The sequence below is a fragment of the Rhinopithecus bieti genome, unplaced genomic scaffold (genome assembly GCF_001698545.2).
Source record: "Rhinopithecus bieti isolate Rb0 unplaced genomic scaffold, ASM169854v2 scaffold_7398, whole genome shotgun sequence".
Classification (NCBI taxonomy): Eukaryota; Metazoa; Chordata; class Mammalia; order Primates; family Cercopithecidae; genus Rhinopithecus; species Rhinopithecus bieti.
This window is the reverse complement of record NW_016805783.1, coordinates 2010360-2076494: the sequence shown is the minus strand read 5'-3', so window position 1 is coordinate 2076494 and position 66135 is coordinate 2010360. Positions and strand designations below refer to the sequence as shown.

General features: G+C 43.2%; 2 protein-coding genes across 4 annotated transcripts in view; both read right to left on the bottom strand.

Moving 5' to 3' along the window:
* Nucleotides 1-12451: 12451 nt before the first annotated feature.
* EBPL (EBP like) lies at nucleotides 12452-41556 on the bottom strand. Of its 2 annotated transcripts, XM_017873756.1 has the most exons (4): nucleotides 41149-41556; nucleotides 25270-25339; nucleotides 14786-14924; nucleotides 12452-12933 (listed from the first exon to the last, which is right to left on the bottom strand). In XM_017873756.1, exons 1-4 carry the CDS (start codon nucleotides 41317-41319, stop codon nucleotides 12693-12695), a joined length of 621 nt encoding a protein of 206 aa, XP_017729245.1. In that variant the 5' UTR covers nucleotides 41320-41556; the 3' UTR covers nucleotides 12452-12692. The 2 variants fall into 2 exon arrangements, 1 of the variants encoding a protein (XP_017729245.1); XR_001885935.1 differs by lacking the exons at nucleotides 25270-25339; nucleotides 41149-41556 and adding an exon at nucleotides 21588-21687.
* Nucleotides 41557-51150: 9594 nt separating this feature from the next.
* Nucleotides 51151-66135, bottom strand: part of KPNA3 (karyopherin subunit alpha 3) — a 97198-nt gene continuing 82213 nt past the window's right edge. For both annotated transcript variants that reach the window (XM_017873755.1, XM_017873753.1), the window contains exons 11-17: nucleotides 60387-60518; nucleotides 59079-59207; nucleotides 56152-56257; nucleotides 55983-56053; nucleotides 55537-55699; nucleotides 52344-52438; nucleotides 51151-51869 (exon numbers count right to left, since the gene is read on the bottom strand). In XM_017873755.1, the coding sequence (XP_017729244.1) occupies nucleotides 51771-51869; nucleotides 52344-52438; nucleotides 55537-55699; nucleotides 55983-56053; nucleotides 56152-56257; nucleotides 59079-59207; nucleotides 60387-60518 (795 nt within the window). In that variant the 3' untranslated portion in view covers nucleotides 51151-51770. The remainder of the gene's footprint in view (nucleotides 51870-52343; nucleotides 52439-55536; nucleotides 55700-55982; nucleotides 56054-56151; nucleotides 56258-59078; nucleotides 59208-60386; nucleotides 60519-66135) is intronic.

Below are 66135 nucleotides of genomic sequence, written 5' to 3'. Positions count from 1 at the left end.
AATGGTAGAGGCAGCTGCTGTGGGAAGGTGAACCCCAGGGGTTCTGGCCCAGCTGGTTTGGGGCAAATGCAGGAGCTGACAGTTTACAATCACAGCCCGTCCCCACTCACCTGCTACAGTAGGCTTGGTCATTTCATTTCCCCAATTTCTCTAGGTCTCTAGTGGGGTTCCCTGGTGCCGACACCATTCCATCCAGGAGCTGATGAAAACCCCTGTTCTCTGAAGCACAGGCAGAATGTGTCCTTAGAACGGAAGCCAGGGGCCAGGCATGGTGGCTCACACCCGTAATCCCAGCACTTTGGGAGGCTGAGATGGGTGGATCACCTGAGATCAGGAGGCCGAGACCAGCCTGGCCAACATGGTGAAACCCCATCTCTACTAAAATACAAAATTAGCCGGGCATCATGGCATGTGCCTATAATCCCAGCTACTCGGGAGGCTGAGGCAGGAGAATCGCTTGAACCTGGGAGGCGGGCGTTGCAGTGAGCCGAGATGGCACCACTGCACTCCAGCCTGGGTGACACAGGGAGATTCCAAAAAACAAAAAACAAAAAAAAAGAAGAAGAAAGAAAAAAAGGAAGGAAGGGAGGGAGGGAGGAAGGAAGGAAGGAAGGAAGGAAGGAAGGAAGGAAGGAAGGAAGGAAGGAAGGAAGGAAGGAAGGAAGGAAAGAAAAAAAAAAAAAAAAGGCAATGATCAGCTCTCAGGAAAACAAAATGTTGCCCTGAAAAGAAATGTAATCACAGTATCCTAAATGATTCACTTGTGGATAATTTTTCCATAGTCACGATAATATAAATACTGAATACTCATTTAACTAAATATATTGGGAGGAGGGAAGAAGGGAAATATGTGTGTGAGTGGGGTTTGGGGAATAAGAATTAAATTCTCGTTTTCAAAGGTGAGAAGCAAGAAAATCTCTGTCCAATGGGCTCCCAGCCCCCAGGCAAGCTGCACCTTTTAGGTATCATTATCTGGGTGGGAATAGTGAGGGTGGTGTGGCAGATGTGAACACACAGGGGAATCCTCTCTTCTGCTGTCCTAGGCAAACTGGTGGCTAATGGAAGGAAGCCAAAGCTGAGTGGGATTAGGGCTAGGAAGATGGGTCAGGCTGTGCTGGCTTGTGATGAGATGACCTCAGGTTCTATTTCAGCAGGGTTCAGCATCCAAGGAGATGCCTGCCATGTGGGGTGGAGTGCAGCCACAAGTCAAAGCAGCTGATAGCTGTCACGAGGTGGCTGTGTCCTGGTTTAGGCCTTGTTTTCAAGGTAGGTTCTGTGAAACCCTAGTTCTGAAGGATGTAAAGAACTGATCTGAAAAGAGTGTTCCTTGGTCCAACATGCTTGAGAAATGCTGGATTCAATGACACTAAACAAGTTTCTCCACTTCAGGACATCTCATCTCAAAACCCTTAATATGATTATGGGAATATCCAATCTCTAAGGCATGGCATGTGGGGGAGATGGTGACAGAGTGTTTGATCATGATCATGGAACCCTTTCCACACAGAACTTAACAATGGACTAGAGACCTACTGACAACCCTTTCCAGAGTAGGGGTCGGCGTCAGTCAGGGCTGGCACTAACAGGAAAAGCACCTGGTTCCTTGTATCTTCACATCTTTACCACCACTGCCAACCCCTTTCCACTGGCTAGGTCTAATTAGGGTTTCGGGGCTGACAGGCAAATGAACTGAGGTTTGAGACAGGCTCTGCTCTCATGAAAAACTGAAGTGTTAACAAGACAGAAATGTAGGCAGAGGCCCAGTTTTAAGACACAGAAGCACCCAACAGGGGGCGGGACTCAGTGGCCCCCAGACCTATAGTGTGCTGACAGGCTCACGCGAAGCCAAGATCCAACCTACAGCAGCCCTTCTCCATCAGCCCAGCAGTCGCATTCCTTGGCCAGGCTCTGGAAATGGTAGAGGCAGCTGCTGTGGGAAGGTGAACCCCAGGGGTTCTGGCCCAGCTGGTTTGGGGCAAATGCAGGAGCTGACAGTTTACAATCACAGCCCGTCCCCACTCACCTGCTACAGTAGGCTTGGTCATTTCATTTCCCCAATTTCTCTAGGTCTCTAGTGGGGGTTCCCTGGTGCCGACACCATTCCATCCAGGAGCTGATGAAAACCCCTGTTCTCTGAAGCACAGGCAGAATGTGTCCTTAGAACGGAAGCCAGGGGGCCAGGCATGGTGGCTCACACCCGTAATCCCAGCACTTTGGGAGGCTGAGATGGGTGGATCACCTGAGATCAGGAGGCCGAGACCAGCCTGGCCAACATGGTGAAACCCCATCTCTACTAAAAATACAAAAATTAGCCGGGCATCATGGCATGTGCCTATAATCCCAGCTACTCGGGAGGCTGAGGCAGGAGAATCGCTTGAACCTGGGAGGCGGGCGTTGCAGTGAGCCGAGATGGCACCACTGCACTCCAGCCTGGGTGACACAGGGAGATTCCAAAAAACAAAAAACAAAAAAAAAGAAGAAGAAAGAAAAAAAGGAAGGAAGGGAGGGAGGGAAAAAAAAAAAAAAAGGAAGGAAGGAAGGAAGGAAGGAAGGAAGGAAGGAAGGAAAGAAAGAAAACACAGGGTTGCCAAGGCCAAGGCATCACAGACTTAACACCACCAAGTCATTCCAGAGTGAACGGAATGCAAATCCAGTCTCAGGCTGTCTGATTGACGAAGCTTCTGGATGCACGGCTTGTACATTTTTACATTTTATTCTCTGTGATGTGCCTGGCTTAGGAGCTGCAGCTTTCGGCCAGTTGTTCTGCTCTAGCCCTGAGCACCCTGGCATGTTTTACAGTTCTGAGACTGTCCTATATTCAGGGCCTGTACCATGGACAGATGCAAAGCCACTAAATATGTGAGCTGCAATAGACAAGAACAGTTTATTGAGTGTTTACTACGTGCTCGTCCTCACAACGTTATGTGCTAAGCACTAGGAGTCACAGTTTTTAGGGTGCGGAGCCTGAGGATGAGGGCAGTTACACATCTTGTCAAGTCTCCCCCTGGCAAGGGGCAGTTGTAACTCAGCACTGCCTGGTGGCCCAGCCTGGGCTCTGGGCCCTGCCCCACCCTTCGCAGGCGCCCTGGCTGCCACTGTTCCCCATGGCACTGGGCAGGGTGCTCACCTTTTGTTGCTGCAGGTTCTTCGATAATCCCTGTCCATAGGATTCATGAGATTAGAGTGAGGATCAGATAATGCAATGAGCAGAAAAGTGCTTTGGAGTGGAGTGACTATGTACATGGGGTGCCAATCACAGCCAGTCCTTTTCCTAGATACCCAACAATTTGGCATCCCAAAGGGATCACCATCTCTAGCATGTGTTTATGAGCTAACTAGAAAAAAGAAAAAGGCACATAGACGCAAGAAGACAGAAGTGTGATTTTTAAGTGGGTGCCCCTTTACCCAGAGCTGGAAGGCATGAAGGAGGTAAGGGTGGAGGCCCACCGTCTAGAGGCTTTGAACAGAAACCTTGGAAGAGTGAACTCTCTCAGACCTCACGGCTGCCCCCACCCCCTCCCAACCCTTCCCCTAAATGCTTTAGACACTAAAAATACCCCAGCCACCTGCTGCCCTGGAAGGCAATAAATCATTGGCCATCCAGCACCAGAATCCGGGCCAACATGGCAGCGGACACAGACCCAAGGGATCAGTTCCCTTCCACCCAGGCCGCCATCAAGAGCCTGCCTGCTGCTGGGGTGGGGGGAGGGTGGGGGAGGGGGGTAAGGGAGTGTATTCAGAGGACACAGGACCTGCTTGGAGGCTTCTGGGGCCAGAAGTGCTAAGTGGGTGGGGGGTGAGCGGAGGGGAGTGAGTCACTAGAGGGGGTCCTGGGGAAAGGCTGTGCAGCGACAGCCATCTGCTTTATTATATAGAATAAGATCATCTCATCAAAACCATAGCTCAGCCGCCCAACTACTGTCCTACTACTCCAGGGCCACCAGATGTCAGTGTTACAGGGCGCATGGATATTGGTGGTCAGATGTCAGGACAGGGACTGAATTTATGGAGAAACTGTTCAAACCAAGGGTGCTCAGGGGCAAACCCATGAAATCCGTTTCCTGCTTCCAGTTCTTACAAATTATATCCTACCCCCGGGGACTGAAATCAGTCCGACTCCAAAAAGGTAACCACGAAATGCCAAAGATCTGTTCACCTTCTCTCGCAGCACAATACTATGTATCAGAAATGAGAGGCAAAGGCAGAATTTCTAACTTACTTGTTATTAAAATGCATCATCAACAAACACACCATAGCGGGGAACACGAAGCAATGTGTTGTAGTGTAGTGTTGCTCAAATGTGAAAAAGCAGGGACCCCTGAGTCTCCTTTGTTTTGTTACCTCTCTCTCTAGAAAAAGCACTGCATTGTAAGTAACTTGTTCCAAACAGTGAAAAAAACAAACAGGACCATTCATAGACAAAAAAGCAAAGAATAAAATTCAGTGGTTACTCAAGTATAATGAATAGACCCAAGTGATCAGAAATGCGTTTATGCTGATTTTTTTAGAGCATTAAAAAATCCACAAAATTTGGGACGCCAAGGTGGATGGATTGCTTGAGCCTAGGAGTTTGAGACCAGCTGACATAACATAGTGAGACCCCAGCTCTACAAAAAATTTAAAACTTAGCCAGGTATGGTGGCATATGTCTCAACGGCTCAGGAGGCTGTGGTGGGAGGATCCCTTGAGCCTAGGATTGAGGCTGCAGTGAGCTGTGATTGCACTACTGCCCTTCAGCCTGGGCAACATAGTGAGATCCTGTCTCAAAAAAAGAAAAAAAGCTCTGTGGCCTTGGGGAGGTAATCTGACCCATGCGCCTCAGTTTCTTTGTCTATAAACTGGACTTCACAAAAGCCCCTTTAAGTAATGTAAGATTCTAGGATTCTAAGTGTGACTTTGAGACGTTCCTGTGGAGTTGGGAAGGTGAGTGTACAAAAATTCCAATGGAATGCCACCCAGGGCCACTTTAGTAACATAGACAAAGACTGAGAATTCAGAATGCCTTCCTCCTAACTGCTCGGGGACCCAGGGAAGGCTTCTGGAAGACAAGGGATTACACCCCTACGACCTAAGGCTGTAGCATGATCAAAACACTTGATCTGTTTTTAAGAGCTGGGAGGTGGCCAGGCAGATATTTTAGGATGTCAACTTGATCTGTATCATTATCAGCATCTAAGGAAACATTTTGTTTCCAAAAACAAATGATCACTGCTATCTATCAGTCTCTGTAAGCACATGAAATTCTCAAGAATGGGGCCTTTTCCGTCATACTTTTCACAGCTGGTTTTGTGTGTACACGTAGAACTGCTGCTTCCTGAACGATAAGTTTAGGGCAAGGAAGAAAGAGGGGAAGAAGGAAGGGGGAGTTAGTCTTTCTTCAGGAGTCTCACCAGAATGTTAATATGTGCACAGAAAAAGGTTTGAAAAATAGAAACAGTGGCCAGGAGCAGTGGCTCACACCTGTCATCCCAGCACTTTGGGAGGCCTATTGCATGAATCCAGAGGTTTGAGACCAGGTTAGGCAATATAATGAAGCCCTGTCTATATAAAAAAATACAAAAATTAGTCCGGTTTGGTGGTGCTTGCCTGTCGTCCCAGGTACTTGGGAGGCTGAGGTGGGAGGGTCATTTGAGCCCAAGAGGTTGAGGTGGCAGTGAGCTGATACCATGCCACTGTACTTCAGCCTGGGTGACAGAGTGAGACCCTGTCTCAAAAAAGAAAAAAAAAAAGAAAACGAAAAAATAAAGAAACTAACTTTGTAACAGGCAACTGTGCTTCTCTCTGATGGTACTGGAGGTAATCATTATTATTTTTTGCTTATCTGAATTTTTCATTTTTCAGCAATGAACAGGTCAATTTGCATAATAATTTTTTTAATGCAAATACATGTAGGAAGGGTAATACATCAAATCATTATCAGTTACTAACTCCTTGATATTAGTGAATGGGTGTGATTTGTTTCCTGCAGTGATAAGAAGTGGATTTTGTTAGGTCTGGGGTCTGCAGATCTCAAGGTGGTACTTGAGGCAGTAGAAAGGGAAGAGAGAAGGTGGAGAGCCCTCAAAAGGGGAGTGGGTGGAGAAGGTTGGCTCACACCTTAGGCCGGCCAGCTGCTGCCTATAACCTTGAGGGCATTTATTTATTTTTATTTTAAAAAGTATTTATTTTAGTTTTGTAGCAATGGGGACCCACTGTGTTGCCCAGGCTGGTCTTGAACGTCCAGCCTCATATGATCCTCCTGCCTTGGCCTCCCAAAGTGCTGGGATAATAGCTGTGAACCACTGCTCCTGGCCAGACGGCATTTAATAAAAATTAAGGATAGCAACAGTTAACCTTTTCTCATGCAAGGCTTTGCTCAATTATTCTCTTTGTAAATAACTTCTCTTTAGAGTCAAACTCAAGCATTCATAACAAACAAGAAAAAGAGCACATGGATTTTAATAATTTTAAAATAATGAAGAACAAAGGATTCTTCTCCAAACTTTTTCATTTTGATTTCCATCAAAACTTTCTTTGAGAAGGTTTTCTTTTACAATTTCCATACTGGAATCTATAGACTTTTCTTAAAGCTCCAGTATAAATACTTCAGGAGTTATGGAGCTCACATAATTAAATACAAGCAAACATCATCATTTAAACACTTTTAAATAGGTTATGCTGACTTTTGCCCCAATATTATCTAGAAAGAAAGAGTTTGCAAAGGAAATTCACAGTATAAACAACACTGGGGAGGTATCTTAGTCCATTTTGTGCTGCTGTAACAGAAAACCTGAGTCTGGATAATTTATAACACACAGATTTATCCAGCTCATGGTTCTCAAGGCTGGGATTGAGGGACTGCATCTGGTGAGGGAGTTCTTGCTGTGTCATCTCATGTCAGAAGGGTACAAAGGCAAAAAGGCACAAGCATGTGAGACAGAGAAAGACAGACTGAAAGAGAGACAGAAAGAGGGTGAGGGTGCCAAACTCATCCTTTTATCAGGCAGTTGCTCTGCTGTGATAACTAACCCACTCAGCAGTAATGGCATTAATCCATTCATGAGAGCACAGCCCTCATGACCGAATCACCTCTTAAAGGTCCTACCTCTCAACATTGTTGCACTAGGGATTAAGTGTCCGATACATCCTTTTTGGGAGACACATCCAAACCACAGCAGGAGGGATGGATTCTTTGCACAAATCACTCCCTACAATATAAGCTATTCATAACCCATTGTGAATCATTTTATATATTCATTAAAGCATACCTTCTATGGCTGGCTCCCAGGCAACCAATGTGATGGGGAGAGGATAGAAGGTACCAGAGTAACAGATCTCTAAAGGTCACAAGCAAAATGTAGACTTCTCAAATAAATTCTGCCAGGTGCAGTGGCTCATGCCTGTAATTCCAGCACTTTGGGAGGCCAAGGTGGGAGGACTGCCAGAGCCCACAAGTTTGAGACCAGCCTGGGCAACATAATGAGACCCCATCGCCGCCAAAAAAAAAAAAAAAAAAAAAAAAAAGCCAGGCATGGTGGCTGTGCCTGTGGTTCCAGCTACCTGGGAAGCTGAAGTGGGAGGACTGCTTGAGCCTGGGAAGTCAAAGCTGCAGTGAGTTGGGATTGTGCCACTGCACTCCAGCCTGGGGTGACAGAGAGAGGCTGTCTCTGTCTCAAAAGAAAAAAAGAAAGAAAGAAAATACGTTCCAACTGTTTATCAAGTAGTTAGAGATATTGAGGCTTGAAGAGGGAAGCAATATTGAGGCAGTGCCTTGTTTATTGAATCTAAGATGCTGTCAAGAGTAAGATGTACTGTACTTTGGAAAGAAAAAACTGGCAGGGTGTGGTGGCTCACACCTGTAATCCCACACTTTGGGAGGCTGAGGCAGGCAGATTGCTTGAGCCCAGAAGTTCAAGACCAGCCTAGGCAACATGGCAAAACCCCGACTCTTCAAAACAAACAAACAAACAAAAACCCAAAATTACAAAAATTAGCTGGGCATGGTGGTGCACACCTGTGGTCCCAGCAACTCTGGAGGCTGAGGAGGGAGGATCACTTGAGCCTGGGAGGCAGAGGTTGCGGTAAGCCAAGATGAGGCCACTGCACTCCAGTGAACCAAGATCAGGCCACTGCACTACAGCCTGGGCAACAGAGCAAGACCCTGTCTCAAAAGAAAAAACAAAACAAAACAAAAACCACTGCCAACTAAATTATGACACATAAACTGTAAAATGCATCCTAATTTTTAAAATGTTAAAATGTGGGGGAAAGTACCCTCTTGGATCAACGAACTACAGCATTCCCTCAGTCTGCTTGCTCCCACCTGCCTGTGTCAGGGCGAGACGGGATTCTACTCACAGTGCCTGTGGCTCCTTAACTGCTACACGGGGACACCAACCCTCCTCCCAGCTCACTTCATTATGAAGTCATTTAGATGTCCTTACTTGGCAGTAGAGTGGATCTGTACTCCAAGTTCCTGTCAGAGTATAATCCCCATTTCTCTCCCATTCGATACTCAGCAAAAACTCAATGGAGAGAAATCATGCTTGCAGTACTGCCGGCAGGATTGGCAGCCCATCCATTTTGCTCTACTCTGTTTACCCTTGGATTGAGCCAGATCAGCAGAGAGCAAAGCCCTGGAACCATGCTGGGTAATCCCTCATGGGAAGGCCCGCACAGAGGCTCCTGCTGGTGCGCTGTCTGCCCACGCCAGGGAGGCCGGTTAGAAGCAGCCCGAGGTGTCCTGAATTTGCTGGCAAGGACACAGCAATGGGTCTTCATGAGGACTGCTGGAGACATTTTTCACGTCTTCATACCAGAAATTAAAAAAAATAAACTTTAAGAAATAGAGGATATGATCGCTACGCGTTACATACAGGCAGCAAATTTTCTCATGTATTCCATAAATGTGAACAAATTAAATAACTATGAAGGTGTTTTTCTTTTTTTTTTTTTGAGACGGAGTCTCGCTCTGTCGCCCAGGCTGGAGTGCAGTGGCGCGATCACGGCTCACTGCAAGCTCCGCCTACCGGGTTCACGCCATTCTCCCGCCTCAGCCTCCAGAGTAGCTGGGACTACAGGCGCCCGCCACCGCGCCCGGCTAATTTTTTGTATTTTAGTAGAGACGGGGTTTCACCGTGGTCTCGATCTCCTGACCTTGTGATCCACCCGCCTCGGCCTCCCAAAGTGCTGGGATTACAGGCGTGAGCCACCGTGCCCGGCCGAAGGTGTTTTTCTTAATGCAGTTGTTATAATCATAAAAAGTTGTGCATGGATGATTATTAGTTCACTGTCACATTGCTACAAATAACTACCTGCGACTGGGTAATTTATAAACAAGTAGCTACCCGAGACTGGGTAATTTATAAGAAGAGGCTTGTTTTAATTGGCTTAGGGTTCTGCAGGCTGTATAGGAGGCATGGCTGGGGGAAGCCTCAGGAAACTTACAATCATGGCGGAAGGCAAGGTGAAGCCTGTACTTCCTACATGGCCTGAGCAAAAGAGAGTGCGAAGGGGACGGTGCTACACACTTTACAACATATCTCGTGAGAGCTCTATTATGGGACAGCACTGGGGGATGGTGCTAAACCATGAGAAACCACCTTCATGATCTAATCGCCTCCCACCAGGCCCCTCCTCCAACACTGGGAATTACAATTCAACATGGGATCTGGATGGTGACACAGAACCGTGTCAGGTGATGTAAAATTCACTTCCTCACAAAGGTTTCTGACTATAGTTAAAACACATCAGCCTGAGTTCAGCCCATGGGGAAGGAAAAAATAACTACTGATAATGAACCAGAAAATCTGACTGAATAAATTACCAAATAAAATGATATTATGAACAAAAATAAAAGTACACCCTGAGCAACATAGTGAGATCTTGTTTCTATCAAAAACTTAAATTAGCTGGGCTTGGTGGCACATGCCTATAGTTCCAGCTGCTTGAGAGGTTGAGGTGGGAGGTTTGCTTGAGCCTGAGAGGTTGAGACTGCAGTGAGCCATGATCTCGCCACTGCACTCCAGTGATAGGGCAAGACCCTGTCTCAATATAAATAAATAAAAAAGTATAACATATATACAGAAAAGTACACAATTTATAAATGTACAGCCAAATGAATTATCACAAATTATAACTACCCCAAATGAAAAAAAACAGGACATTACCAGAAGCCCCTATGACTTCTCCCAGCACTGTACCCATTTTGTCCCCAAAGGCAATTTCCATCCTGATTTCTTGATTTTCATTTTTTTATTTTGGTTTTATAGAGACAAGGTCTCACTAGGCTGGCCTCGAATTCCTGGACTCAAACAATCCTCCCTCCTCACCCTCCCAAAGTGCTGGGATTACAAGTGTGAGCCATTGTGCCTGGCCATCCTCATTTCTAACACCATCAATTCATTTTATGTGTTTTTAAATTTTACATCAATCGAATCACAGACTATGTATTCTTTTGGTGGCTCCTTTTGCTCCTCATTATGTCTGCAAAATTTCTCCAGGTTATTATGAGTAGCAGAAGGCTGTTCATTTTCTTTAGAGACAGGGTCTTGCTCAGTCGCCCCAGCTGGAGTGCAATGGAGTAATCACAGCTCACTGCAGCCTTGACTTCCCAGGCTCAGGTAATCCTCCCCACTCAACCTCCTGAGTAGCTGGGACAACCTCCTGAGTAGCCACCAAACCTAGCTAATTTTTTTCATTTGTGGAGTGAGGGTCTCACTATGTTGCTCAAGGTTAGTCTTGAACTCCTGGGCTCAAGTGATCCTCCCGCCTTGGCCTCCCAAAGCACTGGGATTACAGGCATGAGCCATCATGTCCAGCTGGTTGTTGGGCATGCTGTACAGTAATTCGTTTATGTATATATAACTTACTCATTTAGATTTTTTCCAGTTTGGGATTATTATGAATAATGCTGCCATTTTGGTGTATATACTAAGCATTTCTGTGAGGTACATACCTAGGAGTCAAATTGCTGGGTTACAGGATATAGACGCTTGGCTAAGCTCTGGGGATGACTACGGGGTGACCACAGAATGGACCACCCCTAAGGGCAGTACTACCAATGAGGCCACCACTGGGGCTACTCGGCCCAGAGACCCTTTATTCCTGCTGCTCCAGCCTTGACTGCCTCTTGACACCCAGGGAGTTGGACACTTTGTGTTTTTTTTGTTTTTTTTTTTTTGAGACAGAGTCTCGCTCTGTCGCCCAGGCTGGAGTGCAGTGGCCAGATCTCAGCTCACTGCAAGCTCCGCCTCCCGGGTTTACGCCATTCTCCTGCCTCAGCCTCCCGAGTAGCTGGGACTACAGGCGCCCGCCACCACGCCCGGCTAGTTTTTTGTATTTTTTAGTAGAGACGGGGTTTCACTGTGTTAGCCAGGATGGTCTCGATCTCCTGACCTTGTGATCCGCCCGTCTCAGCCTCCCAAAGTGCTGGGATTACAGGCTTGAGGCACCGCGCCCGGCCAGACACTTTGTATACTAATGCCAAACTCTCACATTTCCATGACCTTACTTGTCTGCACAAAACAGAAAAGAGGGAGAGAGAGAGGGGGTGGTGGGGAGAGAGAGAGAGGGAGGGAAGAAGACAGGAGAGAGAGACAGAGAGAAACAGTAGAAAGTAGTCTCTATATTTTCACTCTCCAAATCTCTCAAGTACTTCTGAAAAGGTAAAACCAATCTAGCATCTGGGACCAGGGCCTGCAGCCTCTGCAGGGTAGGAAGCCAACCTAGGAGAGTGGAACATAGAGTAGGCTATCAGAGCTACAGCATCCGCCACAACATACCAAGGGCCTGGTCTATATGCTGGGCAAGGCAGAGATCAGATCTGTGAGCTTAAGAGTCCAGTAAGAAAGGCAAGCGCTGAACAAGTTAATGTAAGTACCTGCTCCCCAGCCACCACAGAACTGCTAATTCATCTCCCAGACAAGTGTTTTCTGAAACACAATGTAATCACACGTCCCTCTTGGTGCTGAGGGTAAGTGCCAAATTGGTGCTTTCCTTCTCTCAATTCTGTAGAAGGTTAGGGCATGCATTTTCCATATTTATGTCATGTTCATCTTATTATTTCTCACTCTCACTTTCCCTATGTTCCTATTTCCTGATTTACTTTTCATTATAATGTATTACATATTTCTGCAAGGCATCTCTAATCTTCCTCCTTGAAAAAGGACAGATATAAATCAATCCTCTATCTGCGTGGGCCCCCAATGCTTACCCATTTACCCAGGAGGAGTCAGCTCACTCACCAGCTCCTATTTTCATGTTTTGTTGGGTTCACAAATTTTAAATAGTATAAATATAAAAACAGAAGCTTTCAATTCATTTCTGGTTTCACATTGGTAACCAAAAAAGACTAGTAAGAAGATTAAAAGATGAGGCAAGAACATGTCCTTTGGAATAAAAAATTAATATAACACTACAGTATTCTACAATAATTGGTTTTACTAATGTGGAACAATTAATACGAGCCATAAAATGTATAATTAAACATTTTATTATTACAAATTCAAATCTGTTCTCTTTTCCCTATATCACCATTTATTTGAACAACAACACAATGAAAACTGGTCGCCTTAAAACCAATTTGAAAAAGGTTGTTCAGGAGCAACAATACAAAAACGAAGTGTAGACTGGAATGTGTCACATTTTGGCCAAAAAGATTTGATTCATTCTGGCTCATAAAGTTAGATAATGGTGTTTATGGTTTTGAAAGTTCACTGAAACTTTTTCACTGAACTGGTTTCTTTCTGATGCATTTTCTTGAGTTCTACCCACGACTGCCACAGTAGCAGTCCTGGGATCAGAACCCACACACCGTTAAAAAAAAACAGGTAAACCCAACAGTAGAGCCAGTTGCTGGTGTTGAGGTTGGGGCTTCTGGTGAGCCACTCTGGGAGGAAGGTCATCCAGCAGCCATACAACTCGCACACGCACAGGGTGATCTGCAGGAAATGCCTGTTGGAGAGAAAGAAGCCCAGATGAACCACCAGCTTGGCACAGTTTGACATCAGAGTCATGGTATCTTGTCTGTAATGGCAGCATCAACAGTCTTTGCTATGAAAACCTCCCTAAGTTGGGCCTCAGGTGTTGGGTGGTGCTATTTTGATGGGGGCAAGTCAATCTAATTAATGAAGGCTCATTCTTTCCTTAGGGGAGCAACACTGCACTTTCTAGATTATTCTCAGAGTTAAATAAGGACCCTCAGGGATCCTGACCCATTCTTAGCGAAATTTAGTCAGATCACACCTGACTTAGCACAGAGAGGCCTGACTGTGAATCTCACCAAGAGCCATTATAAAAGGGGAGAGTGAGTAATAACCCCTTCCTCAAACAGTGTAGCGCAGACTCTATGAGATATGAGGATAAAGAGCCCAGCACTGGGCAAGTAAGTGCTCAATAATGCAAATATTACCAATGTTTGAAATAATAAACACATAGGCACATGTAGTAAGTTTGCAACCGTAGTCATGGAGTGAAAAATATGTCAAGGTACCAAGGAAAATTTAATTTTATTGCCAACTATCTCTCTAAAAGTGGGTGGGGAAGGAAGCTTTAAATAAGACTTCTTCATTACAAGATGGTGGAAAACTGAATGCAGCTGTGCCTACTTGACATTGTTTTAGGGATTCATCTCAGGATAGCAATCTATTCACCCCAGGCCACTTTGTCCCTAAGGAAAGAAAAGGAAGGGAGGAGAGTTTATAGTCTCTCAGAGTCTGATAGGATGGATACCTTTTAATCTTTCTTCTTTTTTTTTTTGACACAGAGTCTCGCTCTGTCACCCAGGTTGGAGTGCAGTGGAACCAACATGGCTCACTGCAACCTCCACCTCCCAGGTTCAAGCAATTCTCCTGCCTCAGCCTCCTGAGCAGCTGGGGCTACAGGCGCCCGCCACCATGCCTGGCTGGCTAATTTTTGTATTTTGAGTAGAGATGGGGTTTCACCATGTTGCCAGGTTGGTCTCAAACTTCTGATCTTGTGATCTGCCTGCCTCGGCCTCCCAAAGCGCTGGGATTATCGGCGTGAACCACCGCACCCAGCCTCTCTGCACTCTGCCCACCCCATACCCTTCACAATCTGCTTCTGAGAAGATTTCTTATTTATCTAGCAAGTCTGACTCCGAATTATGTAAGATAATTTACTTTTTGTCAAGTGGGACAGGAGTTTTCTTAAATGATTTGGGGGGAAAAGGATGGACGTATTACCATTTTATTCTCCAAAGTATTGGTGGCAAATCATCCAAAAGTGTTAGCACCATTCTTGCCTCTACAGAGTCTAGGTTGTTATTAGAATAATATTTCTCATATTTTTGATTCAGAAAAGTCTGAAATGATCCTAGTAGCACCATCACACTTATCTCACATCAAATAATTTTCATTTCTATTCTGGTTTTTTTTTTTGGAGACAGGGTCTTACTATGTCACCCAGGTTGGAGTGCAGTGGCGTGATCATGGCTTCCTGCAGCCTTGACCTCCCAGGCTCAAATGATCCTCCCACCTCTGCCTCCTAAGTATCTGGGACTACAGGCACATGCCACTATGCCTAATTTTTAAATTTTTTATTCCCTGTAGAGACAGGGTCTCACTGTGTTGCCTAGGCTGGTCTCAAACTCCTGAGATCAGGTGATCCTCCCACCTCAGCCTCTCAAAGTGCTGGGATTACAGGCGTGAGCCACTGTGCCAGACCTCTATTCTTCTATCTTTTATCTAACAAATACATGTGGTCACAACCTACTCCAAAGGTCACCTAAGTGTTGGGACATGTAATGTTTCCCCTCCTTCCAGCAGGACGGAAGAAGGGCACCTACCGGTAATGTTTTTCTTTGACTATGGCATAAATGAGGAACAATGCCAGAGACCCATCCAGCGCGACGGTCAGAATTTCCACAGACACAATGGTTGGATCGAAATAAACCCATCTTGCATCAGCTTTGCCATATTCTTTCCCTAAAGACAAAATCCATGTTATTACTCAAATGGCAACAGTTTTTATGACAGTCCATGGAAATGACCTTTCTTTCCTTTAAGGTGGAGATAAAATGAGTTATCGCCACTCTCTGCATTCTTCACGATGCCTTAGTGGAAGGCAGGAGAAGCCCTGGGACCAAAATGCATTTACCACCTGACACAAGCACTAAGAACAGCAGCAGGTTACAGGTGTCCAATCATTCAGTTTCCAGCATGCTTTCACATACGCGCCCTCCTCAGCCCCACCCTCTTCAACGTAAGTAGCAGAATTTTAAAAGAATTCAACATGGTCAGATTTTGCAAAGACAATCTCCAGTCATGATCTTGGTAAATACATTGTAATTCCTTACTTCAAAATTTCCATATAAATTCTGTAAGTCTAATGGAGATGTGGGAAATTTGCTATGAAGGACATGTTTATAAAAGACACATTTATGGCCAGGTATGGTGGCTCATGCCTGTAATCCCAGCACTTTGGGAGGCCGAGGTGGGCAGATCACGAGGTCAGGAGATCAAGACTATCCTGACTAACACGGTGAAACCCCGTCTCTACTAAAAATACAAAAAATTAGCCGGGCATGGTGGCGGGTGCCTGTAGTCCCAGCTACTCCGGAGGCTGAGACAGGAGAATGGCGTGAAACCAGGAGGCGGAGCTTGCAGTGAGCCAAGATAGCGCCACTGCACTCCAGCCCGGGCGACAGAGCGAGACTCCGTCTCAAAACAAAACAAAAAAAACCATGTTTGTTGGCCAGGCACGGTGGCTCACACCTGTAATCCCAGCACTTTGGGAGGCCAAAGTGGGTGGATCACTTGAGGTCAGGAGTTTGGGACCAGTCCAGCCAATGTAGTGAAACCCTGTCTCCACTAAAAATACAAAATTTAGCTGGGCGTGGTGGCACATGCCAGTAATCTCAGCTACTTGGGAGGCTGAGGCAAGAGAATCACTAGAACCTGGGAGGCGGAGGTTGCAGTGAGCTGAGATCGCACCACTGCACTCCAGCCTGGGCAACAAGAGCTAGACCCTGTCTCAAAACAACAACACGTTTATTAATAACAGAATAGAAACTAGGTGCTGAAGGGACAGTGGGCAGCGGGGGGAGGAGAGAGCCCGGACTGCAGAATGAATCAGAGTGGGCAGAGGGGGGTCTGCGCCCACAGGGACAGGGGACTCACAGTGGCCCTCACACAGTCTCAGCTGTGCTGCTTGGGGAGCCAGTGTGCTCTTAGAGATCCATCCAGACCCATTATCAGAATGATTTCTTCTTGGGAACACCATGACTCAGAGTCTTTTTAGGGCTGGAATGATGGCCAGGTATTGTAGAGGCCATTAAAAATTATTTAATTATTTTCTTTTCTTTTTTTTTTTTTTTTTGAGACGGAGTCTTGCTCTGCCACCCAGGCTGGAGTGCAGTGGCCGGATCTCAGCTCACTGCAAGCTCCGCCTCCCGGGTTTACGCCATTCTCCTGCCTCAGCCTCCCGAGTAGCTGGGACCACAGGTGCCCGCCACCTCGCCCGGCTAGTTTTTTGTATTTTAATTAGAGACAGGGTTTCACCGTGTTAGCCAGGATGGTCTCGATCTCCTGACCTCGTGATCCGCCCGTCTCGGCCTCCCAAAGTGCTGGGATTACAGGCTTGAGCCACTGCGCCTGGCTAATTATTTTCTTAATGTATAAAAGTAATACATGCTGGTCCTAAGACCTCAAATGACTACAGCGAAAAAGATGGAAGTGATGACCTCGTCTCCCCCTTTAGTACTATCTCGCATTATCCAGAAAAGGTGTGATGGCCACAGAGGAGCCCGTGATCTGCTACTGAGCAGCACACAGCTCTTTTCTCATAAAGGTCAGAGGAAGGACCCCCTGGGGCCTGGGACAAAGGTTTCTAACAAAAGGCTGCCCTAAGAGAAAGGACAATAAGAGGACTCGCTATTTAACGGGACACCACACAAGGCACGCGCCGGGGGGATGTTCCGTGAGAGGCCACCGGGAGTCAGCAACCTGCCCTTAGCCAGCTGTCTGTCGTCTCCTGTGCCCTTCACTAACTAACTGGAAAACACTGTCATATTGAAACGTTTCTCCCCTAAATTTAAATATACATACAATAGGTGAAATATACCAGTTAGTGCAACTAAAATCTAATAAAATATCACTTGAGTAAAATGTCAGTTCTTCAGGAACAAAAAGAGATATTGACCAAGTGTTTTTTTTTTTTTGAAAAGGAGTCTCACTGTTGCCCAGCCAGGAGTGCAATGGCACAATCTCGGCTCACTGCAACCTCCGCCTCCCAGGTTCAAGTGATCCTCCAGCCTCAGCCTCCCAAGTAGCTGGGACTACAGGAACCCACCACCACACCCAGCTAATACTGACTGACCGAGACGGAGTCTCACTCTGTCGCCCAGGCTAGAGTGCAATGGTCAGATCTCAGCTCGCTGCAACCTCCACCTCCTGCATTCAAGTGATTCTCCTGCCTCAGCCTCCCAATAGCTAGGATTACAGGCATGTGCCACCATGCCTGGCTAATTTTGTATTTTCAATAGAGATGGGGTTTCACCATGTTGGTCAGGCTAGTCTCAAACTCCCGACCTCAGGTGATCTACCTGCCTTGGCCTCCCAAAATGCTGGGATTACATGCTTGAGCCACTGCACCTGGCCTAATTTTTGTATTTTTAGTAGAGACAGGGTTTCACAATGTTGGCCAGGCTGGTCTCAAACTCCTAACCTCAAGTGATCCATCCGTCTCGGCCTCCCAAAATGCTGGGATTACAGGCGTGGGCCACCGTGCCCAACCTTCAACAAGTCTTTTTTTTAGCATTTGGAAGTGCTGTGGTAGGCCCCAAGAATGCAGCTGCAAGTAGGACCAAATGTCGGCCCTTAGTGGCCCACATTTTAGTGAGGCTGAAAACCAGGCAGTGCTGGCTAGAGAATACGAGGGCAGGGAAGAAGTGGCACTGAAGCCAGACTACAAACGTCAGGGAAGACTTCCTGGAGGAGGTGTTTTGATCACTGCCCTCTTCCCTGTTGGTGAGGGATGGACTTCTGCCTGAGGGCCATGGTGATGGCTGAACACACAACACCCGACACTGGGCAGATGAGATGGAGGAGGTTTATTAGTCACATACACTTGTGGCCTGGGGAAGGTGGTCATCTCGCCATGCAGGGCCACATAGGGGTTGTACCTGGGAACAGTGATCGGGCAGGGGCCACAAAGGCAGGCTTTGCAGTAACAAGAGGAGGGGGTGGGTTGAGCCCTGGTTCCTGAGAAAGGATGTGATTGGCTTGTTTGGATAATTCCAAGGGCAGACTGGTGGGAACTGAAGCTTGCTACTGAGGGGACAAGCAGGCACTGAGCCTGCTCCCCTTGACAGGGGGAGCTTATATGTGGAAGCAGAGTGGGGAGGCAGACTTGCAGTTTGGTCATTTGAGGGCCCCCTGGATCTCACCAGATATCAAAACAGACATAATACTGAATCCTGGCCAGGCAGAATGGCTCACACCTGTAATCCCAGCATTCTGAGAGGCCGAGGCAGGTGGATCACTTGAGGTCAGGAGTTTGAGACCAGCTTGGCTAACATGGTGAAACCCTGTCTCTATTAAAATACAAAAATTAGCCGGGCATGGTGGTACACACATGTAGTTCTAGCTACTAGGGAGGCTGAGGCAGGAGAATCACTTGAACCAGGAGGCAGAGGTGTAGTGAGCCAACATTGAGCCACTGTACTCCAGCCTAGGAGACAGAGAGAGATTCTGTTTAAAATAATAATAATAAGAAGAAAAAAGCAGACATAATAGTGAATCCTAATTTCAGGCCTTATACCACAAGAGGTGACTCCAAATCTGAGTGAAAAATAAGGGTGTTTCAGGGAGGAGCATGTGCAAAGCCTGTAGCTGAGGGAATACAGTGTGTCTGAATCTACAGACAGTTTAGCAGAGCTGACAGTGGGGAAGGTTAATGCCTGAGAGGAAAGTAGGGGACGGAGAGTAAGGGGCCCTGGAATCCACCAGTCCCAGTGCATCTCCCTGTGGCATCTCCCTCTGGCAGTCCCTCTGGTATCTCCTCTACTGCTAAACTTTGACCATCTCTTTGCTTATTAAACACTGAAACAATAAATAGGCAAATAGCAGCATGAAAGAGCCTGATGATATGATAATTTCCATTGATTCTGTGACTGATAACGGGGCTTAGGTGAGGTTTACAGGGAAAAGATGCAAACTAAGGATCAGGGTAGATTTCCTCAACCAGAGCCATTGTTGTGTCCTCAACCAGAGAGTGGAGACCAGGAGACACTGAGTATTCATGACGTTTATGGCCAGCCCTGCATCCCAGTGAAGCCAAGGTCAGAACACAGGTCATCCTCAGAAGGTCCTGCTCTAGACACACAGTATCAGAATCTGCATTTGAGTAAGATTCCCAGGTGATTTGGGGCACTTTGGAGTCTGGGAAGTACTACTTGCTTTACATTTTCTACTGGATTTTTACTTTCATGAAAATAAAGGACACCTTCATTAAATGAGTTTTACTGCATTTTGGTTTTAGAAATAGGGTATCACTGTGTTGCTCTGGCTAAACTCCTTAACTCAAACTCCTGGGCTCAAATAATCCTTCTGCCTCAGCCTCCCAAGTAGCTAGGGCTCCAGGCTCGAGCCACTGCACCCAGCTAGTTTTCACTTCTTTAAGGTGCGTAATGTAAATGTGAAGATGATGGAGAAAGCCTGTGTTAGACATTTGCATTTCATGGGATTGAGCCAAATCTGGGCTGTTTGCTTTCTCTCATGCCAGGCAGGGCAGCCAGAGGAGGAGGTGTCAGCACAGCATCTGGCAAAGAGGAGAAGAGGACGCTCAGCAGGAGGAGCCATGACTCAGGCTGGGGTCAGCAGCCTCTGGGCTTCACCAGCAATCCCCGAGCAGAGTTTAATGCAGCCGATCAAAAGTGCATAGCTGCATTCAGCTGGGCCCCTGGATCTGAAATGGCTCCACTCCGGTCAAGGGGACTCAGACTCCTTGGCTAGGACTTGAGGCATCAAAGATGACACCTTTTCCTTTGGGAAGTACTAATGAGCCTACTCAATTCCTAACACTAGTGGTAAACAGGAGTCCCCCACACAGATCCTAGCTGGAAATGATTTCTGAGTCACGAAAAGAAATGAGATAAACAGGATGGGTGCGGTGTCTCACACCTGTAATCCCAGCACTTTGGGAAGCCGAGGCGGGCAGATCACAAGGTCAGGAGATCGAGACCATCCTGGCTAACATGGTGAAACCCTGTCTCTACTGAAAATACAAAATATTAGCCGGGCGTGGTGGCGGGCACCTGTAGTCCCAGCTACTCAGGAGGCTGAGACAGGAGAATGATGGCATGAACCCAGGAGGCAGAGCTTGCAGTGAGCCAAGATCGTGCCACTGCACTTCAGCCTGGGCGACAGAGTGAGACTCCGTCTCAAAAAAAAAAAAAAAAAAAAAAAAAAAAAAAAAAAATGATGCAAAGTTTCAGAAGCAAAACCTGAAAGCAGTTATCCTGAGAAAGGCAGTTTTATAAAGTGGCAAAAAAAAAAATAACTGTTGGTATTGACACAGTACATGGTAAGACATCGACACTAATTGACTGACAATGAGCAAGAAGACTTTTGGAAAGGATCTATAAGACCACAAAAAAGTATGTACAATAAAAAGAAAGTTGATATTAAAAGTATGGGAAAAGCACCCAGTTTAAATGCTACAAGTTCTTCCATCTGCACTCACTACCAACTTTTTTTTTTTTTTTTGAAAGGGAGTCTTGCTCTATTGCCCAGGCTGGAGTGCAGAGGTGCGATCTTGGCTCACTGCAAGCTCCGCCTCCCGGGTTCACACCATTCTCCTGCCTTAGCCTCCCGAGTAGCTGGGACTACAGGTGCCCGCCACCATGCCTGGCTAATTTTTTGTATTTTTAGTAAAGATGGGGTTTCACTGTGTTAGCCAGGATGGTCTCCATCTCGTGACCTTGTGATCTGCCCACCTCGGCCTCCCAAAGTGCTGGGTTTACAGGCGTGAGCCACTGCACCCAGCCACTCACTAGCAACATTTTTCATTTTATGTATTGTTTTATAGAGATGAACTCTTGCTCTGTCACCTGGGCTGGAGTGCAGTGGTACAACTGTGGCTCAATGCAGCCTTGAACTTCTAGACTCAAAAGATTCTCCCGCCTCAGCCTCCTGAGTAGCTGGGACTACAGGTGTGCACCACCACACCTGGCTCATTTAAAAATCTTTTTTTAAAGATAGGGTCTTGCTGTGTTGCCCAGGCTCAAATATTGTTTAACATACAGCTTTATTAAGATGTAATTCACATGCCACACAATCTACCTATTTAAAGAATTGGTTTTAGTATAATCACAGGTTTGAATCACCACAATCTAATTTTAGAACATTTCATTACCCCAAAAAGAAACCTGTGCCCATTAGCAGTCACTCCTCATTTCCCCTCAACACTCCCACCCCTACCCTCATTCCCAGGCAACCAGTAATCTACAATGTCTCTACAGATTCACCTCTTCTGGACATTTCATATAAACGAAATCATACACTATGTGATAGAGGCATTTATTTGACAGTCACACTTGCAATAAACCTCCTCCAACATTTCAAACACAAACATTTTTAGTTACTTACATAAAGAAGCAATCAAGCCATCGGAATTTGCAACGTTTCCTACTAAAGACAAGTAGACAAAAGGGCCTTCCTAGAGAGGAGAAAATGAAGACATGCTCTAATACAGCATCACAACCACAGGATGGCACCGTAGACACATGGCATTGCCTGGCTCCACCCCCCACCCTTCTCCATGGCTCACATCCTGGCCAGAGCCTGGGAACATCCACACAACCTTGTGGGATGCGATCCTGGGGCCTGGTTACCCGGATCTTGGAAGTGGGTATGTCTCACCCTAATGTACTATTAATGTTGTTTTTCAGTGATTGGCATTGTAAAAGCAGAGATGTGTTCTTTTGCGGAAAAAGTGAAATTTTTGCATAAGAGTTTATTGTATTAAATAGAGTAAGCTCTAGATTATTCCAGGGATCTTAAGTCTTTGATTAGAACCTCACAGAAGTTCACTTTTTTTTTTTTTTTACCTCAAAAAAATCTAAGATCTTAAAGAGAAAGGCAATTGAGTTTATACCAGCATTGAGCAATCCTCCCCCCTCTCCTATATATGGGCAAGTTTAGGAAGATTTAAAACAGTTACAGGCTACATTTACCATTCAGGTAATAAAATACCTGCAATTACACTTAGTATTTTCCCATCACTGAAGTGCTTCTTTGCCTAAGATTTCTAAAACAAAATAGCTAGAAGCCACTGGGATATCTAATGGTCATGTTGCTCCTTTGAACACATTTTGCTGCTGGTCAATAGCACTTTTTTCTCATTCCTTTTAAACAAAACAATCACTTGTATGACATTAAAACTGGGTCCTGCCTCCCCAGAGGTCACCACTCTCAATCACGTCTCTTTGCAGTTCCCATGGTGATGTCATAATATACTTACACTATTTCCTTCAACTGCTAGCGGGAAAAGCTATTGTTTCATAGATACTCCTTCCCCTCCCGTTTCCAGTCCTTCGAGTTCCTGATGTATTATTTTATTACTTACTCAAATTTGTAACTTAAAACCTGAAAAACTCAGCTCACTCACTCATCAATGTCGTGCAGTCTCTGGGCTTCTTAACCATGTAAGAGTATGACAGCCTCTACCAGGTTCCCCGCACTCTGTTTCCATCTCTCAATTTCTGTCCAGTTTGCTTGTGCATTGTTAAGACTGATTACATGTCCTTTCTTGTTCTCTAAACATATTTGTCTTCCCTGTTTTATCTATAACTGGATTCTACAAGCTGAAAAGCCAATTAACAGTACAATGTTGTGATTATGGAAACAGCGTTCACTGTAATAGGCCACAATTTCTTTCCTTAGGGATCCCGCATCCTGACTCCTGTGTCATTTAAGGATAATGCTGCAAATGAAAAATCCTTTTTTTTTTTCCTGAGATAGTCTCACTCTGAAGCACAGGCTGGAGTGCGGTGGTACGATCTCTGCTCACTGCAACCTCCACCTTCTGAGTTCAAGCAATTCTCCTACCTCAGCCTCCTGAGTAGCTGAGATTACAGGTGCCCGCAATCACGCCTGGCTAATTTTTGTGTTTCTAGTAGAGATGCGGTTTCCCCATGTTGGCCAGGCTGGTCTCGAACTCCTAACCTCAGGTGATTTGCCCTCCTCGGTCTCCCAAACTGCTGGGATTACAGGCGTGAGCCACTGTGCCTAGCCCAAAATATCCTTTCTTCATGAATTTCTCAAAATCATGCTACATTTTAGTTTGCTTCATATTTGGGCCATGACTTTCTTATGTTTATTCTACAGTTTATAATTACTTTTTTTTTTTTCTGATTGAGAAGAGACCTTTCTCCCCAGCTCATGAAATCTTCCAGCTTTTTACTGATTTTAATCTCTGCTTGAACAGAGGCTTTGAGGTTGGTTTATTTTGTCTTGTTTTGGCACTCTTTGCAAGTTGCTTAATTGGTAAATGTGGTTTATCTGAGTATATGTAAAAGTCGTATTCTTTTTTTTTTTTTTGAGACAGAATCTCGCTCTGTCGCCCAGGGTAGAGTGCAGTGGTGTGATCTTGGACTTGGCTCACTGCAACCTCCGCCTCCTGGGTTCAAGCGATTCCAGTGCCTCAGCCTCTCAAGTAGCTGGGACCACAGGCATGTGACACTACACTCAGCTAATTTTTGTCATTTTTAGTAGAGATGGGATTTCACCATGTTAGCCAGGCTGGTTTCAAACTCATGGCCTCAAGTGATTTGCCTGCCTCAGCCTCCCAAAGTGCTAGGATTACAGGTGTGAGTCACCGTGCCAGGCTCCAAAAATCATATCCTTTAAAGGACATTTAAAAAAATCGTATGAGACAAATAGCTGTGTTTATAAACAAATAAGTACTCCCCAGTCCACTTACTTTGCAACACTTTATTTTTACCAGCCAATTTTTTATTTTTAGCAGAACCATAGGGTGAAATCCATACCACTTCCTTGTTTTGGCTTGAGAACTTTCTAGACAAAGCACATCCACTGGGCTGGCCAGTGGGGCAATGGGGCTGGGCTGAATTTGACCCTCTCTAGGCCTCAGGCCATCTATCCGTAAGATGAAGGACTTCTTTCCTATAGATTGTGAATCTCATCCTAAAACTAAATGCAACCTCCACTGGCGACCTCTTCTACTGGACTCATTAATAAGACGTGGAGTCTGACACTAGATCGCAGACCTTTCCCCAGAAGCAACTCTGGGTAAGAGCAAGATGGGGATCTGGAAATCAGTAATATGCAGGAACCTATGAGTCTATAACAAATCCGTTTCCTTTTACATCTACCTGTTGAAGTTCTATTCATTTTTCAAATCCCAGCCCCAACTCCCTTCTTCANTTTTTGAAAGGGAGTCTTGCTCTATTGCCCAGGCTGGAGTGCAGAGGTGCGATCTTGGCTCACTGCAAGCTCCGCCTCCCGGGTTCACACCATTCTCCTGCCTTAGCCTCCCGAGTAGCTGGGACTACAGGTGCCCGCCACCATGCCTGGCTAATTTTTTGTATTTTTAGTAAAGATGGGGTTTCACTGTGTTAGCCAGGATGGTCTCCATCTCGTGACCTTGTGATCTGCCCACCTCGGCCTCCCAAAGTGCTGGGTTTACAGGCGTGAGCCACTGCACCCAGCCACTCACTAGCAACATTTTCATTTTATGTATTGTTTTATAGAGATGAACTCTTGCTCTGTCACCTGGGCTGGAGTGCAGTGGTGCAACTGTGGCTCAATGCAGCCTTGAACTTCTAGACTCAAAAGATTCTCCCGCCTCAGCCTCCTGAGTAGCTGGGACTACAGGTGTGCACCACCACACCTGGCTCATTTAAAATCTTTTTTTAAAGATAGGGTCTTGCTGTGTTGCCCAGGCTCAAATATTGTTTAACATACAGCTTTATTAAGATGTAATTCACATGCCACACAATCTACCTATTTAAAGAATTGGTTTTAGTATAATCACAGGTTTGAATCACCACAATCTAATTTTAGAACATTTCATTACCCCAAAAGAAACCTGTGCCCATTAGCAGTCACTCCTCATTTCCCCTCAACACTCCCACCCCTACCCTCATTCCCAGGCAACCAGTAATCTACAATGTCTCTACAGATTCACCTCTTCTGGACATTTCATATAAACGAAATCATACACTATGTGATAGAGGCATTTATTTGACAGTCACACTTGCAATAAACCTCCTCCAACATTTCAAACACAAACATTTTAGTTACTTACATAAAGAAGCAATCAAGCCATCGGAATTTGCAACGTTTCCTACTAAAGACAAGTAGACAAAAGGGCCTTCCTAGAGAGGAGAAAATGAAGACATGCTCTAATACAGCATCACAACCACAGGATGGCACCGTAGACACATGGCATTGCCTGGCTCCACCCCCCACCCTTCTCCATGGCTCACATCCTGGCCAGAGCCTGGGAACATCCACACAACCTTGTGGGATGCGATCCTGGGGCCTGGTTACCCGGATCTTGGAAGTGGGTATGTCTCACCCTAATGTACTATTAATGTTGTTTTCAGTGATTGGCATTGTAAAAGCAGAGATGTGTTCTTTTGCGGAAAAGTGAAATTTTGCATAAGAGTTTATTGTATTAAATAGAGTAAGCTCTAGATTATTCCAGGGATCTTAAGTCTTTGATTAGAACCTCACAGAAGTTCACTTTTTTTTTTTTTACCTCAAAAAAATCTAAGATCTTAAAGAGAAAGGCAATTGAGTTTATACCAGCATTGAGCAATCCTCCCCCCTCTCCTATATATGGGCAAGTTTAGGAAGATTTAAAACAGTTACAGGCTACATTTACCATTCAGGTAATAAAATACCTGCAATTACACTTAGTATTTTCCCATCACTGAAGTGCTTCTTTGCCTAAGATTTCTAAAACAAAATAGCTAGAAGCCACTGGGATATCTAATGGTCATGTTGCTCCTTTGAACACATTTTGCTGCTGGTCAATAGCACTTTTTTCTCATTCCTTTTAAACAAAACAATCACTTGTATGACATTAAAACTGGGTCCTGCCTCCCCAGAGGTCACCACTCTCAATCACGTCTCTTTGCAGTTCCCATGGTGATGTCATAATATACTTACACTATTTCCTTCAACTGCTAGCGGGAAAAGCTATTGTTTCATAGATACTCCTTCCCCTCCCGTTTCCAGTCCTTCGAGTTCCTGATGTATTATTTTATTACTTACTCAAATTTGTAACTTAAAACCTGAAAACTCAGCTCACTCACTCATCAATGTCGTGCAGTCTCTGGGCTTCTTAACCATGTAAGAGTATGACAGCCTCTACCAGGTTCCCCGCACTCTGTTTCCATCTCTCAATTTCTGTCCAGTTTGCTTGTGCATTGTTAAGACTGATTACATGTCCTTTCTTGTTCTCTAAACATATTTGTCTTCCCTGTTTTATCTATAACTGGATTCTACAAGCTGAAAAGCCAATTAACAGTACAATGTTGTGATTATGGAAACAGCGTTCACTGTAATAGGCCACAATTTCTTTCCTTAGGGATCCCGCATCCTGACTCCTGTGTCATTTAAGGATAATGCTGCAAATGAAAATCCTTTTTTTTTTTCCTGAGATAGTCTCACTCTGAAGCACAGGCTGGAGTGCGGTGGTACGATCTCTGCTCACTGCAACCTCCACCTTCTGAGTTCAAGCAATTCTCCTACCTCAGCCTCCTGAGTAGCTGAGATTACAGGTGCCCGCAATCACGCCTGGCTAATTTTGTGTTTCTAGTAGAGATGCGGTTTCCCCATGTTGGCCAGGCTGGTCTCGAACTCCTAACCTCAGGTGATTTGCCCTCCTCGGTCTCCCAAACTGCTGGGATTACAGGCGTGAGCCACTGTGCCTAGCCCAAAATATCCTTTCTTCATGAATTTCTCAAAATCATGCTACATTTTAGTTTGCTTCATATTTGGGCCATGACTTTCTTATGTTTATTCTACAGTTTATAATTACTTTTTTTTTTTCTGATTGAGAAGAGACCTTTCTCCCCAGCTCATGAAATCTTCCAGCTTTTACTGATTTTAATCTCTGCTTGAACAGAGGCTTTGAGGTTGGTTTATTTTGTCTTGTTTTGGCACTCTTTGCAAGTTGCTTAATTGGTAAATGTGGTTTATCTGAGTATATGTAAAAGTCGTATTCTTTTTTTTTTTTTGAGACAGAATCTCGCTCTGTCGCCCAGGGTAGAGTGCAGTGGTGTGATCTTGGACTTGGCTCACTGCAACCTCCGCCTCCTGGGTTCAAGCGATTCCAGTGCCTCAGCCTCTCAAGTAGCTGGGACCACAGGCATGTGACACTACACTCAGCTAATTTTGTCATTTTAGTAGAGATGGGATTTCACCATGTTAGCCAGGCTGGTTTCAAACTCATGGCCTCAAGTGATTTGCCTGCCTCAGCCTCCCAAAGTGCTAGGATTACAGGTGTGAGTCACCGTGCCAGGCTCCAAAATCATATCCTTTAAAGGACATTTAAAAAAATCGTATGAGACAAATAGCTGTGTTTATAAACAAATAAGTACTCCCCAGTCCACTTACTTTGCAACACTTTATTTTACCAGCCAATTTTTTATTTTAGCAGAACCATAGGGTGAAATCCATACCACTTCCTTGTTTTGGCTTGAGAACTTTCTAGACAAAGCACATCCACTGGGCTGGCCAGTGGGGCAATGGGGCTGGGCTGAATTTGACCCTCTCTAGGCCTCAGGCCATCTATCCGTAAGATGAAGGACTTCTTTCCTATAGATTGTGAATCTCATCCTAAAACTAAATGCAACCTCCACTGGCGACCTCTTCTACTGGACTCATTAATAAGACGTGGAGTCTGACACTAGATCGCAGACCTTTCCCCAGAAGCAACTCTGGGTAAGAGCAAGATGGGGATCTGGAAATCAGTAATATGCAGGAACCTATGAGTCTATAACAAATCCGTTTCCTTTTACATCTACCTGTTGAAGTTCTATTCATTTTTCAAATCCCAGCCCCAACTCCCTTCTTCAAGAAACCTTCTTTGACCTCCTAGTGAGAATTAATGTCTCACTCTCCTAAAACTCCCATGTGACTAAGTTTGTTTCTGTAACCAGCAGCTATCCGCTCGGTCCCCAGCTCCCATTGGACCACACATCATTGGGATCTGGAGTACTGTCATCTCTATCTTAGAATCCCCAAGAAACATGGCATTTGTGTTCAGTGTTTGCTAACCTTGATTAAGTTCATACAACAAATTACTTATAAAGGATGCCCTGATGAGGCTTTTAGAACGCCCTATTTTTTACTGTATTAATGTCCTAAATGTAAAGATAGCATAACACATATCAAGTGTAACAAATATTCATGCCTTCAAATGCTGATCAGATGTCACCTCCTCCAGGAAGCAAGATTCTCCTGCTGGGAGGTCGGTGCACTCCTACACAGAAACCTGCTCACTTGTCTCTTTCCAAAACTGCCAGTTCTCTGAGGGCCAATTCTTTGTCTTTTATCTCTATATTCCAAATGGCTAACACATAGTACATGCTAATAAGCGTTTCCTAAAAGAAATAAAATGGAGAATAGAAAACAAGACAGTTAAAAATGGTAATCTGATTAGAAAATGGGTAAAATAAATGAATAGACATCTCACCAGAAAGTACATAATGATGGCAAATAAGCACATGGAAAGATGTTCAACTTCATTAACCACCAAGGAAACACACCTTCAAACCACAGGGAGGTATCACTGCATAAACTATCAGAATGGCGAAAATAAGGCTGGGTGTGGTGGTTCACACCTGTAATCCCAGCACTTTCGGAGGCCTAGGCGGGCGAATCATGAGGTCCGGAGTTTGAGACCAGCCTGGCCAACATGGTGAAACCCCACCTCTACTAATAATACAAAAAAATTAGCTGGGTGTGGTGGTGTGTGCCTGTAGTCCCAGCTACTTAGGAGGCTGAGTAAGGCAGGAGAACTGCTTGAACCGGGAGGCGGAGGTTGCAGTGAGCTAGGATTATGCCAATGCACTCCAGCCTTCACAACAGAGTGAAACTGTGTCAAAAAAAGAAAGGGAAAGGGAAAAGGAAAGGGAAAGGGAGGAAGGGAGGAAAGAAGGGAGGGAGGGAGGGAGGAAGGGAGGAAAGAAGGGAGGGAGGGAAGGAGGGAGGAAGAAAGGAAGGAAAGGAAAGGAAGGGAGGAAAGGAAGGGAGAAAAGGAAGGAAGGGAAGGAAGGCAGGCAAAAATAAAAAATAGTGGCAACATCAAATAGTGGTAAGGATGTAGAAAAACGGAAACAAACACACATTTCTGAAGGGATAGAAGCGGTACAGTCACTAAAAAAAACTAGAGTTTGGCAGTTTCTTCTAAAACTAAATATGCAATGACCATATGACCCAGCAATTCCACATTTGGGTATTTCTCTCAGAAAATAAAACTTATGTTTATACAAAACAAGTACACGAATGTTCATAGCAGCTTTATTTGTGGTAACTAAAACTGATGTTCTTCAAAAAGCCAATCCCAAAAGATTACATAGTGATTACATTCATTTTTATTTCTGTATTTATTTTATGAGATACAGTTTTGCTCTGTCGCTCAGGCAAGAGTGCAGTGGCTCGATCTTGGCTCACTGCAACCTCCACTTCCCATGGTAAGGAATTCTCGTGCCTTAGCCTCCCGAGTAGCTGGGATTACAGGCATGCACCACCACGCCCTCCTTAATTTTTGTATTATTAGTAGAGATGGGGTTTCAGCATGTTGGCCAGGATCCTGCAGTTGCAGGGGCTCCCTGCCTTCATGCTTGAAACAGGTGAGCAGGGGACTCAGACCACAGTGGATACAAGAAACACAGCACCTGAGGTTCCAGACAGCCTGAGGCTTAGCTCCTCCAGGACCCTCTCCAGACCCAAAGTGTCCTGGGTATCCTGGTCTGGATCAGCCTAAATGAGCACAGGCAAAAAGCAACAGAGATCTGCAGCATGTGTCAGGCAGGGCACACCTCAAAAGCAAGCAGTTTGCCACCTCCTTCCCCGCAGATGCACTTTTGTATCAGACACACTGGTGTTTCAGCACTCAACAGTACTTGAGTTGCCTGATTATTCAGGTCTCAATAAACCACAGTGCAAACCTGCTTACTTCTCTCTCCATCTTCTGCTCTCCTGCAGGCAAAAGATACTTGAATAACACTGCACCTAGGTTCCCAGCCACAGGAGACTCAGAATGCCCTCCCTCCCCACCCCCCCCACACGTGCACAGACACACACGCCCGTGCACAGGCGCGCACACACACACACATGCACACACGCTAACCAGGGGTGGTGGACTTCAACCCGGTGAGAGGTGCTGAGGTGCTGAAACTCAACGTCCCTCCTCACAGGAACCAATGGGAATGTTCATGTAAGTTTGGCGCCATGTTGAGGGTTAAAATAAACACTAGCACAAAAAGGATGAAGAGTAAGGAGAGTTGACGGCCATGACTAGAACAGAAAGGAAAAAACTCCCACTATTCACACACTCTCTTGTGCCCTCTTGGTAAAGGACCAGGCATCAAAATGCCAGCTCTGGGTGACACATGCTGAGCAAATTCTTTCTTGTCCATTTAGGACTGCAGAGGAGCTGCCCAGAATCAGGCTTTTCCTCCCTCTGATCAGGGGCCTTTTCTCCTCCCTAAACCAATGTCTGCAGTGCCCACAACGCCTACGGCACGAAGATATTTCAGTGGATTTTTCTTTACTCTTCTGATATTTCTTCTGGTGGTATACCTTTTAAAATTTTACCTTTAAAAAAAATTATATAAGCCCAGGAGTTCAAGATGGGCCTGGGCAACATGTGAAACCCCATCTCTACAAAAAATACAAAATTAGTTGGGTGTGGTGTAGTCCCAGGTGGGTAAGGTGGAAGGACCACGTGAGCCCAGGAGGTCGAGGCTGCAGTGAGATGAGATTGTGCCACTGCACTCCAGCCTGGGCAACAAAGCAAGACCCTGTTTAAAAAAAACAAACAAACATGACTGGGTGCCGTGGCTCATACCTGTAACCCCAGCACTTTGGGAGGCTGAGGTGGGCAGATCACAATGTCAGGAGATGGAGACCATCCTGGCCAACATGGTGAAACCCTGTCTCTACTAAAAATACGAAAATTAGCCAGGCGTGGTAGCATGCACCTGTAGTCCCAGCTACTCGGGAGGCTGAGGCAGGAGAATTGCTTGAACCCGGGAGGCAGAGGTTGCAGTGAGCTGAGATCGCACCACCACACTCCAGCCTGGCAACAGAGCGAGACTCTATCTCAAAACACAAAACAAAACAAAACAAAAAAATCCCACAAAGCAAACAAGCAAAAATATCTATGATATATGTTTAAAAAAAACAAAAAACTATAAAAAGGTACAAAGCAAAGAATAAAAGCGTCTCTCCCTCCTGACTCCCAATCACATTTCCCAGAGATGACCACTGTTAAATTCCATGGTAGCCTTCAAGACATTTTTCAGGTTTATATTAATAAGCACTTATAAATATTTAAAATATTTTCTCCCTGCTATGAATTTTCCTACTATTAACCCAGAGGGTGATGAGGAAAATTTCGTAATACTTATTTAAGTCCCACATATCAAAAAATTTGGTTTAAAAAATACAGGAAAGTTCCTACTGGACATATGTTATAAAACATAACTGAACTATACTTAATTGAGCTAACAAAATCAGCTTAAAAATTAAAATGTATTATAGCAAATAAAGAAAGGCCAGTCTCATTTTTCTCTTAAAATGTCCAGGCATGTAATTTTTTTTTTTTTAGGATGGTCTCGCTCTGTTGCCCAGGCTGGAATGCAGTGGCATGATCTCAGCTCACTACAACCTCTGCCTCCTGGGTTCAAGCAATTCTTCTGCCTCAGCCTCCCAAGTAGCTGGGATTATAGGCACACACCACCACGCCTGGCTAATTTTGGTATTTTTAGTAGAGACAGGTTTTCCCCATGCTGGCCAGACTGGTCTCGAACTCCTGACCTCAGGTGATCCGCCTGCCTCCGCCTCCCAAAATGCAGGGATTACAAGGGTGAGCCACCACGCCCGGCCCAGGCATATAAGGGTTTTAACAACATATTTTATAGACTTAAAGACAGCTATAAGTCAAAGCTCAGATCAAACAAATGATGAAGTTATGCCAGCTACTTCCATTGATAATTAAATATCCAATTTAAAGAGCATGCTCAATTTACTCATTCTAATCCTTAAGGAAAATTTAGCTGAAAAGTTCTTACAGAAATAAAAAGAACACATACTGAGGCTGAGTATGTATTTGAATGTATCTGTTTTTTGTTGTCAGTATGTTTGAATGAAGACCTAGAGAAAGCAGGGCAACATTCACCTTCAAGAGTGGGAGAATGAAGTGGAGCAGGAATAGAATCAGTATATAAATCCTGTCAGCATTTATTAGCATTTGCAAATCTGACTCACAAAACCTCAGCCTAATCAGACTGGATTTTTGCACGTCATGGCAACAGCATACATCATTGTTTCTGGAGGGATCAGCTGCAGCAGCCTCCTACGGTCCTTTGGTGACAAGGCTTTAATGACTCCATAAATGTATGCTGCCCAGCTGCTGCCCGCTTAATGAGATTACCATGTCCACTTGAGGGAACCTGCTCAGCAGCCAGTTGTCACCTAACATTCACAGGAGACCACGCTGGTCTCTTTTAGAACTACCAGGATCAAACCGTCACATGAGTTCTATGGTTCCTACAACATAGCAGTATACTGTTTGATTTAGGACTTGAAACACTTTTCTCTCTTTTCAAGAATATACCCTTCTCTGCCAGAAGGTTGTTACTTCTCAGATTAAAGATGTGAAAGGAAACCTTCCAAGGCTCGTCTTAATTGGACAAATACATCGTCACTTTAGTACACAGGGATGGGATGACAAAAGCTAATCCAGGTATGGAATATGGCAAGGAGGATTCACTAAGAGGATGGAGGAGGAGAGAATTACATTTACGGAATTCTGGCAAGTGCCAGGTGCCTTACATCCTTGCCATTCAAACACGGTCAATGAATCACAGCCTGGCAATCACTTGGGGGCTGGTTACCACTGCAGAATCTCGGATGATCCCTGGATGATTTGTGTGCATGGTCAAGCTTGAGAAGCACCGCGCTGTCATAAGGCTTTATTTAATTCTCACAGTCCTTTGAAGAAAACATTTCCATACTTCACAGGTAAGAAAACTAAGACAGAAAGTTTCCTTCTTTTCCTCCTCATTACAGAAAGGATTTGCAGGGGAAAGGGGCATGCCCAAGTTTCTGAGTTGGTCATCGGGAAAGCTGGCGTTCAGGGGTGCACCTGCTGCCCCCAAATGCCTGTGCTCTTTCCACCTTCCCCCACTGCCCCAGGCTCCTTGAATGATGATCAGACCCCATCTAGAACCATGTTTAGGAACTGGTGCTGCATGCATGCATGCATGCATTCATTCATCCATTTATTTATTGAGCTAGAGTCTTGCTCTGTCACTTGCTTACTGCAACTTCCACCTCCCAGGTTCAACCAATTCTCATGCCTCAGCCTCCCAAGTAGCTGGGATTACAGGTGTGCACTGCCACACCTGGCAAATTTTTTGTATTTTTAGTAGAGACGGGGTTTCATCATGTTGGCCAGGCTGGTCTTGAACTCCCGACCTAAGGTGATCCGCCCACCTCAGCCTCCCAAAGTGCTGGGATTACAAGCCTGAGCTCACACCTGTAATCCCAGCACCTTGGGAGGCCGAGGCAGGTGGATCACGAGGTCAGGAGATTGAGACCATCCTGGCTAACACGGTGAAACTCTGTCTCTACTAAAAATACAAAAAAAGTTAGCGGGGCATGGTGGCAGGCGCCTGTAGTCCCAGCTACTCAGGAGGCTGAGGCAGGAGAATGGCATGAACCTGGGAAGCGGAGCTTGCAGTGAGCTGAGATTACGCCACTGCGCTCCAGCCTGGGTGACGGAATGAGACTCCGTCTCAAAAACAAAAACAAAGAACAAAAAACAAAAAACAAGCCTGAGCCACCACACCAGGCCTGGTACTGCATTTGAAAATGCAACCTGTGGCATGTATGAGGGTGAGTGGTAAGTTTCAGTCATATACGTCTATCAGAATGACTAAAACAAAAGTAAAAACCACAAACATGCTAAGTGCTGGTGAGGCTGTGGGGGAACAGGAACTCTCACACACTGCTAGTGGGAACGCACAATGGTACAGCCACCACGGAAAGCAGGTTGGCAGTTTCTACTAAAATGAAAGAATCCCACTCCAAGGCCTTGGCCTAGGAGAAAGAAAAATATGCCCACACAGACTTGGATGCAGATATCTATTAGCAGCATTATTTGTAATAGTCAAAAACTAGGAACAACCCATTTGTTCATTAACTGATAGATAAATGAATTGAGATACATCCACAGACTGGAACACTACACAGCAACGTATGTTAAATAAAGACTTTGTACGTATGATTTCATTTTTATAAAATTACAGGAGCAGCAAAACTTTAAACACAGAAGGCAGATGGATGTTTGTTGGGGCTGGTGATGGGGACTGGGATCCTCTTCAAAGGGACATGAGAAAACTTTTACTAGAAGCGTGATGGAAACGTTCTGTACTGTGATTGCAAGGGTGGTTACACAACTCTACACAATCCCTCAAATTCACCAAACTGTACACAGAATGGGTGAGTTTTATTATACATAAATTATAACAATAAAGCTGGAGGGAGGAAAAGGGGAGTTTAGAAAAGTGGCTGGTAACGATATAAATACAGGTATATCTCAACAGCTTTCCCTATAGTAACAATAATCAGTCTAAATACAAAGGAAAGGCCAGGCGCAGTGGCTCACGCCTGTAATTCCAGCACTCTGGGAGGCCGAGGCGGGTGGATCACCTGAGGCCAGGAGTTTGAGACCAGCCTGGGCAACATGGCAAAATCCCTTCTCTACTAGAAACACACACTAAAATTAGCTGGGCATGGTGGCACATGCCTGTCATTCCAGCTACATGGGAGGCTGAGGCAGGAGAACTGCTTGAACCCAGGAGGCAGAGGCTACAGTGAACTGAGATCGTGCCACTGCACTCCAGCCTGGGCGACAGAGGGAGACTCTGTCTCAAAAAATTAAATTAAATTAAATTAAACAAATACAAAGGAGAAATACAGTAGCAATGAAAATATAAAATGTTTTGAAATAAACTTTAAGAGACTATAACAGAAGATTTAAACAAATTGTGATCTACCCAGTTCTTAGAAGGGAGATTGTATTATAAAATATCATTTAATCTCAAACTAATCTATAAAGCTAAGAAAGCCACAATCAAAATACCAAGTATTAGAACTTGGCAAAGTGAAATTATTTTTTATTTTGAGACAGGATCTCACTCTGTCCCCAGGCTAGAGTGCAGTGGCGCGATCTCTGCTCACTGCAACCTCTGCCTCCCAGGCTCAAGCGATTCTCCTACCTCAGCCTCCCGAATAGCTGGGATTGCAGGTGCATGCTACTGCACACCTGGCTAATTTTGTACACACCTAGTCAGCAAAGTGAATTTAAAAGTACATTTGGAAGAATATATCATAAGTTTTAAAGTGTTTAAAAAAGAATAGTAGGGAGAAATTAGCTTTATCAGATATTGAACTACATTATAGTGCTGAAATTTTCAATATCTGATAAAACAGTGGCTAGAACTGGAACCAAAAGATTCATAAAACAGAACTAAATTCAAAATCCCCAAACATATCTATGCATATAAAATACTTCAGTATATGATAAAGGTGGCATTTCAAATAAGTGGGGAAAGAACGGATCAATAAAGAACGGATCAATAAAGAACGGATCAATAAAGAACGGATCAATAAAGAACGGATCAATAAAGAACGGATCAATAAAGGGGTGACAACACTTTCTTGCCCTTTCTCCCCAAAAGCATAATAAAGTGTGGGTGAAACTGTTTGTACCAATACATGAACACCTAAGATCATTAAGGAAAAGACAAACATCCCCACTGAAAACAGGCTATAGAAGGAGGATCTCAAGATCTATGCCCCAGAATCTCATCCCAAAGCCTAGCACCAAAACAGCAAAACAGTCCTCCTTCAAGAAAACTGAAGGCAGCCGGGCATGGTGGCTCACGCCTGTAATCTCAGCACTTTGGGAAGCTCAGGCAGGTGGATCACGAGGTCAGGAGGTCGAGACCAGCTTGACTAACATGGTGAAACCCTGTCTCTACTAAAATACGAAAATTAGCCGGGCATGGTGGCACATGCCTGTAATACCAGCTACTCGGGAGGCTGAAGCAGAAGAATCACTTGAACCTGGGAGGTGGAGGTTGCAGTGAGCCAAGATCATGCTACTGCACTCCAGCCTGGGCGAGAGAGTGAGACTTCGTCTCAAAACTCCTCCATGGCCAAGCACACATCAGAGAGCGAGAGCTGCCCGCTGTGCCTGCACTTTTACCCTTCCTCAGCCATCCTCTCGCCCAGACCTTTATTTTCAAAAGAACCAAGATCCCCCAGCCTGCCCCGAGGTGCCTCTGGAGCTACCCTCCTGCCCTTCCTCCTCCCACCACCAAACTCCTGCAGTACTTGCATCTACTGCCCAGCTTCTCCTCTACCCGGCCTGTAAGTGTTTGGCTTCTGGAGCCTCCCTCCCATCAACCCCACTCTCACCACTGACTTTCTGGTTGCCAGGTACCTCACCTTTTATTTTCTGTCTTTGTTTTTAATGGTGCTACAGCAATTTATCAGTGTTCTTGAAATTCCATTCCGTGGATCCCAGGACCCCAGCGCCCTCCTGGTTCGTGGTCTTGCCCACTCTCTCCTAGGATAGATATTTTAAAAGATCCTGCTCTTATTCCTCAGCTCTTTTACCCTTCTGTCCTCTCCAGCTCACCAAAAGCACTCATACCTGGGGCTTCCTGCTGTCTCCCCCAACTCAGAAAACAATTCCCAGCACTCTCTCTTCTGCCCTGACTCTGTCTCTCCAACTCAGTTCATATTTTCAATTGCCTTCTGGCCATTCTCTCTCTCTTCTTTTTGAGATGGGGTCTCACTCTGTCACCCAGGCTGGAGTGCAGTGGCGTAATCATAGCTCACTGCAGCCTCGATCTCCTGGGTTCAAGCAATCCTCCCACTTCAGCCTTCTGAGTAGCTGGGATCACGGGCATGCAGCACCACGCCCAGCTAATTTTTCTGCAGAGATGAGGCCTCACTATGTTAGCAAGGCTGGTCTCGCAACTCCTAGCCTCAAGCAATCCTGCCTCAGCCTCCCGAAGTGCTGATTACAGGTGTGAGCCACTGCCCAGCACTATTCTCTCTTAACCACACACTAGGACCCCCGACTCATAATTCTAAAGCCAGATTTTGCTGTCTTACTTTAATATGCTCACCATTACCCATGTTGCTCAGGCCCTAAGCCCCAAGATCATGTCCACCCCCAATCTACAAGCGGCCACTTTGACTTACCACATTCTCCCCTGGAAGTCTCTCACAGTTCACTTTCCTCCCCACTTTACCTTCCAACACCACCTTGGCTTGCCTCTTTTTTAAAAAAATGACTCCCCAAACTACAGCAGTTGCTTTTTGTTGATCTTCTTGCCCCTTAACTCCATCCCTTCCAGTCCAACCTGCACCATGTTGGGAGACAATTCTCCATGAATATCTCACATCCTGCACTGTCTGGGTCTCTGAGCAAAGACATTTACATCAATTTTAAGAATGTTTCTATAATGAGCCTTTCCAGGGTAGTAAACCTGGGAGAGAGCTCCCTCCAGAGAGGTTCTAGGTGGTAAAGATCAAGACCTCACCTTCTCCTCCTCAGAGGTTTACATTCCTAAGATAAGGTCTCTCCAGAGAGAAGTATGGGCAGGCCACCACCAGCTCACAATAAGATGGACACATAGTTCTGGGGTCCCTTTCTTGTAATGCACCCCACTGCATGTACAGGCAGTAACATCTGGCCTTCATTATGTTGCCCCGTGGGGCTTGGGCCTTGGGGAATCAAACTGGACTACCTTGTTAACTTCTAAGTTTGGTAAAATCTCAGACCCCAGCGTTTCTGACTTAACACATCACCACCAAATTATCTTTCTGAAGATCTGCTTTGGCCACGTGATTTCCCTGCTTGAAATCCTTCAATGGCTTCCCACTACAGAATACAGTTCTTACCTGTCACCTTTCCAGCTGGTCCTCCCACTTCTTCCTTATGTAAACCCTGTGCTCCTGTCAATCTGGACTCCAGGATGTATTCCATACACAGGCATTCATATACTGCCTCATGTTTCTGGACATGCCTGAACGCTATACTTAGACTGCAGAAGAGATAAAATTTTACCCATGAAGCACCAGTGCCTAGGCTGCCACCGTTTCCTTCTTCCAGTATGTTACCATGGCTCCTTCCGGGTAGGCTGATGGGAAGTCAGCCTGCTCTCTGCTGTAGTCATAACGAGCTGAACTGATGATCAGTGCTGGGGCCCAAGGTGACTGTGCTCTGGTTGGACATCTGGAAAATGAACTGCCCCTGAGAATGCTTGGCTTGAAACTGTCCAACAGGATAGTTCTCAATTTGATGGCAGCCAAAAAACCTACAGAGCTCCTCTCTTTAAGAAGTGTCAGGGGGTAAGAAGAGGCAACTCATCTTCTAGTAAATAAGTGAGTTGTAATTTTGGTTCTCCCCTAAGCTCTACATCTTAGTGTTAGCTTGTCCCACATTTCTGGGTGTTCTTGCAATAAACTCCCAAGCAAAGACAACATGGGCATGTATTTTCTTGCAGCCTCAACTGCTTAATTCAAGTGCTCTCCCCACTGATCTCTGAGACACGTGTACAAAGACGTTGGTGGATGCATTTTATTGTGGTGGACACAATAAAAATGTGTTCACTAATATGGGCTGGTTAAGTGATCATATTCATCAAATATAAGATACATCCCAATCTCAGAGACATTAAAATATCAATCAAATGGCCTACAGTAGTTACGTGATATAGTTGATTGATCTAATATGTGAAAAAATGTGGGTCTTAGACTTGGAGAACTAAGGCATGGTGTATTCACACAGTGGACTACTTTGCAGCTGGGGTAGGTAATGGCATAAAAGGAGGTGTGTGTTGTGTTACCTGTAAAAACCTGTGCTTGAAAAACAGTTTTAAACCAGGTGGTGAACACACGCATATAGTTTAAGTATTTTACAGCTTTTGTATGTCTAAGATATGTTATATACTTTTCTTTTTTTCCCCAAGCTGGAGTCTTGGAAAAGTCCAAGGCTGGAGTGCAGTGGCTTGATCATGGCTCACTACAACCGCCACCTCCTCCCAGGTTCAAGCAATTATCCTGCCTCAGCCTCCCGACTATCTGGGATTACAGGCACCTGTCACCACATCCGGCTAATTTTTGTATTTTTAGTAGAGATGGGGTTTCACCATGTTGGCCAGGCTGGTCTTGAACTTCTGACCTCGTGATCCACCCACCTCAGCCTCCCAAAATGCTGAGATTACAGGCATGAGCCACTGTGTCCAATATGTTATACATTTTTATACATATACATTCTGATATGCTATACAGTTATACCCAGCCAATATGTTACACATTTTTCTCCAACTAGGACTAGCAACATTTTTGTTATGTTATACATTTTGTTATACATAACAAATTATGTTATACATTTTTTCTAACTGGGCCTAGCAACCTGCTTTATCTCTCCTGTTCTGTGGGAGACCTGGTGTTCAAGTGATAGCTTAAAAATCAATTCTCAGCTGGTCGCAGTGGCTCACGCCTGTAATCCCAGCACTTTGGGAGGCCAAGGCGGGCAGATCATCCGATGTTAGGGGTTCGAGACCAGTCTGGCCAACATAGTGAAACCTCATCTCTACTAAAAATACAAAAATTAGCCGGGCGTGGTGTCAGGCGCCTGTAATCCCAGCTACTCCAGAGGCTGAGGCAGGAGAATCGCTTTAACCCAGGAGGCGGCAGTGCACCGAGATAGTGCCACCACACTCCAGCCTGGGGACAGAGTTAGACTCTCTCAAGAACAAAAATAAAAAAATAAAAAATAAATAAAAAGACAAAAACAAATTAATTCTATAAAGGAGCTGAGAGAAACATTCACTGTCCCTTATCTCTACATGTTGCTTATCAGAATAAAAAGAATTCCAGCAACATCAGTCATGGGCACAAAGCCAACCCGCAAACATTTACAGAACTCGGTGATTACCCAGAACTCGGCTTGCTTTCTCAATACTACTGACTTTGGTTTCAGTTAGGCACAGGTGTGTCTAAACAAGGTCAACTTTACAAAAATAAAAGATATTTGGGCATAGTTTTAAAAAAATAAAGTGTGTGTGCGCGCGCGCGTGTGGTGGGGGGGCGGGGCATTTCAATATAAATGCCTTAAACACAACCTTCCTGGCTATTTTATAAAATGGGTTGAATCTCTAAGGACACATATTTCCTAAAACCTCGACTGATACACAGAGTGCAAAATTGGGAGCCAGACTACACCGCCTCAGAATCATGCCAGCTGTGTGGCACTGGAAAGTCACCTAACTTTGCAGCGCCTACCTTCACCTCTGTAAAATGGGGGACAATAATAACTCATTTATGGATGCTGTAAAGAACTGAAATTTAAAACTCAGTAATGCGCCTGGCACACATTAGACGCGGGTGTTTCGTTTGTCTTGGCAAAGGCTTCGGGTTTTGGGCCAATAGCCTTGCTGCCTCTGGAGCAAGCATCTCTCCCTTGCACCCTACCCTCTGGGGCATTGAAAAATTACCTCAACTCTACTCTCAATTATTTCCAGTTCAACATTTATGTGCAGGTTACAAAGCCGAGGAAACTAAGGTTCTAGCCTTTGGGTATCTTCTAAACTAACACAGCACGTACAGAATTTTTTTAAGTTTGGTGGAGGAATCGGCAGCACAAGGCAAGCGGCGTTCTGTTCACAGACCTGGGAATCAGAACTCTGGGCGCTGCGGCCTCCAGGCGCCTCTCGGGTCCCCGCAGACTTCCTGCCCCAGGGGGAGGGGCGGTCAGCTCGCTGCAGAAAGCCGCCGGACCCCCTCAGCCCGCCTTGCCGCCCCCGACTCCCACTCTCTGGGATTGGGAGCGAAGGGTCTAGGCGATGGCACTTACCAGCGCGAAGTGCACCAGCGCGTCGTAGCAGAGCCAGATGAGCGCCCCGCGGTCGGCCGCCCCTCGCCCGCGGCCCAGGCGCAGGCCCAGAGCGCAGCCCGCCGCTAGCAGCGCGGCGCACAGCAGCAGCGACCCGCCAGCTTCGGCCCCCAGCTCCCACTCAGCGCCCATGCTTCCGGCTCCCGAAGCCGGCGGCCCGAGACCACGCGGCAGAGGAAAGCGGGGACAGAAACGACGGGGCGGGGCTGGCCAGAAAGGGGCGGAGCCCGATGGCCAAGGAGGAGCGGAGCTGAATGGCCAAGGCGGTCGGGGAGGCACGGGGCTCCTCGGCAGGGTCGGGACCAGAGCGAGGATTCCCTGCCCGCCTCGCACCCTCGCCAGCCTGCTGAGCCCAGAGGTGTTGTCAGGTCCCGCGCATGGAGGTTCCGTAGGAGGAACGTGCTCACCAACTTGCTCAACTTCCTCGACCAAACCTGTTCCCAAACCAAGCCCAAAGGATTGGGGGCCACCCCTTTGATGTTGTTTGATTTTAAGAAGGCTCAAACTTTAAGCCACAAAGTGAAGCCCAGGTAGTGGAAATTTTGCCAGTAGACCGGGGCAGAATTTTAGAGGCAAAAGGTTTTAATTAGGCTCCTGCAAGCCTTACCAAGGAGGTGGGGGGGCCAAGGGTGTTTTCAGCCACCAGCCGGCTTAAAGCCCTTGTGGCCTACTCTGACAATCTTTCCATTTCTCCAGAAAAGTAGAAGTGTGGGTGAGAGGAGCGGCAAGTCCTATTGGCTTGGCGATAGATGTGTTTCACCTGTGGCAGGCCAGGTCTCACTATCGTAGGCCTCCATCACAACTGTTTCAGCACTGACTGACTGGTTAAGTTAAATATTAAAAGCTGAAAGAGTCAGTGCCCATATACAAAGGCTGGAATGTAACAAAAGCCCACGAAGTTTTGCCTAGGCCTTTCTTGGGCCTTGAAGCATGACAAGATAAGGAAGGAATTCTTAACAGGACCCGTTTAGGATTAAACAAGTTTTATTGGGGGGGTCTGAAGAAACTCCCCAGGCCTCCACAAACAAGTTTACTGGGGGTCTGGAGGAATTCCACAAGCCTCCATGATTTAGCAGGAGACAAAATAAGGGTAATCATCCCAGCACCCAGACCCATTTAGATTAAGTAAATTTACTGAGGCTCCAGAGGAAGGTCTTCAGGATCAGAAGTTGTTAATCACTTATGTCTTTAGATGAATGCACTCTTACACGTAGACATATAGCTTAGAAGGTATATACACGCTGGAAAAACTTTGTAATTATGAGTTGGTCTGGCAATAATTTCCAGACCTTCTCCCTGTAACCGGTTGCAGAAATAAAAACCCTTCTTCCCCGGTTCACCTGCACCTTGTTAATTGGGCTGCCCAACACCCAGTTTGGTCCGGGAAAAAAACCTACATTATTTAACTTCACAACCCTATGAGGTCGGAGAAACAAGCCACTCACAAAAACATACTTATGATTCCACTTACAGGAAATGTCTAAAATAATCGATTTGCAGAAACAGAATGGTGGTTACCAGGGCAGGGTGGGGAGGGGGGGCATGGGGAAAAGTGGAGTGTTATTTACTGGGATAGTTTCAGATTTGCAAGATGATGTTCTGGAGATTGGTTGCAGAACAACGTGAACATACTTTACTGAGCTGCACACTTAAAAATGGTTAAGATGGCAAATTTTATATGTATTTTACAATTATAAAAAAAGATGCTGGCACCGAACACAAGAACTTTTTCCCCTAGTCACTTCCTATACCATTTTTTTATAGCAGTTAACACCAGATAGAATGATCCTTGTTTATGCACTTATTGCTAATCTCTTGCCACTGCAATTGTAAGTCTTCAAGGCCAGGGGTTGTGGCTACCTTTTTACTGCTGTATCCCTGGCACCTATTACAGAGTTTAGCATATACTAGCTGCTCAGTTAAATAACTGGCGACTGAATATGGCCAATCTAGCCACCTATGCTCTGGATCCTGTCCTGTAACTAACTAATCACCCTTTAGGGACCATGATGCCCACCTCCCCTTCGGAGCAAAATAGAAACTTAATGAAAAAACTGATCAGATCCCCTGTCTTCATGTCTTTACCCTGCTCCTCAGTCCTTTCTACTCTAGTTCCTGCCTTATCACACTGATACAGCTCTCACTAAGGTAACTCCTGCCCTCCACATCAGTGAACCCAAAGAGCAGTTCGTTTTCTTAGTTTACTTCTGAGTGGCATCACAGCACTGAAATATTTTTCCTTTGGTTTTTTTTTTTTTTTTTTTTTTTTGAGACGGAGTCTCGCTCTGTCGCCCAGGCTGGAGTGCAGTGGCGCGATCTCGGCTCACTGCAAGCTCCGCCTCCTGGGTTCACGCCATTCTCCTGCCTCACCCTCCCGAGTAGCTGGGACTACAGGCACCCGCCACCACGCCCGGCTAATTTTTTTTTTTTGTATTTTAGTAGAGACGGGGTTTCACCGTGTTAGCCAGGATGGTCTCGATCTCCTGACCTTGTGATCCACCCGTCTCGGCCTCCCAAAGTGCTGCGATTACAGGAGTGAGCCACCGCGCCCGGCCTCCTTTGGTTTTCTAAGAACACAGCCTCCTTAGCCATTGTTTCCTCTGCAAGTGCATCTTCCACTATAAAGGCCCAGTGATTACTGCAGCTCCACAACACAGTCCTAGGCCGTTCTCACTTCAGAACCCAGATCCAGGCAGTCTCATCCTTACCTTCTGCTTTAATGAAGGTAAGGCAGAGAACTCAATCTCTAGCCTGGTCCTATTCTCTGGACTCCAGACCACTATTTCCAACTGCCCTACTTGACAGTCACTTGGATGTCTCAACACAACCCAAACTGAGCTCATCACTTTGCACCCCAATGTCTGATTCTCTTTCCTATCTCATGTTACTTCCACTCATCAGTTACTACAACCTGGAAACCTAGAAATCATCCCCAATACTTCTCTCTCCCCAAACTTGGCATCACCAACTCCTCCTCAGCAGCCAAGTATTTCTTGATTCCATGCATTTCATGGACCTATTCACTATCTCTTGTCTCTGTGCTTCACTCACTTAATGTGACCAGCAACCTCTACGTCACTAAATCCAAAGGACATTTCCTGTCCTTAGCCTTACCAACTAGTGATCTTTATTAGTTATCCCTCTTGCTTGATGATTTTCCATATAGAATACCAAAATCCTTTTCATGACTTACTGGACTGTGGGGTCTGGCCCCTCCCTATCTCTCTAGCCCTTTCCCATTCCCCTATTAATCCTTCCCATTATAATCTTTCATCTAGCTATACTTGCTTTCTTTCACTTCCTCAAATGCCCCATGGTGCTTCTCACAAGGCTTTGTACAGACTCTTGCACTGCTGGAAAGCTTTTCCAGTCAACCTGCCCAGTAAACTCCTGCCTTTTCACCACAATCAGTGAAAATTTTGGCTGGCACTTTTAAGGGCTCAACATTAGCCTGGTTATCACCTTTCTCAGTAGCCAATTTCCTCTACTATGTATATCATTGTATACCTCATTTTTTTCTAACATTTGTCAAAACTTGTCATTTTTTTATTCCTGTTATTTTTACAAGTATCCTGTGCCATAGCATAGTACCTGGTACAGGACAGAGTATTCAGTATTCGATTTTTTTTTTTTTTTTTTTGAGACGGAGTCTCACACTCTTGTCACCCAGGCTGGAGTGCAGTGGCGCGATCTTGGCTCACTGCAACCTCCGCCTCCTGGGTTCATGCCATTCTCCTGCCTCAACCTCCCCGCCACCACGCCCGGCTAATTTTTTGTATTTTTAGTAGAGATGGGGTTTCACCGTGTTAGGCAAGATGGTCTCAATCTCCTGACCTCAGTGATCTGCCTGCCTTGGCCTTCCAAAGTGCTGGGATTACAGGTGTGAGCCACCGTGCCCGGCCTAGTATTCAAATGTTTCTAAAGGCTTAGTCAGAATTCTTATTTATATAAGACTGAAAACATCGAAAGGATACATATGTAGAATGTGATCTCATGAGAAAAACTAGGCTGAATATGAAATTTATTCTTATATTTAGAGTTGAAAAGGGGTAGATGCCTAACGATTTGGGTCAAAGAGAGCTAAAGATAAAGAGGGCGTGACTTGATCACAAATCTAATTATGATGAAGCTGGTAAAATAACTGAAAGAATCCCCCCACATTAATAGAATCAAATGTCCAGATAATGGAATGTTCCCATTCATTCCAAAGTACCCAGAAACCAGTCACACCACATTCCTTATCATTGGAATCCTTGGAGTGCCTCAAGCTGACAGGAACCAGGTCCAGCAATGACTTTTATGAGAATGGATGAAATGCAAGGTGTGTTCAGGTAGAAGAAGAAAGCTGATTTAAAAAATGGATTAAGTCTCCTCTGCTATCTGGAAATAACCAAGTCTACTCCCGATCAAAAACAGTTAATTTGTAATGATGGATATTTAAGTTTCTTTCTCTTTTGAGACAGGGTCTCACAACTCTGTGGCCCAGGCTGGAGTGCAGTGGCACAATCTCTGCTCAGGTGTATGGCAGCCTCACCCTCCAAAGTAGCTGGGACTACAGGCGTGCTCCACCAGGCCCAGCTAAGTTTTAAATTTTTTTTGTAGAGATGAGGTCTCACTATATTGCCCAGGCTGGTGTCAAACTCCTGGGCTCAAGCGATCCACCCACCTTGGCCTCCCAAAATGCTGGCATTACAGTTGTGGGCCACTGCACCCAGGTTAAGAAAGGATCTTGTAGCAAGCAAAGCTAGGCAATAAATAACAAAGCTCCCTCAAAATGAGTACCTTGTTTCTCAAGCTCTTCTGACTTATTCCTGCAGGAAATGTTTCCATAAAACACCCTGCCTCAAAAAATCTGATTTTATGTTTAAAATATGTAAAATGTATACTTTATAACACTTTGGCTTGTATTACCAATACAACTTTTACTTACCACCTAGTAAAGTTGCTGTCCCACGAAGATGTTCCTTATCTTATGGCTTCTCACATTATTTGGCACAGGGCCCCATGCATCTTTGGGTACCACAGTCTAAGAGAATTCCTCAAGAAGGTGTATGGCAATTTGCTAGGGTAGGGAAGGGGGATGCTATAGAAGAAATTCCCTGCAGAGAATTCTTTATAGCATGGCTCAGCCATAGTTTCTGTTTTTAATAATTTAATAGATGATTTTAAGTTTTCTGATGGGGCCAATCAATCTCTCAACAATGCTTCAAGAAGTGATCTTCAAACTATGCTATGATTTTCTAGTCCAACTCCAGTTTTCCCTAGATAACTTGAGATTTTCACCTAGAAGTGTTTGAAAAACACTTGTTGAGATTTGGGCAATTAACACATTTGATTGTTTTACAATCCTGTATTTTAGTCACAGGATAAATTTAAGAGGTAACTAGTTGCTCCATATTTCTATTTCGTTATCCCAAATCCCTTGAAATAGGTGTTCAGTACTACCTGGAGTTTCCTACATACGATTTAGGAAATTAGGTTAGGCCTGCCTCCAATTTTTCCTAAAACTCAGAATGAAGAAAAGACACGTTTGTGTCTCCTTTTTTCATCTTATGCATCTGAGGAAAGCCTGGGACTGTTCACACAACAAGAAAGTCATGATTTAGGCTGTCTCATTTGAGTGGAGTTTTCTATAGGAATTGATTTAGGACAGTGGTTTACAATCAGGGATGGTTTTGGGCCCCCAGATGTTTGGCAATGTCTGGAGACATTTTTGGTTGTCTTAACTTGGGGAAGGAGAGAGGTGCTACTGCTATCTAGTGAGTAGAGCCCAGGGATACTACTAAACATCCTACATTGCACAGAGCAGATGACACACAACAAAGAATTATCCAGCTGAAAATGTTAATAGTGCAGGGTTTAAAAAATCCCAATTTAGGCCAGGTGTGGTGGCTCACGCCTATAATCCCAGCATTTTGAGAGGCCAAGGTGGGCAGATCACTTGAGGTCAAGAGTTCGAGACCAGCCTGGCCAACATGGTGAAACCCCATCTCTACTAAAATACAAAATTGGCCAGGCGTGGTGGCAGGTGCCTGTAATCCCAGCTACTCAGGAGGCTGAGGTAGGACAATCGCTTGAACCCGGGAGGCAGAGGTCGCAGTGCGTCGTGCCATTGCACTCCAACCTGGGCTAAAGAGCAGGAAACTCCATCTCAAAAAGCAAAAAACAAAAAACAAAAAAAAATTTAGGCCTAAGTTAGTTGAGGGATTTTATGGGCAAACAGTGTAGGTTGCATTCCCACATCCCTTTTCCCACACATTGTATATAGTACTTTTGGAGAATCATTCTATCACTGTTTTTCAGCTATCTAAACAAGTACAACATTTATACCCATAGCTTCATATACAGAAATTATATTTCCTTTCACCCCAAGAGTTAAGTAAACTTCCCCAGTTTAACTAGCGTTAAAATTAACCACCACTGTAAGACAACGGACATTCGTGAATGTCAGTTGCTCTTGTTTACTTGTTTATCCGCATTAACTAATCCCCTGAAAGGATGAATGACCCTTCTTTAAACATTTTCTTTTTCATATAAAAATAGAATTTTTTAAAAGATGGGGTCTTGCTATGTTGCCCAGACTGCTCCCAAGCTCCTGGGCTCAAGTGATCCTCCTGCCTCAGCCTCCCAAGTAGCTAGAGCTACAGGTGTCTGCCACCAACCACGCCCTTCAGGATGACCCTTTTGAAAGAAATGATGGCAAGACTATGAGTATTATCACATTTACTTATATACCAACTTATTTTAAAAATAATTTGAAGCGGCATTATACAAAAGTAAACATTTCTACACTCAAAAGTGGCTGCTCCTTTGTTCTTCTAATTAATGCAAGATTTCACTTAGTGCCATAACTTTACCTAACAGGTTAAAACTTTTAGGTTGGCGCTGATTACTATTTTCCATAGTCACATGTTTTCAAGGGTTAGCCAGGTCTTAAGAGTTTGTGTTTCATGAAAGTCATATCATACCATCATCTCAAAAAAATGGGCTTTTTCTAAGTTATAGTATTTAAACCTGAGACACAAAGGGAAAATGCCATGTGATGACAGAGGCAGACACTAGAGTGATGCTGCTGCAAGCCAAGGAATGCCGAGGATTGCCAAGAACCACCAGAAGCTAGGAAGAGGCAAGGAAGGATCGTCCCCATGAAAGCCCCCAAAGAGAGCCTGACTCAGCCATCACCTCGATTTCAGACTTCCGGTCTCCAGAAGTGGATGACCATATCTTTCTATTGTCTGAAACCACCTGGTTTGTGGTACTTTGTAATGGCAGCCTAGGAAACTAATATAGATTTTGGTAATTCTTATTTGTCACAAAGTAGTCTCAAATCTAGCATTATTATTGATCATCCTGGTTTGTTAGAGTTGAGATGGAGCAGGAACCCCTCTTAAGGGCCTGCCAGGTGTCCCCCAAGCATGGAAATAAAGGAAAATTTTGAGTTCCTTCAAGGGAAATTCCAGGCACCTAGCTAGCCCTATGAATAAATAAGCAACTTGATAAGCAAGAGAGTAATAGTAGCTTAAAACAATAAGCAAGGAAGTCACAGGATATTTGGTTCCTTATAGAAACTAAAGATAACATCTTAACATATGTCCCTGAGTTGTTCTTCAGAAACCTGGTCCCCCTCCACTGGCCAGGGAAGGGGGAACTGAGGACTGAGCTCTCTGACTGCCATTCTTTGTTCTCAATGTCTTCCTGAGGGGCCTATAGGAAGTCACGTCCATGGGGCAGACTTAGCATTCTTTTCTGCTGACCCCAAGTCTTTTGACAAAGCTTTGATTCCTTAATCAATTGCAAATAAGAAAATCTTTAAATTCACCTATGACCTATAAGTCACCCCCTGCCACCCTGAGTTTCAAGACAGGCCACCTTTTTAGGCCACACCATTGTGTATTGATGTACAATTCTGCCTGTAACTTATATGCTTTCCTGAAATTCACCCCTGCCTTTAAAAACCCTTGCTTGTAAAGCCATGAGGGAGGTTGGGTCTTAAGCGTGAGCTGCCTCATTTTTCTTGTTTGGTGCCTTGCCTGCAGATAAATGCCCTCCTTTTTCCTGCTGCAAAACCTTGCTGTGAATGTTTGGCTAACTGTGCCAGGTGAACAGACTTCAGTTTAGTTCAGTAAAATGGTGTGAAGGAGATATTAAAATACAATANGGAACACATTTAGATGCCTCTTTTGAAAGAACGTTTTAGTCTTTTTAAACTGAGTTTAAAAAAAAAATAAAAACAATGCAATTTTTAAACACTGTTTTGAAAACTTAAAAGTGCAGCAATATACTTAGTTTCCTTTATCTACGAAATGGTGCAATTCCAATTCAAAACTGGTGAGGTCACAAATTGAATCAAGGAAATGCATACAAATGTCTGCACTACTTGATGCTAATGTTCACTTAAATGTTAGTTTGCACTTTAAAACATGAGAGGAAATAGGAATCATCACAGTAGAGGCCCAATTGTAATCATAATGTGTGCAAATTTTAAAAGGTAACTGTCAGTTAAGTAAGGAAAGTCCAGAAGAAACTAAACTGGAAGGGGTACAGTTCACAATATCAAGAAGATTTGGACTTTTAAGGGTTTCACCGAAGTTTGTGACCTTAATTAGCTTTTACGTTGTTATTCCTACTTTTAGTGAACACCACGCAGTTTCAAAAATTTAGACTATAGTGTCCAAACAGGATGCAGTTACCATATGAAGCTTTAACTCAAAATTTGGATAAAGAAAAAAAGGCACAATGAACTTCAACTCAATTTTATGTGCACAAGAGTTGAAAAATCTGAGCCACCTTAAAGAGAAATTGATTCTAAAATTTATAAAACCTATAAATAATCAGAGGCCAAACCACTATATTAAAACAGATTCTCTAGCAAGTAAAAATCTTGCAGTTTAAACATACGCTTGTATCCACTTTAGATACAAGACAAAACTCACTCTTTAAAGTGGCTCCACCTTGGCAGATACATATATTTGTAATGAATGCACACCTGCTATGTGTTGTTTATCAGTGAAAACACCCCAGCTGATTCACAAAGCTCTGATGGCATCTGTCTCATCTTCATCACAGTAAATACACCCCCCAATGGATAACTAAATTAGTTTAGATTTTCTATCCCTTCACATCAATGCATTGGGAAATTATACCCAGTAAACAAGAGCAACAATACTATTTCTGTGACAGCACAAATTATTTAGTTTAAAAATTTTCAAATCCATATTCTTTCATTAATAACTGGGCCAGACAATTTACCAAAAGCAATAACTTGACATAGTAATAGGATTTTGCAGAATTACTTAGAGATCACTGCAAATCAGGTTTATGTTAAATAACTGCAAATTACTCCTCTACACAGATCCCTGTCTGAATCAATTTTAATATGTGAAGATGCTTTTAGAGTAGGATCTGAATTAACTTTCCCAGTACTCAAAGAATGAAGTCTTATGACACTTCTAAATAGTTGCTGGTTTGTTGCCAACCACATTATCAAAAGCACTGGTTACTAAGTAAAAAATATTTTAAGACTAAATTACAGTAAACATGAAAGCTCCACAGTTTAAACCCAATATAAATCAACCATATCCAATTATCAAATTAAAACAAAGAATATTAACTCCTGAAAGCTGAAAGCAAGATTTTTTAAAAAACATCACCAATGGGTATTTTAGACTTTTGTATTTTTTTTTTTTTTTGTCTTGTTTTTTGTTTTGCTGCTTTTCCTTTATAGTCAGGGACTCTTGCTTTCAACTTAAACAGAAGTTCAAGTCCATAACAGGTTGCAGCTCAGGTAAAATACCATGCACAGCATTTGATTACTTCAAAACAGCAGGAACACACAGGCTGAAGAGAGTGGTCAAATAGGGCTTGCTGTTCTCAAAAATTAGGTATAATGGCAAAAGCATTAATATCCATATCTAAAGTTCTTCCTCCAACCCTGGCTTCTGAGGCAGATAATAAACACATCAATTACTGGTAGATGAAGTACAGTTTTTTTTTTTTTAAACTTATCTGTTTATTCAATAACCAAGTTCCTTGTTTTTAAGTTACTTTTTTTGTGTCAGTTCCACCAATGAAAATCATTTGGCTTGTACTTTAAAATCTATTCTTCCACATAAAGAATATGAAAATATGTTTGTGGAGGACAATGATGGAGGCTCAGATCACACTGCACCTCTTTAGTCTTCCAACTTGTATATGCATCATACCAAAGTGTCTTGATCCACAGCGCACCATTTTCCAAAGGAGTATCAGTGGGCAGCTGACATGTCACCACTATGGAATATTTATTCTAAATTGGAGACTGCAGTTGTCAGCCTGTGGCACCAGGGAACAGGGAAAAATAGGGTAGTTGAGATTGTTAAGGAGAGTTCTAAAACAGTTTAGGAAATCATGCATATGCATTTACAGTCCATGTGATAGTGACTTTTGGCAACTGCAAAGTGACTGAGACATGGCTTGCTTTAGAAGCATCAAAACAAAGAGGCATGTGTGTTTTGGAGCCTTTTGTTGCTGTTGTTCTTATCATTTGGTAGCCATCTGGTGGTGCTTCATATTGAATGTGGGAAAGATGCTGCACTCAACTGAACTTAAAAATTAAATTCTTTTGTTTGAAGGTTGGCTGTTGGATCAAAATTGTAAGTACCTCCTTGTGTTGCTTCAGGAATGAGGCAGGGATCTTCATCAATCTATAAAAAAACAAGAAAAAATCCTTATTAGGTTATGATACCATACATTATGATGTAAATGGAATTGACTTTTTACCTCTTAGCAAATAATTCTACGTGAATGCTTTAATCACCTAAAAATATTCGGATAAATCAATAATTTTAGTAACAAATTTAACAATTTAAAATTTAACACGTTTCAAAACTGCATCCTTAAGTTTCTATATCTGTAGATTTATTTAACCTATCTGAACATACATCACTTACTATTTCTTCTTAGTTAATAGATTACAAATGAAACAAGAACTGTTTTTACAACTTTACCTTATAATGAAGTTTCAAAGTATTTAAGAGAAAGTGACTGATGGAATGTCTAATAGAAATACAGTACAAACTTACGTCATCCTAGTAATAAAAGGAAAACTCTCAGTAAATTTACATTGTGTATAGGTTTTCATTTACATGAAGACACACCCTATTTTAATATCTACTTACATCATCACCAGAGAAATACTGATCTATGATTTCAAATGCTAATTTATATATGTCTTCATTTTCATGTTGCTGTAAAACTTCAATTTTCTCCAAACCTGGTAAGAATAAAATAATCAAAATAACTGGTTAATTGATAAGGAGATACTAATCAAAACCATGCTCATTTTGATCATGGAGACATCCTAAGGAACTCAGAACACACTGCTCTCCCATTTAAGATGGTGGTTTGTCTAAAAAACAGATAAAACACGGGGCTGGTTCTAGTTGGAGGACCAGAATCCCACTAATTTTTTTCCTTCTTAGAAGCCCGTGAGGTACGCGGATCCCTGAGGCAGGCAGTCTAAAAAAACACCCAAACATTCCATTTGACAGAGGGAAGCTGTGGCATAAATATGTAAAGAGACTTATTTCAAGTTATATGGCAAGTTTGTGACAGTACTAGAACTGACTCCCCCACACTGCTTTAATATAATCTTACTAATCCTTTTTTTTTTTTTGAGATGGAGTCTCTCTCTGTCGCCCAGGCTGGAGTGCAGTGGCGAGATCTCGGCTCACTGCAAGCTCTGCCTCCTGGGTTCACGCCATTCTCTTGCCTCAGCCTCCCGAGTAGCTGGGACTACAGGCACCTGCCACCATGCCCGGATAATTTAGAGACAAGGTTTCACTGTGTTAGCTAGGATGATCTCGATCTCCTGACGTCGTGATCCGCCCCCGCCTCAGCCTCCCAAAGTGCTGGGATTACCGGCATAAGCCACCGCGCCCGGCCCTTTTTTTTTTTTTTTTTTTTTGGAGATGGAGTCTCACTCTGTCCCCAGGGCTGGACTGCAGTGGCGCGATCTCGGCTCACTACAACCTCCACCCCCTGGGTTCAAGTGATTCTCCTGCCACAGCCTCCCAAGTAGCTGGGATTACAGGCTCCTGCCACTACGCCTAGCTAATTTTTTGTAATTTTAGTAGAGACGGGGTTTCACCATGTTGGCCAGACTGGTCTCGAACTCCTGACCTCATGATTTGCCCGCCTCAGCCTCCCAAAGTGCTGGGATTACAGGCGTGAGCCACCGCGCCCGGCCAATCTTACTAATCTTACTGCCTCATAAAATAATTTGTATCTTTCTCTTTGTTTTCCAAATGTTAGTACTTTTATATAACCACAAAATAAGTTTTTAGAACCTTATAATTGGTATACAAGAGAAAGATTTAAATTTTGAAAACTTTCTTTAAAAAATGAATAGAGGTCTTATGTCCTATAGCCACAATGAACCTGGGGAAAATATTTCCAGAACAGATACCATAGAATGCCTTCATTTATATTTCCAATATATTTACTCCACACATCATATACACAAGTTTACCAATTTCAAACTTTAATATTCTTCCTTGAAATGTCTTTTTGAAGGTTATGTTAAAATAGTTGCATTTTTTTCCTTATATACTAATAAACCAGAAGAATGGGGGAAATTGTTGCCAAAGTGCTTTATACAATATTATAAAATATTAATATGTATCCTAATTATTACTCCTATAGACAAAAGTAACTATATTGATAAAAAGCTGAAGAGTAATAATTCTCTAAGTTGCTCAAACTTGCTGGGTTATGAACCTGACTACAATGATAATTTTTAATTATCTTAAAATATTGAAAAAGCAGAATGAGCAGTGAATTAATAGTAAGAAGATCTGGATTTTAATTTTGCTTCTATCACAACCTACTTCTGTGACCTTGGACAAGACTCCTTAAAATCTCTGGAATAATTTATTCTCAGGAAATCCTCCCGGCCAGGTGCAGTGGCTCACGCCTGTAATCCCAGCACTTTGGGAGGCCAAGGTGGGCAGATCACCTGAGGTCGGGAGTTTAAGACCAACCTGACCAACATGGAGAAACCCTGTCTCTACTAAAAGTATAAAAACTTAGCCGCCGTAGTGGCGCATGCCTGTAATCCCAGCTACTCAGAAGGCTGAGGTAGGAGAATTTTAACCTGGGAGGCTGAGGTTGCGGTGAGCAGAGATTGAGGCATTGCACTCCAGCCTGGACAACAAGAGCAAAACCCTGTCTCAAAAAAACCAAAAACCAAAAACAACAACAACAAAAAAGAAATCCTCCCGGTCTGAGTGTTCTATGATCCTACTGCATTTGTTTTCTCTTAAAAAATAAATAAACAATAGAATATTCATATAAAGTAGTCAATGAAATGTAAAATCTAAAACATGACATTATGATAAACTAAGGTTTAGACATGTTAGTACATATTGAACATGTACATTTAAAAATAGAATTTTAACATGTTTCACATGTCATTACTAAAGAATAATACAGCATGTCAAATCACAATTATTTCTCATTAAAATTTCAAAGTAACTGCCACGGTAATAACTTCGGCATGTAGTTGTGCCAATCATAAGAACCATTACGAGATTGAAACAAAGTATCTAGGTGACTCAGAAGTCAGTAACCTTTTCCAACTATATGAATAGTATTTCCTAAAGTGGGGTCCACAGAATTACATGGTAATAAAACACACAAAAAAGTGTTTCATTGTTAAGGAGTTTAAGAAATGCTGGATTAAATAAAGCTTTAAAATTTATGTAGTGGTTGCAAGGGGTCTTAATTTGCTGTCATACACTGTGACTTCAAGAGAAGTATTAGTGTTTCCTAAAATGAAATGTCAGGCCAGGCACAGTGGACCATGCCTGTAATCCCAGCACTTTGGGAGGCCAAGACAGGTGGATCACTTGAGGTCAGGAGTTCGAGACCAACTTGGTGAAACCCTGTCTCTACTAAAAACACAAGAATCAGCTGGGTGTGGTGGTATGCACCTGTAATCCCAACTACTTGGGAGGCTGAGGTGTGAGAATCGCTTGAACTCGGGAGGCAGAGGTTGCAGTGAGCAGAGATTGTGCCACTGCACTCCAGCCTGGGCGACAGAGCAAGATTCTGTCTCCAAAAAAAAACTATGTTGTTAATCTCTAGAAGGTTACACAGAGACCTTCACAACCAGTTTTTGCAAAGTATGGACTACTCTCTTGTGGAAAATCCTCTTGGAATGCAAACATAGTGAATAAAGAAAAGCAACATACTGTGATCATTTAAAAACAACATATCCTAGTAATTTTCTTTCTACTAAGTTGACTTTAAAGAACTAATGTTTCAGAGTTCCAGTGCTCAAATATTCTTCTTCAATCAATCCACTCTTACCTCCACATTCCTCTATTATTTCAGCTATTGTGCTTGCTTCATCACCGGCCATTATCAGAATGTTTTTTAGACCATCTAGAACCACCTGAACCACTTGAGAATCTTTCACTGACAGTAAATTACAGAACGGTGGTATTACATTCTGCTGTACAAGGTACTCAACCTAGACAACAAAAGAGAAAATATATTTTTATTTATATAATTATCTATTCCCCAGCAGGGTGTGGTGCTACATGGAAGGCTGAGGCAGGAGGGTATCTTGAGCCCAGGAGTTGGAGGATGTAGTCGTTATGGTCACGCCCGTGAATAGCAACTGCACTCTAGCCTGGGCAACACAGTTATCTTTTCCCCAAAAAGAACATAACACAGTCAGCAACTGCTAAACATAAGACAGTAGCATGCTTTCCAGTATTAACAATCATTAACATACAGGTTTTCAAACTCACCTGATCTTTTCTGCCACTTATTGTTAAGTTGCTGATTGCCCAAGCAGCTTCTTTTTGTGTTCCAAAGTCCCCTGAAGGTTAAAATAAGAGATCATAAAATGGACTCTTTATCCAAAAAGTCTTGGTTATTAACAGATTAACAGACACGGTGAACTCATAATATGACCAACCTTAGCAAGCTGATGAATAATCATAGGAATTAATCCAGCATCTATTACAGCTTGAACTTGTTGCTGGTTGCCTGCTGTTATGTTGGAAAGGAACCACACTGCTTCCTATAATTGAACAAAATATAAGGCACCTTTATTTGAAAAATAATACCTTTAATGCCTTTCTATTTTAATATATTTTATATAGACAATAACAAAATCACCTAAATTATGTTAAACAGACTGCATCTAAAAAGTGATTAGGTATACAAAATCTTCCATTTTAAACAGTAATAAGGAAATTTCCACTCATTATATTTGGGCTCTAATAACCTGGCATTTATCCATTCATTAGTATATAGGCATACTATAAGCTAGGCATTATTCTAGGAAATGGTGATACAGAAGTGAACAAAGCAGAAATCTTTATTCATGGAGCTTACATGTCTGTGCATTAGCTTCCTCTAAAAGACAGAAATAAATATACAACTGAATTTTTTTTTTTTTTTTTCTTTTTGAGATGGAGTCTCACTCTGTCGCCCAGGCTGGAGTGCAGTGGCATGATCTTGGCTCACTGCAAGCTCCACCTCCCAGGTTCACACCATTCTCCTGCCTCAGCCTCCTGAGTAGCTAGGACTACAGGTGCCTGTCACCACGCCCGGCTAATTTTTTTCTATTTTTAGCGGAGACAGGGTTTCACTGTGTTACCCAGGATGGTCTCAATCTCCTGACCTCGTGATCCACCCGCCTTGGCCTCCCAAAGTGCTGGGATTACAGGTGTGAGCCACTGCGCCCAGCCACTATACAACTGAATTTCTAAAACTACTTAAAAACTACTTCCAATAAAGGTGTTTTTTTATTTTAAAAACATTTACTCACAAGATATAGTCATTCAAGTATTCCATAGAAATTAACCATCTAACTAGTCTAGCATGGGTCTATATAACATAAATATTCTAAAACTAAAGGATTTAGAAGTCATCAACACGTCTGTGAGCTGTTTATAGGTCAGGATCACATGTGTATCTTCCTCTTCTACAACTGAATTTATTTTGCCATCCAGCTGTGGTAAGTTGTTAATAATTGCTGAATCTGTGTTCAGAGTACATGGGTGTTCACTATACTATTCTTGCACAGTTTTGTAGATTTAAAAGTTTCAAACAAAATGCTGAGGGAAGAAAACCAAGTTGGTAACTTCTACTTCCGGGGTCCCATGATGGTATCAAGATGCAAGTAACAAATTTTCAAGGCAAAAAATTTTTGAAGTAACTAATTGCTTGCTGAAGCCGAGACAGCATTTCTATGAAATTTTCCTCTACCACTACAATACCCTCACTTAAGAACATACTGCATCACAGGCTGAAACCTTTCTCTGCTGACTTCTGCTCAGATTCCTCACTTCTCAGTTGTTTCCAGTTATGGAATACATTTAACTAAAAAAAAAAAAAAAAAAAAAATCACCTATATTGTTAAAATTTCTATAGTAAAATAACTGGTCCAGAGTCTGAAAGTCTCTGGCTTCTTTCTCTTCACTGGAACAAATGTATCTATAAAATGTGTTTTTTGACACCATACTTTTCTATAAGAACTCAACAGTCAAATTATAGTCAAGCAACTACATAAATATAGTTATGGTGACGAAGAAGAAATGATCAGTTCTGCTGGGTTTGGGTGATGGTAGTATATTAGGCAGACAAAACTTCAGTAAACTAAATGTAAATTTAAACCACAATGAGACACCACTTCACATCTACTAGGATGTCAATAATTTTTTTTAATAGAAAATAAGTGTTGGCTAGGATGTGGAGAGATTAGAATTCTAGTAACATTGCTGGTGGGAATGTAAAACAGTGCAGCTGCAATAGAAGATGGTTTGGTGGTTCCTCAAAAAGCTAAACCCAGAGTTAACATATGATGGAGCAATTCTACTCTCAGTTACATATCCAAAGAAATGGAAAGTGGGAACTCAAATAGGTATTTGTATGCCAATGTTCACTGCAGCATTATTCGTAATAGTGAAAAGGTAGAAACAACCCAACTGTCCATCGACAGAAAGATGGAAAAACAAAATGTGGTGTATACATATAAGGGAATATTTATTCAGCCAAAGAAAGAAGTTCTGACATATGCTGCCAAATGGATGAATCTTGAAAACATGCTAGATGAAATAAGCCAGACATGAAGACTTTTTACTAGCAAGTACATATTACACAATTAATAATAAACTTGTCTATGAAGCTTGAAATCTTAAAAAGAGTAATATTTTATGATGCTTGAATTTAGGCACCTCGTCTTTGGATCCAATCTAATTTTGCTGGGAGATCAAATTTTATGATCTGTTTAACAAAATACCAGCACATTCAAATGGCAGATTTTGTCTGTGCTTTCAAGTGGCTACAATTTAATGATTGTTGCTACGCTCAGTCTATTTAAATAGAAACACAGGTAGTCTAAAAATGTTTTTTACTCTGTGATGATTGAAAAAGGCTGGGCGCAGTGGTTCACACCTGTAATCCCGGCACTTTGTGGGGATGAAGCAGGCTGATCACAAGGTCAGGAGTTCGAGACCAGCCTGGCCAATGTGGTGAAACCCCACCTCTACTAAAAATACAAACATTAGCCAGGTGTGGTGGTAGACGCCTGTAGTCCCAGCGTCTTGGGAGGCTGAGGCAGGAGAACTGCTTGAACCCAGGAGGCAGAGGTTGCAGTGAGCCGAGATTGCATCACTGCACTCCAGCCTGGTTGACAGACAGACTCTGTCTCAAAACAAAACAAAACAAAACAAAACAAAAGTTGAAGAAATACACTTGCGGAGGTGATTTAATAATTCTCATCTTCACTGCAGTGGTTTTAAGAAAAACATACAAGCAAGCAATAGAAACAAGGAGACAGTTAAAAATGAGACATGGGAAGAGAAATAGCATGATGAGGATATTATATGCCTTACCTTATTTATCTTCTCTTTTGGGTGTGATAAGAGATTTGGGAAGTGTGACAGGACATCACAATTGAGAACAACCTGGGTCTGCTCATCAGTGCCAGTCACTATGTTGCCAACTGCTCGGAGGGCTGCCGTCTAGCGTGGGGATAAAATGTTTTCTATAAATTTATTTGCTTATAAGACTGATTCTATATTTTCATAATCCTGAGAAAAGTAAAATGCAAGGCGTGAATAACACTTATTTCATCCTTTCACAAAGCACCAAGCAGTCTGAGAGCAATTCTGAATTTTAAATAGTCTCTTGTGAAAAACTGAAACTTTATGAAAAAAAAAATTGTGTGAAAATTGGTTGGAAAAGATTCAAAAAATAAAAGGAAATTAAAATGTTAGAAGTCCAGTTTCTTAAGGCTGGGCATGGTGGCTCATGCCTGTAATCCCAGCACTTTGGGAGGCCGAGGCAGGGGGATCACCTGAGGTCAGGAGTTTTAAGACCAGCCTGGGCAACATAGTGAAACCCCCCATCTCTAACTAAAAATACAAAAATTAGCGAGTGTGATGGTGCATGCCTTTAATCCCAGCTACTCTGAAGGCTGAGGCAGGAGAATCGCTTGAACCTAAGAGGCAGAGGCTGCAGTGAGCAGAGATTCCACCACCATACTCCAGCTTGGGCAGCAGAGCAAGACTCCATCTCAAAAAAATACATATATATTTTAATAAAGGCCTGGAATGGGCACACATTTCCACCTAGAAAGTCATTTTGGTAGAAGTAGGATGAACAGATCTAGCAAGTGCCCACCCCTAATTAGAGTGGGAGAGAAAGTAGAAATGAAATTAGGTTATTCCAAGTATTTGGGGGAAAGATAGAGTCTTGAACTAAATCTGTGGTTCCAGATAGATAAGGAGAGACAGATTTGAACCTATATAAGAAGAATTGAAATGATTTTGTAATGGAATGGGAATTGCAAGGAGGAATCAAAATTTTTAGCTTAGGCCATGCTGTTCACTGAAAGCAGACAAGGAAGAAGAGCAGGTATGTGGGAGATGATCATTTCATTTCTGTCTAGTAAAACATGGAAAGCTTGAAGGAGTTATTAGATGGTATGTATAAAGGGTCAAGAACAATTGGCTATACAGGTGTGGAACTCAGCAACGAATTTGGGTGAGATAAAGATTTGGAAATCAACAAAATTAGGCTCAGGGACTAGCAGAAGAAATCTGGAAGATAAGCACTCACAGAATTAAAGCCTAGTTGTACAAGTTAACTGGTTATAACAAACAATTCCATACAAATAAGAAGAATTTAAAAATACTTACTTGAACTTTGACTTCCTGATGGCTCAGAAGGGGCACAAGAAATGGCACAACTCCTGAATCAATAACCATCTGTATCTGCTCATTACCTCCATCTGTCAAGTATGACAGAGCCCAAACAGTGTCTACAAGAATCTATAGGAAACACAAAAGAAAAACCATTTTACATATTTGTTTGAATGCTTTACATGTTCAACACGCCTCAGGAGTAGTGACAGAAAAAGTAAGCAAATTTCATGTTTTAGCTTAGCGGCAAAAATATCTGCTTAGCTGATTAATCTACTAAGTAGAAAGTACCTTACCTGTCTCTCAATGCCTACCTCAGATCATTTTTCACAAAAAATGAGACACAGAAGTCTGGGAAAACTTCTATTCCGACTTCTGCATTTATGTATCAGATAGATGAATTTAAAAACAGGCAGAAAAGTAATTCTCCCTGCCCTCACAAATTAGCTACCTAATAATCACATAGAAAGACACTATTTACAAGAATGAGGCGGCTGGGCGCGGTGGCTCAAGCCTGTAATCCCAGCACTTTGGGAGGCCGAGGCGGGCGGATCACAAGGTCAGGAGATCGAGACCATCCTGGCTAACACGGTGAAACCCCGTCTCTACTAAAAAATACAAAAAACTAGCCGGGCGAGGTGGTGGGCGCCTGTAGTCCCAGCTACTCGGGAGGCTGAGGCAGGAGAATGGCGGGAACCCGGGAGGCGGAGCTTGCAGTGAGCTGAGATCCGGCCACTGCACTCCAGCTTAGGCGACAGAGCGAGACTCCGTCTCAAAAAAAAAAAAAAAAAAAAAAAAAAAAAAAAAAAAAAAGAATGAGGCCAACACATCACGCTGTTTTAAGTTCAGAAGAGAAAAGAAAGGTCTTCTATATACTCTACTGGTTTTCCAACATATTTAGCAATACAATTTTTCAGACTACTAAAGTAAACTAATAAAAGAAATGACTTAGCACTTTAACTTCATCTGGGGAAAAAATTGTTTGAAAATCTCCTGAAATGTGTCCCCAACTGAAAAGCCTGGAGTATAAACCATGCCCTATGCCCATCCTAACTTTGCAACTACATAGAAGAAAACAGGCTCAGAGATCTGGTGATTCATTCAAAGTCACAGATCTTGTATGTGGCATTGCTTGGTGTTGTCACAGAGGAATATAAGCACTGGTTGTAGCTTATGCAAAATCAAGATGTTTCCTATTAGGTCATCCAAATTGAAGACATCACATCTTTTTGTCCTAAAATAATAGCAGGCACCTGAATTCACATACCCTTCAAAAAAGCATATAGATGAATAAATAAAATAAAACCACACATAAAACCCACACCCCTTCGGCATCACTAAGAGAACACTAAAAATTTCCATTACCTGTAAGAGGAGAAAAAAATTAAATTCTAGCTTTTGTCTGGACCTCTTGCCTCAAGACTGTATAAAAGAGAGAAGAGAAAGGGAGAGGGAAGTCCACTTCAGTGGAAGAGACTATATGGCCTGCAAAGCCTAAAATACTCTCTGAACCTTTACAGAAAATTTTACTGATCCCTTAACTAGAGCATGAGCTTCATTCAACAGATGACTGGGGCACTTCAGCAACAGGATTGATAAATGAGTATATAATATATGTTAATTGTATATCAAGGACTAACACAAACATGGAGATAAGAGTGGAAACAGAATTTGTAAATGTTATAGGTTTTAGAAAAACAGAAATATTGCAACTTCAAAAATTGGAGGATAGAAGCTGGGCCTAAGAACAGAGCCCACCTACCAGCCCATTTCCCACCCTGGAAGTGAGGAGGCCTCCCCACTGGAGGTGTCTGTGTGTAAGAACAAAGTCTGGCTACTGCCCAGCCTGGCAGTAACAGGTAACTAGATTTATCTAGAAACAGGGGTCTCAAAGCATACCACCAGTATGTGTAGGCTACAGTGGAAAATAACCCTTCATACCAAGATCCAGGAATTTCTCAAAAAAGAAAAGACAGTCAATAGATGCCAATATTGAGATGACACAGATATTGGAATTATCTGACAAGGACTTGGTAAGATTTTAAAGTAACTATCATAAAAATGCACTGGTGAACAATTATGAACACATTTGAAACAAATTTAAAATGGGAATTCTCAGCAAAAAAACCTGACATGATGGGGGGGGGGAAAAGAAATCAATGAACCCAAAGATACTTCAATAGAAATCATCCAAACTGAACAACAGAAAAAAAAAAAAAAAAGATTAAAGAGAAATTAACTCTCAGGAATTTCCAGCACAATAAAAATAGATCTAGGCCGGGCGCGGTGGCTCAAGCCTGTAATCCCAGCACTTTGGGAGGCCAAGACGGGCGGATCACGAGGTCAGGAGATCGAGACCATCCTGGCTAATACGGTGAAACCCTGTCTCTACCTAAAATACAAAAAACTAGCCGGGCGACGAGGCGGGCGCCTGTAGTCCCAGCTACTCGGGAGGCTGAGGCAGGAGAATGGCGTAAACCCGGGAGGCGGAGCTTGCAGTGAGCTGAGATCCGGCCACTGCACTCCAGCCTGGGTGGCAGAGCAAGACTCCGTCTCAAAAAAAAAAAAAAAAAAAAAAAAAAAAAAAAATTAAAATAGATCTAATATTTGTGTCTTCAGAGTCCCTACAAGGAAAGGAAGAGCTGAAAAAAATGTGAAGAAACATGTTCCAAATTTGGCAAAATAGGTAAGTCTAGCATCAGATTAAAAAAATGGGAGGCTGAGGCAAGAGAAGAGAAAATAGAATAAGCTCATGCATCACTGCACAGGTAAGAGATAGAAGTTAAAAAACATATCATTTTTGGCCGGGCGCGGTGGCTCAAGCCTGTAATCCCAGCACTTTGGGAGGCCGAGACGGGCGGATCACGAGGTCAGGAGATCGAGACCATCCTGGCTAACACTGTGAAACCCCGTCTCTACTAAAAAATACAAAAAACTAGCCGGGTGAGGTGGCGGGCGCCTGTAGTCCCAGCTACCCGGGAGGCTGAGGCAGGAGAATGGCGGGAACCCGGGAGGCGGAGCTTGCAGTGAGCTGAGATCCGACCACTGCACTCCAGCCCCTGCGACAGAGTGAGACTCCGTCTCAAAAAAAAAAACAAAAACAAAAAAAAAATCATTTTAACTGTCAAAACAGATAGTAAAAAAGGAGCATTAAAAGGTGTAAGAATAAAGGTAACCACTAGAACAAAATACAAACTTCCCCAAATACCAAAAGAAAATTGAAAAAGATAAAAGTATGCTAAGCAGAGAAAAAAAAACACACAAAAATTATTTCACAAAGTGACAGTTCAAATCAATCTATCAACCTATGTGAATGGGCCTAACTCACCTATTTAAAAAAAAAAAAGATTTTCCAATTGGCTCTGGCTCTCAAAACAAAACCCAATTCCACGCTGTATACAAGAGACACACATAAAACAAAGAATTTGGAAAGGCTAAAAATAAAGGGATGAGCAAAAGTAGGCCAAATAAACGATAAAAAGAAAGCTGAGGTTGTAATCCTGTAAAAGACCAGTAGAATTTAAGCTAAAAGCATTACAAAGGAAAAAGGATACTATACAAAGTTAAATCCCACAAATTATCATGAAAATACAACAATTATAAACATCTATTAATCAAATAACCTTGCAATCACTGTTTTAAAGCAGAGAATAAACATACACACAAATATATGCAAAAACATACTAATAATAGGTTTTAACATACTATTGTCATATGAGAGAAGTCAAATTGGCAAAAAATGAAGATATAACTCTTATGAATGTATATTGAACTTTATACCCCAATAATGGCAACTTGCACATGTACAAATATCACATTAGGCTCAAAGAAAACATTAATAAATTACCTAAGTCAGAAACATTATAAGCCTATCACAAGGCAATAAAATTATACATTAATAAAATGAAAACCGGCCGGGCGCGGTGGCTCACGCCTGTAAGCCCAGCATTTTGGATGGTTGAGACAGGTGGATCTCCTGAGGTCAGGAGTTTGAGACCAACCTAACCAACATGGAGAAACTCGTCTCTACTAAAAACACAAAATTAGCAGGGCATGGTGGCACATGCCTATGATCCCACCTACTCGGGAGGCTGAGGCAAGAGAATTGCTTGAACCCGGGAGGCAAAGGTTGCAGTGAGCCAAGATTGTGCCACTGCACTCCAGCCTGGGTGACTGAGCCAGATTCTGTCTCAAAATAATAAAATAAAATAAAATAAAATAAAATAAAATAAAATAAAATAAAAAATAAAACAAAAAACCAAAAAGGCTTTTCTATACAGGGAAATGTAATAGCCTTTATATTAAACAGCTCTTGGGTGAAAAAAAAAAAAATACACAAAAAAAACAAAAAAACCCAACAACAAAATTTCTATTTTCTCTTTTTGAGACAGTCTCACTCTGTCACCCCGACTGGGGTATAGTGGCACAATCTTGGCTCACTGCAACCTCTGCCTCCTGAGTTCGAGTGATTCTCCTGCCTCAGCCTCCCATGTAGCTGGGATTACAGGCGCGCGCCATCACACCCAGCTAATTTTTGTGTTTTTAGTAGAAATGAGGTTTTACCATGTTGGCCAGGCTGGTCTCAAACTCCTGACCTCAGGTGATCCGCCCACCTCAGCCTCCCAAAGTGCTGGAATTACAGGCATGAGCCAAAATGCCTGGCCTAAACTCAACAAAATTTCTAAAAAGTTAAAACAAAAATGCCACAACATCAGAATCTATGAGGTATATTTAAAACAGTGATTAAAGGAAAATTCATAGCCTTAAAAATTTATACAAATGTGTCTGAACCCATAGAATGCACAACAGCAAGAGTGAATGAACCACAGTGTAAACTACGGATCTTGGGTAATTATGATGTGTCAATGAAAAATACAGAAGTAATGAGATAAAGAACAGAAAAATCACAGATCTAGCTAATAAACTGAAACCCTGGTTCTCTGAAACAAAACAAAACAAAATACAAAAAACTAAGAAACACAGAAAAAGTCCTACCTAATTTAATTAGAAAAGAGCAGGGAAGGGGAACAAATACACAAAATGAGAAATGATAATAACCCTTAAAATAATAAACTAGAACAAAACCCGTATAACAACTACCCTGCACACTTTAATGCAAGTAAACGTAGACGCAGTGAATAATTTCCTAGAACAATAGTTGAGAAAAATTGACCTCCTTTAGAAAGAGTGCTTAAACAAGCCAACTTCCACATCAAAAATAAAGAAAATTATCACGAAACTAATTCCACAAAAAACCAAAACCCCAAAGGATTTAAGAGGGAAACTATCAAATCTTCAAAGGTCAGATAGACTCGATGCTACATAAATTGTTCCAGAGTACAGAAAATGAAGGAAGCATAACATTAACACCTAAACTTTAATAAAACAATAAAAGTATAAAACCTAATACATCATGATGATAGCACCATTCACTAACTGTATTAATATAATTAAATTTAATATTAGTATTTGTAATTAATGTAAATTATTGCCTAACTGAACAAAAGCTAAACTGCAAACCAGTATCACTTATGTGAATGCTGATGTAAAAATCTGAAATAAAATATTAAACAGAATCACGTACTACATTAAGAAACTAATATACAATGATCAAGTGAGATTATTCAAAGAATGCAAGGATGGGTCAATTTTTAAAAATATCATTAATATAAGTTTTATTAGTAGATTTGAGAAAAATAATAGAATTTTCTCTACAGACATGAAAAATTCATCACATTTTTTGAGT

Excerpts from the sequence above, each read along its gene's own strand:
- EBPL (XM_017873756.1), bottom strand. The coding sequence starts at position 41,319 with ATGGGCGCTGAGTGGGAGCTGGGGGCCGAAGCTGGCGGGTCGCTGCTG. Across the intron at positions 25,340-41,148 it reads CGCTGGTGCACTTCGCGCTG|GAAGGCCCTTTTGTCTACTT; the intron begins GTAAGTGCCATC and ends TCTCCTCTCTAG. Across the intron at positions 12,934-14,785 it reads GTCAAAGAAAAACATTACCG|GCATTTCCTGCAGATCACCC; the intron begins GTAGGTGCCCTT and ends TCTCTCCAACAG.